The 61,325-nt window shown below is 31.4% G+C and overlaps 5 protein-coding genes, 1 long non-coding RNA gene and 1 pseudogene across 8 annotated transcripts; 6 read left to right on the plus strand and 1 right to left on the minus strand.

Moving 5' to 3' along the window:
• The first annotated feature begins 11,516 nt into the window (after positions 1-11,516).
• LOC107934546 (stemmadenine O-acetyltransferase) lies at positions 11,517-12,737 on the plus strand. The gene has a single exon (XM_016866998.1). The coding sequence runs from the start codon at positions 11,517-11,519 to the stop codon at positions 12,735-12,737; it is 1,221 nt and encodes a 406-aa protein (XP_016722487.1).
• Positions 12,738-24,514: 11,777 nt separating this feature from the next.
• LOC107934552 (uncharacterized) lies at positions 24,515-28,189 on the plus strand. Of its 2 annotated transcripts, none has more exons than XM_016867003.2 (5): positions 24,515-24,688; positions 25,570-25,842; positions 26,409-26,496; positions 27,517-27,583; positions 27,876-28,189. In XM_016867003.2, exons 2-5 carry the CDS (start codon positions 25,716-25,718, stop codon positions 27,927-27,929), a joined length of 336 nt encoding a protein of 111 aa, XP_016722492.1. In that variant the 5' UTR covers positions 24,515-24,688; positions 25,570-25,715; the 3' UTR covers positions 27,930-28,189. The 2 variants fall into 2 exon arrangements, with proteins under 2 accessions (XP_016722492.1, XP_016722493.1); XM_016867004.2 differs by lacking the exon at positions 24,515-24,688 and adding an exon at positions 24,793-25,459.
• Positions 28,190-29,341: 1,152 nt separating this feature from the next.
• Positions 29,342-32,207, plus strand: LOC107934530 (vacuolar protein sorting-associated protein 24 homolog 1). Of its 2 annotated transcripts, none has more exons than XM_016866979.2 (6): positions 29,342-29,680; positions 29,853-29,929; positions 30,700-30,802; positions 31,052-31,173; positions 31,619-31,813; positions 31,894-32,207. In XM_016866979.2, the coding sequence occupies exons 1-6, from the start codon at positions 29,569-29,571 to the stop codon at positions 31,972-31,974; spliced, it is 690 nt and encodes a 229-aa protein (XP_016722468.1). In that variant the 5' UTR covers positions 29,342-29,568; the 3' UTR covers positions 31,975-32,207. The 2 variants fall into 2 exon arrangements, with proteins under 2 accessions (XP_016722468.1, XP_016722469.1); XM_016866980.2 differs by having other exon boundaries at positions 29,547-29,680; positions 29,861-29,929.
• A 2,347-nt stretch (positions 32,208-34,554) lies between these two features.
• On the minus strand, positions 34,555-35,588 carry LOC107934545 (dehydration-responsive element-binding protein 2A). The gene has a single exon (XM_016866997.2). It carries the CDS (start codon positions 35,341-35,343, stop codon positions 34,639-34,641), a length of 705 nt encoding a protein of 234 aa, XP_016722486.2. The 5' UTR covers positions 35,344-35,588; the 3' UTR covers positions 34,555-34,638.
• A 2,152-nt stretch (positions 35,589-37,740) lies between these two features.
• LOC107934549 (uncharacterized) lies at positions 37,741-40,079 on the plus strand. The gene is made up of 2 exons (XM_016867000.2): positions 37,741-37,870; positions 39,091-40,079. The coding sequence occupies exon 2, from the start codon at positions 39,135-39,137 to the stop codon at positions 39,900-39,902; it is 768 nt and encodes a 255-aa protein (XP_016722489.2). The 5' UTR covers positions 37,741-37,870; positions 39,091-39,134; the 3' UTR covers positions 39,903-40,079.
• Positions 40,080-41,483: 1,404 nt separating this feature from the next.
• On the plus strand, positions 41,484-58,140 carry LOC107934531 (exocyst complex component SEC8-like; annotated as a pseudogene).
• Positions 58,141-59,557: 1,417 nt separating this feature from the next.
• Positions 59,558-60,716, plus strand: LOC121207703 (uncharacterized). The gene is made up of 3 exons (XR_005902825.1): positions 59,558-59,605; positions 59,725-59,799; positions 60,701-60,716. It is a non-coding gene; the product is annotated as an uncharacterized lncRNA (long non-coding RNA).
• The last annotated feature ends 609 nt before the right edge of the window (positions 60,717-61,325 follow it).

A 61,325-nucleotide genomic window follows, 5' to 3' on the forward strand; every position in this document is an offset into this window, starting at 1 on the left:
TTTTCATAATTACCTTTGCTGGAGAGCTTTTCACCTTGAGCCACTACAGTGTTAACAATTTTGCAATTTGTCAAGGTGAATTTTCTTAAAATCTTCATGGCAAAAGCCTGTTGGGTTATAAAGATAGCATGTTGAGTCTAGTTTACCTCCATGCCAAGAAAGTAAGTTATCTCCCCTAAGTCAATCTCAAACACATCCTCCATCTGCTTTTTAAACTCTTCAATCAACTTCTTCTTGCTCCCAGCTACTAGTAGATCATCTACATATAATGATACAATCAGCAAGGTTTCATTACCTGATTTCTTCACATAAAGACTAGTCTTATTTACGCTCTTTTTAAACCCAAGCCTAGACAAATATGCATCAGTTCTGTCATACCAGGCCTTTGGTGCCTGTTTTAGGCCATATAAGGCCTTTTTGAGCTTGTAAACTTTGTGCTATTCACCAAACACTTTGAGCCCCTCTGGTTGTTCAATGAAAATTTCTTTTTTAAGAAAACCATTCAGAAAAGCAGATTTAACATCTAATTAGTGCATTTTCCATTGCTTTTGAGCATCCAAGGAAAATAAAAGCCTTACAGTGTCCAACCTTGCAACTAGTGCAAAGGTTTCTGAAAACTTAACACCATATTGTTAACTGTATCCTTTCACAACAAGTCTTGCCTTGTACTTATTTAGTGACCCATCAGCATTATACTTGGTTCTGAAAATCCATTTTACACCAATGATTCTTTTTTTGACTGGCCTATCAACCAGTTCCTATGTGTCATTCCTGTGTATCGTCTCTATTTCTGATTGTATTGCACTTTTTCAACAATATTCTAAGCAGCTTTATCAAATCTTGAAGGTTCCAGTATAGCCACATTACATCTTTAATAGATATTAGTAATGGTTTTTGTACCTCTGATAGGCACATCATCTTCCAGAAAGACCTCAATTTCTGAAACCTTGAACCTCTTATATCCATCTTCTGGTCGAATCAAAGATAACATATTCATCGACCCTTTCCGTGAAGGTGTGCCATTTTTATCAGTTCGAGCTGGTTATCGATTGTTTGAGTTTCTCAAGCACCATGAGGTTAAGTCATTGAACAAATTACTTCCATGCCAACCTTTCTCCAAGGAATTCAACAATGAGGCTCCCTCCTTGTGTGCCAAGTCACTATTTCCGCTTGTGGTGGGATAGCTCTAGGCGTTGCCTTTTCTCGTAAAATCTTTGATACAGAATAAAATTTTTTATTTACTCGATGTTTGAAGCAAAATCTTTCGAGGATCCCATTACCATAATGTTGGGTTTCATGGTTTAGTAGAGGCATCGATATTTCCACCTAGAAATGAAGTTGCACAAGATTACTTGTCAAATATGGAAAACTTGTGGTTCATGGAACCTTATAATTCCATTACAATGATATTCACATTTGATGCCAAATTCATAGTTGAACTGAGGGCTATTGCTAAAGGTGAACTCGAGGCTATGTCGTCTAGGATTCAAGTTGTATTGGGTTTTATTTGGAAACGTTCCATGGCAGCATCAAGGACGATATCGGATCCTTTAAACCATCTGTATTAGCTCAAGCCGTGAGCCTTAGGCCAAGAATGAACTCGAATTTATTGCAAAATTCGATCGGAAACTTGTTTTGCTAGACATATTATGTTACAAATCTCATCAATTAGATCGACATCGAACTATTTGAGTTGGTCAAGTTGATGAAAGAATCTCTTGTAACTATAGACCATGAATACTTGAATGCATTACAAGGAGAAAAAGGGTTTGAAATCATAAATGAGTACACAGGGGCGAAGCCAGGGGGGCTAGCATGGGCCCCGGCCCCCCTAAAATGTAAATCTGCCCTTTTGGCCCTTAAATTTTTTTAAAGTTTTAAATTAGTAAAGGTAAAATTGCACTTTGTCCCCCCTAACATTATAAAAATTTGTTTTAATCCTTTACAAATTATAAAAATATAAACTATAAATAATTAAAATTTTATCCGGCCTTCTCTAACAATTTGTTCTGGCTTTGCCCCTGTGAGTACATTAATCACCTTGAAACCATCTCTTCCATTGAAAAACGAAATGTCTTTTCCTCAACAAGTTGGGTCAACATCAAGTATTACGAACTCGAATAGGTTGCTCTATTCGGGGAAGCTGGGTCTGAGTTCAATAACAACGTGGTTTTCATCGAAACAAAGTGTGGTAAATGCATTGAAGCTTGGATGAAAAGAGGATGCTTGTGTTGGAAAAAAATGGAGAGTTCCTCAATTTTGCAACTCCAAACCCCGAGATTTCAAGCCTTTGACGTGATTGTGTTTAATTTCTAATGCTTATTAAATGTTAAATTTGCTGAAATAAATGGTTTAATTTTAAATCTAAATATTTTATGTTCCATTGGGAGTTTTTTTTTTTAATCAATCACTATTATGTTCCATGGCGTGGTCTTTATATTACATTTATGCTTTTGGTTCACTAAAAAGTGGATTATTTAATGGTTAAAATATACTATTAGTTCTTACATTTTTATAGAATTTAAGATTTAGTCCATGTGCTTTAAAAGTTAAAAATTCAATCATCCTACTTTTTTATTTTAAAATTTTTAATCCAATCACCATTGTCGTTGGTAGTTTTTTTCAAAAAATTTCAACTTAACACGTTTATTTTCTGCACATAATATGAAGATGACTTAATCAACATGCCAAGTTGATAAATTTCGATAGGAGATACTAAAAATGTTGGTAATTGGATTGAGATTTTTAAAAGGTTGCAGGGGCTTAATTATTTTTTTTCAAAAAATTAATAGTTGGATGACCAAAATAGAACAAAAGGCATAGTTGGGTTACCATTTATATAGTTTACCTATATCTTTTTTTAGCATTTCCCACGTCGTTATTTAACAGAAAATTTTAATATAATAGTTTTGCACGTTTTGAAATGTATAAAAGCTAATTTGATCTTTTTTCAATAGTGAGATCAAAATGCAATCCATCCCTAAGTATAGGGTTTCCCTAATACTTTTACAACTTGGCATGCATATTTCATTTTCATGATGTGATAGAAGCGAGTAAGGGCAACCCTAATATAAATTCCCTTAAAAATTGTAATATTATAAATAAGTATAATAGTAAAATTAAATATCTAAAAAAAAAGAAAGAATTCTTCAATTTTGAGTCTCAATAAAATTTTTGACTTCACCCTAAAGCTTACTACTTCATTTACATCGATAAAAGATCCTATTTAAACCAAAAAAAAAATAGGATGAAAATTTTGTATGATGTATATTTGTAGCTTAGATAAATTAAATCAGTTGTGGAGGCCCATGAATATGATTGATAACTAATATACATGCATGAAGGAAAATTTTGGTAGGGTGGAAACGCAATTCTGTTAGCTGTCAAAGTCCATGAATAGAATTGATAACAAAAATTTCTTCCCACTAAAACAAAAAAAAAATTATAGAATGTATATTACCAATTCTATTGGTTTATGAACATGATTGATAATAAATAAATGTTGAAGGTGAAAGGTTAGAGTCAATTAGGAAAAGAGATGAATTTCAAATTAATTAGAGTACACCTTTCATTTTGCTTCCAAAAATTGGGTTAAATTTTTAAATACATTTATATAAATGTGTTGTAGATATAATTATTTAATTCTTTTAAGTAAATAAAGATGTTTAAAATAACATATACACAACACAATAGGGGTGAAGCCAGAAATTTTTATGTAAGGATCATTTTTTTATTATAAAATTTCAAGAGAGGTAAATATGTAATTTCTACATTGTGTTAATATAAAATTTTACAGTTTTTTTCAAGGGATTAAACAATAAATTTGCAACACTCCTATACATAATCCAGCCTTTAGAACCCGAAATAGGAATATTACATTCGGTTCCAAAGCAACCTTGGCTATTCAATATGTATTTTGAACAGTAAAAGATAAAACTTTCTTTTAAACAATCCAAGTTCAGGGGCATTACTGGTTAACCGAGTACGTTTAGAAATGATTTAAATATGATTTTCAATCAATACTGGGGACAAGTATCGATACTAAAAAATGAGGTATTGAGACTTATATAAAAGTATCTATACCTCTTATGAGTATAGATACAAAAATAGCATTTTGGAACTCCAGAATTTCAAAATTTTGATGAAAGTATCAATACCTTAAGCCTAGGTATGGATACCTAGCTTTCAATATCAATACCAAAATCAATATCGACACCAAAATTGAAACACCCCAAACCCGAACTAGACATTATGGCTGAATCTGGAGATGTTACAAAGAAAAATTAGAAATCTGTATTTTCCTTTAAAAACATCGTACCTCTTAATTTTAAAGAATCTGTCATTATACTCATTAATAAAACCATCGATTGCTTACTCTTTTGGACAAAACAATAATTTGCAGTTGAAGTTTAAAAGTCATTACATTTTGGAAAATCGAGTTTATTTTCTCAAAATCGTTTGATCATATAAACCAGTTGTTTTTGTAAATAATTTTTTTGAGCGTCGCTTGAAATCTCAAATCTAAACCAAATCCAAAAGTCCAGAGAGTCTCAAAATTACAAAACTCTCCAAAAACCATAAAATTAAGTAAATATTTATAGTAAATGAAATTTACGGACAAGTGGTCACGACTGAGCCTCCGTCGCACCGACCCGCCTAAGCCTGAGGGTTACATGAACAGAACAAACCAACAGAAAGTGAATTTAAAAACTCAACGTGTAACTTAACGAAAACATAAATTCAGGTTTTATTACATAACAAAACATATACAGACATAATTCCTTAACAGAATCAGATTATCAACAGAATCATACAGATGCAGATATACAAAGTCCTGCCCCTATCCTCTACACACTAACTCCAACCATCCCAACACACCACGTGGGATATAAAACACCCACCCAGCCCTACACACCAAATAGTGTCTATACGACACTTCTCAGAATAATCGCAGTCGTGTTGCCAATATATTGGCAAAATATCACCTCACAGAATACTTCCTCTATATATTACATATCCCGCCCCATAGTAAAAAACAACAGAATGCCAAATAAATTAGAATTATAAGATACCAGATACCAAAATTATTATATCAACATGCTCGTATAATAGATAGTAGACATGCATATACATAACAGATCAAACAATTTGGGCATTACAACACATACATTTAGGTATTGCTTATACTAGATACCATACAATCGGTTTAACAAATCACAGTAGGCCCACAGTCAATGGGTACAACATGTACGACCCTAAGGAAAAATTTACGAATTTGACAATAAACCCGAACAATGCACACAAACTTATCGACGACAAAAACAACCACTATCACTAATTAGGCCATTGGAGCGAAATTCACTGCTTCACAATCTTCTCCTATGCAACGCAGTCACAGGATTTCAATTCTTTAATTACAAACCAAACGCCAATTCAAAAGGAAAGAAAACCAAACCAAACAAACTTACAAACTTACCAAAACAAACGGAGAACAACTGGAACATCAAACCCCAATGATTAGAACAATCAATTTGTTGAACAGAATAGAGAGAAAATGCAATAGAAATTCACAGAGAAAATGAAGAGGAAGAGAAAAAACCAAATGCAAGAAAAGAAAATTTGAGAAAATAAAAGAAAAATAAAAAAATTAAATCAAAAGAATATTCCAATACCCCATTAACTAACAAATCCTACTAAACCGACCTATTAATTCCCAACCACTACCATAGACTTTCAATCCCACCAAACTTCTACTACACAACCGACGCTCACACACAGAGAAGCAAAAATAACATCTTTCACTCATACAGGTGTTCGAACACAAGACCCTAAGGCAAGCTAACCCCTTACAACTTGAACCAGCATGCTTACTCTGGTATGAATTGACCGAAAATATAATATAAGCCCACCTTAAACACACCCTCAAATCATTTAACCACTTAAGAAGATATATATTTGTGACAAAATTCATAAAAACAAAGTTAAATAAATCAGGGCATTACAACTCTACCCCCTAAAAAAATTTCAGCTCGAAATTTACCTGATCCAAACAGATGAGGATATTGCTGACAAACCAAGTCCTCAGGTTCCCACGTGGCTTCCTCAGTGCCATGATTCTATCACAGAACCTTAACTAACGAAATAGATTTCTTCCTCAAAATTTTCAATATCTCGATCCAGAATCTGAACCAACTCCTCCTCAAATGTCAAATCTAGTCTAACCTCAATCTCCTTAAGGAAAACAACGTGAGATGGGTCAGACCGATACCGCCTCAACATAGAGACATGAAATACGTCATGAATATGGTCTAGCTCTGAAGGTAACTCAAACTGATAAGCAACCGGTTCCACACGCTTTAGAATCCAATATGACGCAATGAACCTAGGGCTCAACTTGTCCTTACGTTCAAACCACAAAACCTTCTTCCACAGAGATACCTTAAGGTTTAGGATGTTACAAAAATTACTTTCAGTTTCGAAATTTTATTATTTTAGGCCCATGTATCAATACCTTCCCTTTGGGATCTATACCTTGGGTTAAATTAAGGCAAAAACAATTAGAAAAATTACTAAAACCCATCTATATTGATTCAAAATAGTCCAACACTTCAAAAACAATTCAATTCACCATAAACTCATTTAAATTCATCCCAATAGCCATATAATAATATCATATATGCATGCATATGTTAAGCCCTTATAAATTCATTTCAAATACTAACAAATTATGTCGTTAGATCACCAAAGCAACAAGGTTTTTTTCAAACTTTGCATTTTAGTCCATCTAACATTCACCTATTTAGCCAATTTTTAAAATTCACCACTATTTCCTAACCCGATTCATCACTGTACCTAGCTTTAAGACAAAATGCAACTGTTACAAAACTTTTCATTTTTGGAGAAGTCATAATTGAATTTTTAAAATTTAGTAGAGGCCTAAATACAATTTAACTATTGAATTAACTTATAACTTTATGATTTCTAAGATGACTAAAGAGGTAATCTTTTTGGGGGGTTCTGGATGTCATATACGAATATGTTAAAATTTACTTATAGTGTTAGGGATCAACCCATATAAACAAGGAAATAGAAAAGGTAGAAAAGATCGAACAGAAATATTTACATGGAAAACTCCTCCGAAGAAGATAAAAACCACGACAAATGAGGCTTCAGCTTTTCATTAAATGATTAAACAAACGAGAGTACAATATGGAGAAAATAAACCTAAATATGATAAACATATAAAGCCAAACCATGAAAATAAATCCCTAACTCGGGATACACTGGTAGACCAAAAAAGAAATAGAACTGACGTCACGATGAAAATGAACACGACGTCATGATGACGCAACGGATGACGTCCCAACAAGACGATATGCCTCGTCACGACGTGGCAAAATGTATTTAACTTAGATTGGGTTTCTTCTTCTAGTTAAACTCTGTTATATTTTCCCAATTAAATTTTGATTAATATAGGAATATTTTAAGTCATATTAGAACTTTAATATTAGTCTATTTAAGGGGACTTTGTAACCTTGTTTTATGAGTTAATAGATATCTTTTATGTGAGATTTGATGAAGAGTTTTGGGGAGAGTTTTTTAGAGAGATTTGTATTCAGGTTTTGGGTTTTGCTCATTTAGGTTATTTTCTCTATCTTGTACTCTTCATTTATTTTCTCATCATGTGAAGTCTCTTTTTCCCATGGTTTTCATCCTCTTCAGAGGAGTTTTCCACGTAAAATATTTGTGTTAATTCTTCTTCACTTTTACTATCCCAGTATTTATATGAGTCGAGCCCCAACAAATTGCTATCAAAGTTTGGTTTAGCTTTTGTAGATCGACTCGTTCAGGATGTAAACAATAAGATTCAACATCGAGAAGTTAAACGGGTTCGCAAATTCCAATTTTTGAAAAGTTTAGATGACAATAATTCTAATTCAAAACGACTTAAAAATAGTTATTACCAAGAAAAAGCCTGAAAATCTTGACCAATCAGAATGAAAAGAACTTGATGAGAAGACTCTGTCAATAATTTAGTTGTGGCTCACTAACAATATATTGCATGAGGTACTTATAGAGAAAACGATAGCAGCCTTATGGAGAAAATTAGAAGCTCTTTATATGACAAAGTTTCTCGAAAATCGCTTGGTATTAACAAAAGTGAGAACCTTAGGGGTCACATCAGCCAATTTGTTACTCTCTTGAACAATCTGAAGAATGTTGAGGTTAATATAGATGATGAAAATCAGGTTATGCTATTATTGTGCTCATTTCCCCATTTGTATAAAACTTTCAAAGAAATCCTAATATATGGTAGAAATAAACTCTCATTTGAAGATGCAAAAGGTAAGTTCGTGATTTCTTCGATAATTAATTCTATGACAAGGATCTGATAAGTTTGAAGATAAAATGGTTTGGTTAATTTAGTGATGAAATTGAATGTGCTTTAAGAGGTATTTCTTGAAAGAGAGTCTACATATATATTTCTAAAGAAAGAAATTGTCATAGTAGTTTGTTTGTACAAGGGCTTGGTGTATTTGTAGTTATGAAAGGTTAAGTGTTTGCTAGACTTAAGTTTGACTATGCTATTTAATAAAGTAAATCGAGTTATCTAGTAACCACCAAATTTCAATGGTTTTCATGTCTCGTATAGAGGCATCTGGAATCTATCTCGTGATATGTAACTTAGTTATCTAGAATCCTTTTATATCGTATGGAATATTTCGTTATCAATATAAGATATGTTTTGGGTTGATTCAAGATGTAACCTGATTGGTAATCGGATAACTACCAGAGTCAATATGAGAATCTGCCAGAGTTAAGATCAATATAGAGTTCAACTTAAGAGACCCGTTAGTTTTACCATCCACCAAGAGTAGTAACTGTGAGTACCCATCCTGAGGAAAAAGGTATTCTATGTCTATTTAAAGGAGACTTCGTCAATGCTAGGTTTTTTATGGATATTCTTTGAAGAGGTACATTTACTGAGAAGAAAATGAAATATGTATTGATTAATGGAATCTGGAATCAGACCAAAGAATGATTTATGAATAAAATTGATTAATGGAATCTAGAATCAAACCAAAGAATGATTCATGAATAAGTCAACTAAGGAAGTTGATGAATATGTATACACCAAATAGGAAAGTATTCGCTAAAGACCGAGATGAAATCCAAAATCTTCAAGATAAGAAGTCCATCTAGAAAAGCTGCAAGGTAATCTGGGGTAAAACCCACTAAGTTTGCGTGAAATTACAAGTTTTTGTTCATGTTTCAGGTTTCGCTGTAAGAGTGAGCCAGGGATGCGACAGAGTAGCAACGGGTTAGGATATTATGCATATAGAGGACATCTTAGGAGTATGGCGTATAATACACTATGCAATAAGAGTCTGTTTTTAATAAAGTTTATGTTTTAACGTTATAAACTATTTAATACTTTAATGAAATTATTTTAAACCCTATTTTATTTTAATGAACAGTAAAAAAGAAATAAGAAATATGTTTAAAAATATTTTATGCCTGTTGTTTAGAATTTTGTTAAGTGTTTTGCATTGTAACATCCAATATCATGATTCGATGATTCGTGTCAGGTAAAAGGTGTTATAAGTAAAGTAGAAATTTCCTCATCTATTAAGGAGTCGGAGTCTACTCATTTGAAGCACAAGGGATTTAGTCATACAAGGGAAAAAAGTATGACTGTTTGAATAAGAAAGATTCTCTTTCAAGTGCAAGAGTTGGAAAAACAGAGCATTGCGTTTATGGGAAGCAAAAATGAGTTAGCTTTGATCTGGCAATTCAGAAAACTAAAAGTCTTCCAGTTTCAAAATCTTCTAGTTTCAAAGTCCAAGAACTGTTTGGAATTAGTTAAGTATCCTACATAATCAAGTGAGGCCCCTAACGGGGCTCATCAAAGAAGGTGTTATAAAAATATGAGTCAAGGTGAAGATTTGTAGGGTATGCCTCACATTTTTAGGCAAACCAGAGAAGAAACAAAATCAATGTCACGACGAAGAGGAGCACGAATGCGATGGATGACGTCCCGAAGAGGCAGTATGCCTCATCACGACATGGCGACGTGTATTCAAATCAAACCACGTTTCTTCTCCTAGTTAAACTCTACTATTTTTTTCCCAATTAAACTTTGATTAATCTAGGACTTTAATATTAGCCTATTTAAAGGGTCTTTGCAACCCTTTTTTTAGGACTTAACAGAATATCTCTTATGTGAGATTTGATGAAGAATTTTGGAGAGAGTTTTTTAGAGAGCTTTGTATTCAGGTTTTTGCTCATTTAAGTTATTTTTTCCATCTTGTACTATTCATTTATTTTCTTATTAAGTGAAGTCTCCTTTGCCCATGGTTTTTATCCTCTTCGGAGGAGTTTTCCACTTTAAATATTTGTATTCATTCTTTTCAACTTTTACTACCTCATTGTTTATATGGATTGATCCCCAATATAAAGTTAACCAGTAAAATTTATATAATTTCATATATTCTAATTAGGGGTATAATTAAGTTGAGCAGAATGAGATATAATTGATCTACTTGAGCTCGACTAAACTCGTTTACCAATTTTTGTTCTCGAGCTCAGCTCCATAACTAAGCTTAAGGTTAATAATATATAGTAAGAACAATAACGTAATTAATAATATAAAAATATGTAAAGTTCAATAAAGCTTTTGAGCTATTCAAGCGGAGTATTACTAAGCTTGAATTCGGCTTGACCGATAGCTTAAATTCAAGCTCAGACTGATAATCATCAAGTTCAAATTTTTTATGTCAAATTCAAGTAGCGTGTGAATATCATTATTTTTTTTACGTCACTAATCCTAAGCATTTTTATTTATCATATGAATTCAATATAAAATGAATTATAATATTTTCAACACAAGATTCACGTGAACATGAAAAACTTTTTTATATGATTTTATAATAATTTGCACATAAAAGCCCACAAAGTTCTAGAAATAAACATAAATTATATTTCTTTCTATTAAAAATTTTGGTTGGCAAGAGAAGGAAAGTTTTAAACTGAAATTCTGGCAATTGAAGGGACACCTTTTTAGTTGTTGTAAAAATGATGCATAACCTAATCTATTATTGTCAGTATTTAATTTCAATTGACAAGTTCTCAGGAAAGCTATTTTAAATGAACTTTTCATTTTTTTTAAATGCATAATTTATTATTTTTCTCTCGTAAAAATAGTCATAATGTTTTCTTTAATTATATAAAATCTTACTCAATCAGTTCATGCAATGTTTTATATAATATGAATTATATAATACATTATTTAATTACATACATTTATAACCCTATTTATAGCTTGAGTTGATTGTCCATGGTGAAATAAAACCCTTATAGCAAAGAGTTAGACTGAAAATTGCAAAATGCTTAACTTTGAAGCTAAAGTATTTGCAAAAGAAATCATTAAACCATCTTTACCACAAATCCATGGCATGAAACCTTTCAAACTCAGTATCTTTGATCAACTCACCCCTACAACTTATGCCTCATTTATGGCATTTTACTCCTTGAGTGAAGCCAATTTCACTACCACCAACATCTTGCCTCATCTAAAGACTTCGCTTTCCGAAACTCTAAACCTCTTATATCCAATTTCTGGTCGGATCAAAGATAACATTTTCATCGATTGTTTCCATGAAGGTGTGCCATTTTTATCGGCTCAAGCTGGTTGTCGATTGTCCGAGTTTCTTAAGCACCATGAGGTTAAGTCATTGAACAAATTGCTTCCATGCCAACCTTTCTCCAAGGAATTCAACAATGAGGCTCCCCTCATTGTGTGCCAAGTCACTATTTTCGCTTGTGGTGGGATAGCTTTAGGCGTTGCCTTTTCTCATAAGATTTTTGATGCGGCAATAATTTTTCATTTACTTGATGTTTGGAGCAAAATCGCTCGAGGATCCCATCATCATAATGTTGGGTTTCATGGTTTAGCCGAGGCATCGATGTTGTTTCCACCGAGAAATGAAGTTGCACAAGATTACTTGTCAAAGGTGGAAAACTTGTGGTTCACGGAACCTTATAATTCCATTACAATGAGATTCACATTTGATGCCAAATCCATAGCTGAACTGAGGGCTATTGCTAAAGGTGAACTCGAGGCTATGCCGTCTAGGATTCAAGCTGTACTGGGTTTTATCTGGAAACGTTCCATGGCAGCATCGAGGATGATCTCGGGATCCTTTAAACCATTTGTATTGGCTCAAGCCGTGAGCCTTAGGCCAAGAATGAACTCAAATTTATTACAAAATTCGATTGGAAACTTGTTTTGCTGGACACATTGTGTTACAAATCTTACCGGTCAGACCGACATCGAACTATTTGAGTTGGTCAAGTTGATGAGAAAATCCGTCGCGACTATCAACGCTGAATACTTGAATGCATTACAAGGAGAGAAAGGGTTTAAAATCATAGGTGAGTACATTAATCAGCTTGAAAACATGTTTTCCTTTGAAAAGCCAGATATCTTTTCCTCAACAAGTTGGGTCAACATCAAGTATTACGAACTCGATTTCGGATGGGGCAACCCGCAATGGGTTGCTCCGTTTGGGGAAGCCGGGTCTGAGTTCAATAACAATGTGGTTTTCATCGAAACAAAGTGTGGCAAAGGCATCGAAGCTTGGATAACATTGGATGAAAAGAGAATGCTTGTGTTGGAAAAAGATGCAGAGTTCCTCAATTTTGCAACTCCAAACCCCGAGATTTCAAGCCTTTGATGTGATTGTGTTCAATTTCTAATGCTTATCAAATGTTAAATTTTTTGAAATAAATGGTTTAATTTTAAATCTAAATATTTTATGTTCCATTGGGAGTTTTTTCAATCAATCATTGTTATGTTCCACGGCATGGTTCTTATATTACATTTATGCTTCACTAAAAAGTGGACTATTTAATGGTTAAAATATACTAGTAGTCCTTACATTTCTATAGAATTTGAGATTTAGCCTATGTGCTTTAAAAGTTAAAATTTCAATCATCCTACTTTTTTTATTTTAAAATTCTTAATCCAATCACCATTGTTGTTGGTAGTTTTTCTCAAAAATTTTCAACTTAACACATTTATTTTCTGCTAGGCATATGGCACATAATATGAAGATGACTTAATCAACATGCCAAGTTGATAAATTTTGATAGGAGATACTAAAAATGTTGGTAATTGGACTGAGATTTTTAAAAGGTCGCAGGGGCTTAATTATTTTTTTCAAAAAAATTAATAGTTGGGTGAACAAAATAGAACGAAATGCATAGTTAAGTGATCATTTATATAGTTTATCCCAAAAAAATAATTTTCAGCATTTCCCACGTTATTTAACAGAAAATTTAGTTTAGTTTTAAATTAATGTATCGATACCTTAAGTGAAACGCCCAAAAACGTTAAAGTTTAGTTTTGTTGGGTTTTTTCATGTGTCCTGGTTGGGTTGTTAAATGCTTGGTGTATCAGCTTAAGGTTCTATGTTCAAGTCTTTGTGTGCGTTAAGAGTGTTTTTATTCCTTTTATCAAGGGGGCTGATGAGTTTTAATTGAATTTAAACTCTTTTTTAGATAATTGTTAGGTAGTGGGATTTATTTTGCTGCCTATGTTTAGTAAATAACCCTTGATATGGTTATTTTGTTTCAAATCAAACAAGTCCACGTTTTTCCCCTCCCACATCCACGTCGTCACTTCAATTTGCTTGCTACTATCATTTGCTCATTCTTTTCTTTCTTTTCTTTTTGTTTTGTTTGGCTTTTAATCTTTTGGTTCCCCATTCTGCCATTATTTCTCCTTTTGTTCTTGCAGCCTTCTTGCTCGCTTGCGATTGTTACGGTTGTGCTTGAGCCTATTCGTTTTATTTGGTTTTCAGTTCGTGAAGGTAATAGTCGTTTGTCCTTCTTTGTTCTTTAAATTAGAATTGTTGTGAGTAGTTTTTGGGGAACACTACGGTTTCGGCTTTTTGTGTATTGTACTAAATTAATTGAATCATTTTAGGAGATGGTGGTGAGATGGTTGGCGTCCCTCCAGCAACTTGAATCGTTTGGTTGTTATACATTCTTCGGTAAGGGTTCGATTGTGTTTTGGGAATTATTTGAAGGCGTTGTGTGTTATACAGTTACTTGTTTTAATCTTGTGAATCATCACTAAATTTTGTTAATCTCAAGATGGTTGTGCATTCGTGTAAAAATTGGATCAAGCGTGTAACGCTAATCACGAAACATAGCAAATGGTGAAAGTCAAAAAATTCTTCTATCGACGCCACACGGCCGTGTGCCAGGCCGTGTATGACACACAGCCATGTGACAGACCATGTGTTGGACCGTGTGTCACACACGGTCTGGGCTATTTGGGCCGCATGGACCACATGGGCGTGTGTGATGCCATGTGCCAAAATTGCTTTCTGCTTTGAAATTATTTTATTTTAGGGCCCAGGTATCAATACCTTACCCCTTGGTATCTATACCATGGGTTAAATTAAGGCAAAAACAATTGAAAAAACTACTAAAAACCATCTGCATTGATTCAAAACAATCAAACACTTCAAAATCAATTCAATTCACCTCAAACTCATTTAAATTCATCACAATAACCATATAATAATATCATATATGGATGCATATGTTAAGCCCTTATAAATTCATTTCAAATACTAACAAATTATGTCGTTAGATCACCAAAGCAACAAGGTTTTTGATACATGCCATACTAACCCCAAAATTCTTACATACAATCTTGTTACTTGAAGTGGTGATGAGATAGGATGCACTCGACCTCGGTATTATCCCGATGGGATCTACTATACCTACGCATTAGAAAATTAATGCAGTATGTCTATGAAGACTTAGTAAGTACTTCAAGATTTTAAAAATCTATTAAAAATAAAGTTAAATTGTATTCATTTTATACACATACTTCACATCAAATTTAGTCCCTGAAGTTCAACATTTTTTTCTAAATTCGTATTTACCATTGATTATCGTAACCCATAAATTGATAATAGTTAATTACGATACTATAGCCCAATGTAGACTAGCTGAACATTCAGGATATATGGAAATGAATCGATAATGGATTGTTAATGCGTATCATATGTCACTAAACACATAGTACAAATAATAATAAGCACTAAAGTGCAAAACAATATCAATAAGCACCGGAGTGCAAATTTTACAATGATAAGCACCGGAAGTATGAAATAATACAATAAGCGCACTAATTTTGCTCAATGGCATGTCATCAATATCCTAATAGTTCAGGACTCGTCTACATGGGCTTTTCTAATTATTAAACATTTCCATTCATTCACTTGACAGAAATAATACAACTTTGTATTTTTCACGAGCTAGTTCTTATCACAATAATAGCACTAAAACTTGTAAATTCTATTCACTTTCATCACATACAACATCATAATTTTAATATTAATTATCTAAACTTACTTTCCACATATTACAATATCATAAAATATTTTAATTTCTTTCAATTTAGTCACTTTCACTATCACCATAATTCTTCATATAATGATACACCAAAACTACAATTTATAATATTTACATTACTTACCTCTACCAAGTACTTCTAATAACATCATTAATATAATAATTAAATTACTTAATTAACATAATTATCTAATTAACATAACTTAAACAAAATCTCAAGCGTTTGATGTGATTGTGTTAAATTTGTTGAAATAAATGGTTTAATTTTAAATCTAAATATTTTTTGTTCCATTGAAAGTTTTTTTTAATCAATCATTGTTATGTTCCATTGCATGGTTCTTATGTTACATTTATGCTTGTGATTTAGTCAATGTACTTTAAAATTTAAAATTTCAATTCTTTTACTTTTTTTTTTATTTTAAAAATCTTAATCCAATAATCATCATTGTTGATAGTTTCTCTAATTTTCTTTTAACTTAACATGTTTATTTTAAGCTAGACATACGTCACATAATATTAATACGCCTTAATCAACTTGCCAAGCCGATAAGTTTGGATAGGAGATACTAAAAATGTTGGTAATTGGACTGAGATTTTTAAATCAGAAAAATATAACATAATTTTTAGCCTTTTATATACAAAGGTTAAATCTCAAATCTTGTCAAAGTACAAGAACTAACAAAATCTTTCAAACAATAAATGAAAAAGAAAAAATGTTATTATTTTTTAATTAATTATAAATAAAAAATTATTTTGTTTTGTTTTAGCAATATGTTTTGTGCATTTAAGTCTGAATGTACTATTTTTTATTGATATAATAGAAATTTTATTATTTAATGTTTGCACATTTCGTCAATTCGATCATGATCTTAAAAAATTTAATAAATTTAATTCTCAATATTTAGTTGTTTTATCAATTTGATCTTAATCATAAAAAATTATCTAAAAAATATATAGAAATTTTTAAAAATCTAAAAAATTCAAAAAGATATATATAAAATAAAACTTCAATATTTAATTTTGGCCTTAATCATAACGACCCTAACATTGGGGAGCAATAACATTAGAGAGAAAATTAAGAGGGGGTTTTAAAGAGCTTTAAGGGAATTTTGTGTTTTAACTAGAGAGCTTTGTATTCGGGTTTAGAGTTTGTCTTGAATTTCTCCATCTTATACTCTTCGTTTGTTTGCTCATTAGTGAAGTATCATTTGCCCATAGTTTTTTATTCTTTTGATTGGAAGAGAATTTTCACGTAAATATGTGTGCTCAATTTTTCTCTATTCCTTATTTTTCTCATACGAGTCAATCTCCAACAAAATTTATATAGTTTGATAAATTTTTTATATATATGGTTTTGTACAAAATTCACAACCAACATTTAAATATTTAAATTCCAGGTTGAGTTATTTTCTCATCAGAGCTTCAAATGTCCCAAGGCAAAGTGTATCATTTTTCAGGTAAAAGTCATTTGCCTTATGAAAAGCATGTCCTTGATATTACGTTATAATTTATAATATGATGGATTTGTTAACTTGTATTTATAAGATTCCGGGATTTGAAATTACATACGGTACAAATTGTTTTTGTATTCTATGGGAATCATAGTTTTATTGGAATAACTGTCGCACAAAAGACAATAATAGGAAGTAGATTTCTTGAGAAATTTTTGGTGGAAAGCAATAGCTTGAAATGGAGCTTTTTTATAATGAGGAAATGAAATTATTTTTGTTCAGGGTTGGGAATTCTTATCGGATATCAACCAAATTTTTTTTGTATATATTTATATATTTATATATATATTTAATTTGAGACAAAATTAGATTTATATACATATTGAAGTTTAATTTATATATATCTTTTGAATTTTTTAGATTTTAAAAAATTATTTTTTTGATAATTTATTTAGAGTCAAGACTAAATTATTAGAATATATAAATATTAGGATTAAACTTATTAATTTTTCTTAGAATTAGGAACGAATTAAAATAATGTGTAGACATTGAACATATTATTATATCAATCAAAAGTAGGAAAAATTCATGAAAGAAATGTACGTTGTTATTAATTATTCTTAATTGATTATTTTCAAAATTAACAAGAATTAAATCACTTGAAATTAAAATTAAGGCAAATCAAAAAGTTTAATTTGAACCAACGACTTTAGGATTGTATTTTAAAAATCATACTTGAATCTCATAAATTTCTGCCAAATATATTCCAATATTGTTTTAAAAGGTTAAAACTTTTTGAAAAAATCAATTAAGCTTCTATGGCATTTTTCACCTAATTAAACCCTTACACTAATAAAACTAGTCAAATAAGTCTTTGGCTACCATGGATTGTTACAGCATTGATATGGCCATTAATGGCGTTAACGTGGCATTCCATGTTACTATCACGTCAACAAAAAATAAAAAATAAAAAAAATTAAAGAATATTTAATTTTTTTACTAGAATCAATTTGTCTAAACTCATTTTTTTCAAAGCTTAAATTTTAAAAAATTAAAATGTATATTAAAAAATTATACTTTTTTATAAAATTATTAAAATTTATAAAAATATTAAATAAATTTAAAAAAAATAATAAAAAACCATTTAAAAGTTTAAGTCTAAAATGGATGTGAACAATATGGTTGTCCAGAATGTAAATCTGGACAACCACTTGTCTAGATTCATTCAAGATATATTTTTTTTAAAATTATATAAAGTTTAAAAATTATTAAATTTGCATTTTCATTTTAATTCTATTAGTACCTTTTAAGATGTATAAAAAATAAATAACTATAAATAATTTTAATTTTATTAATCATAAGTGTGTTTTTCTAATTTATAAATATATCTAATTATTTAAAAATTTTAGGCTACAAACTAATTGATACACCTTTTAGGCTACACGTGTAATAAAATAATTGATATTTTTTTAGATTGAATATATTCACACATTTAAAAAATTCCTTTACATATACAATTAATAAATTCAAAATTGTTTTTATTTCTTTATTTTATAAAATATTTTTATTTTTTATACATCCTAAAAGGTATAATAGAATTAAAACATTGATAAACATATCAATGTTTTAAAGAAAATTAATTTTTAAATTTTTTTCCACTTTATATAATTTAGAAAATGAATCAAAACAATCACATGTCTAGATTCATTTTGGACTTAACTTTTAAATGGTTATTATTATTATTTTTAAATAAATTTAATATTTTAATAATATTTTAAAATTTTATAAAAATATTTTTAAAAAATATTTTTTTAATTTAAAAAAACTAAACTTTGAAAGGAATTAACCTGGACAAGTTCATTCCAGTAAAAAATTTTAATTATTCCTTTTAATTTTTACTTTTTAAAAGAATTATTTTTTTACTTTTTGTTGACATGGCAGTTAATGGCCACTTCAGCATTGTAATAGTCAATGTTAATTAAAGGGTCTATTTGACCAATTTTATTAATTGAGGGGTTCAATTGAGTGTAAAAAAGTCATAGGAACTTAATTGATGTTTTTTAAAAAAAATTGAGAGTCTTTTAAACCTTTAAAACTTTTTTTAAAGTTTATGTATATTTACTTTCAAATATTCAACAACTTAGTATATACTTAAAAAAACCAACTTAGTATAAAACGATATTTTACTTTATAATAATTGTCTCATGGGCTTATACAACCTAATTATGAGAAAGATTTAACTTTCAAAGTATATTATTTTTTAGGGTTTTTTTAATAATTTTGTTATAGGTTCTAATTATATATATTTTTTAACATAATACCTAAAACTACCCATAGCTCCTATCAACTCAAAAATAGAAAAATAATAGGCTTCAATATACTCAAACCCACATCCTTGAAATTTAAATTTAAGTATTTAAAATCTCTAAGATTTCAGCTTTTGTTAACACTATAACAACTTTATAGACTATTATCTTAATTTTTAATGGTAAATATAAATTGCATTGTTACCTAATTTTTTTGTCCTTTAATCTTTTCCATGCATTGACTTGTCAATGTTGGGTTAATTTTTTGATGGGACATGGAGGAAATCTTTGACATATCCAAATTTTAATAGGAATAAATGGATGAATTTGAAACTTTGACGACAAGTAATACCAATATACCTTGCAAATTTGACTTAAACAATAAGGATTGAAATTTGGGATCAACTATTCCAATTTGACTTACATATAATATTACCAATTTCAGAATTTTATTTTTCAATTTTTTTTGTTATATTACATAAAAATATTTCAATTAACACAAGGGAATTCACAATTTCAATATTGAGATTTAAACATTATAATTATTATTTTTTGGGGGTTAAAAAATCAGAGCATTACGTTGCATCTTGGCATTATAAAAAAACAGTAAGATTGTGTTAAATTCATAGATAGAAAAATTATAGAAACAAATATACCCATATCGAAGCAATAGATTAAAATCGAGGAATGAATAAATAATATTATTTGTTTGGCAAAAAAAATAGAAAAAAAACTAAACTTTTCAATTTGTTTATACATTTTTAAAATTTTAAAACTCCGACCTGCCGGATTACTTTGGGGGACACCCACTACAGTCCTCCACTCTACCAAATGAGCTAAGGTCGGTTGTTGAAATTTGATGCAACATTACTTTATAATAATAATTTTCTAAACAAATTATAATCACCGAAAATGTTCTTTATGAAAATTTTGAAAATGTTTATTATTACTAGTCGAAAAGTATTTTTGAAAAGATGAAATGATAATTTTTAGTAATGATGTTGTAAAGTAGAATACTTATTTTAATTTTTTAGTTTGAGTTAAAATATCAATTTAGAATTAAAATCTAATTTGCAACATGGAGATCAGTGGTGGTGACCGACGATGGAACATGGCGGCTAGCGGTAACTATTGACATCTAAATCTAGAATTTTCTTGCTTTAGTTTGATTCATTAAAGAATTGTAATTAAATCAACATTTATTTTTTACCTTTTTAATCCATATATGATTTTAGATTATATATTTTTAATTTTATAAATATTTAAAGTTTATATATAATTTCTAAAAAAATATTTTTATTAAAAAGACAATGTGGTATTATGTTATTACCTAAAATAGTTTCTATTTTTCCAACGTTTATTGCAGATTAGACTAAAAAAATCAGAACTTAACAATATTTTAAGTATCAAATTAAAAGAAAAATTAAATATCAACGTGAAAAAATAATATATTTCAAGAATTAAACATTTTTAATAACTAAAATTTATAATAAGAAAACTCTTTAATATTTTTTAAAAAATAAATTTTATTTTCTGATGAAGTTTCATTTATAATAATGATCTCATATACTTATACAACATAGCTTATGAAAATGGTTGTACAAGTATACGAGGTAATTAATGTCAAAGTTTAGAATAGGGTAATTTTGAGATTTAAGGTTAAAATTTTATTTTGTGCAAATTATGAATGAATTTTTTTTATTTAGATTTATTTTAGTTGAAGTTTTATCGTGTGAGCTTTATTTATTAATTTTATTTTTTCTAAATTCGAAGATACAGACTATAATCGTAATTTTTAATGATTAATTTTAATTATAATTATACATTTTTTATGATTAATTTTTCATTCTTCTTCGAGAATGAATAAATGAAAATTGCATTATTACTTAATATTTTTCCTAATTTGGTCCATTGACTTGTCAATGCTCCCTAACAATTTTGATGAGATATGGACGAAATCTTTGACATATCCAATTTTCAATACATATAAATGGATGAAGTTGAAATGAATTGAATCTTTCGCGCCCCCCTCCCAAATACCAATAATATAATGTCACATAAAATTATTTGTATTTTTAAAAAAATTATTTGGTACATTATAAATGGAATTTTTAGATTTTACGAGCAGGGTTAGAGGATTGATAAGTGTCCACAAGATATAGTAAAATATTTAAAAAAAAAAACATATACATGTCAATTTTTTAAGGTTACTTGTGAAAAAAAAAGCACACTAATTGGAAAATTCATTTTTGAACAAAAATGATGAATGAAAAATTAATTTTTAAACGATATTGGCGTAGCAATTCACATGTATTTTATACTAACATGTTACTATTTGTCATTAACATGTAATTTAAAAATTTTAAAAATACAAAATTTTAAAAAAAATAATGAAAAGTTCATAAAAAATAGCACAAAGTACACAAGATTTCCACGTAGGCCAGTAGGAATTGAACCTACGAATTCGTCAATTATGAGTTGAGCGTTTTAACCATTTAGCCATAGATGTTTAGGAGAGATTCTCGTACATAGTGAATAACCAAATTCCAATTGAAATGAAATCTTTAAGATAAATCAATTCAATTTAGGAAGAATCAATGAAACGACATCAATTCAAATCTTGGATTTTCGAATTGAGAGAGATCTAAAAATTCTCATTTTTTCTTAGATTCATGGACCCAACTCAATTTAGTTGGATCTTTCATTCACATTTTTTTCGACCAAAAACATTTTATAAAACTCTTGGACCCCCGAATTTGGAGTATCCTACTTTCATGCAATTCACAGGGTTCAACAAGCAATCAATATTTCACTCAATTCATGTTTAAATAGTATATTTCCTTAACATTTAACATTTATTGCTTAAGTTCTGCTATTAGTCCTTGTATTTTATTAAAATTATGGATTTAATTATTGTACTCTAATTTGGTCATTTTAGTCTTTATATTTTTCAAATTTTAAAATTTATGTTCTCACCAAATAATAAATTTTAAATTAATAAAGCTCTGTTATTTTTCAAAACCTGATGCAACAAACATATTATCATATGCGTAATGCTATGTAAGCTTGTTATTTTCACATATTATTTACTAAAAATCCAGTAAATGGATTAACAACGGTTATTTAAGTCAAAACTAAAATTTCTAAATTTAAAAAGTATAGGGACTTGAATGATCCAATTGAAGAATATAAATTAAATCTACAACCATACACACGATACATGACTAGTAATTTTAACCAAATAAGTTTAACTGCAACTCATTGGGTCAGGATTAAAATTTCAAAATTTGAAAAGTTAAAGAATTAAAATTGAACAATTTAAAAAGTACAAAGACTAAAATTTATCAAATAAAAAAATAAAAATTAAATTCACTTTTTTACAAAATACATGGACTACTAACATAATTTAACCGCATTAATTCTACCTACCAAACAATGACCCAAAAAAAATCTTCCTACCTAACTCTTCATACCTACCCATGTAAGATTTAGAGAGGTATATTTATGATTAATATTCAATATTTATATTATTTTATTTTAAATTCGATTTCTTTTTTAAAAAAGTTGAAATTTCCTTATCAATAACTTGTTATTTTTATGTTAAATTTATTTAGTTATATAATTAACAAATGGTTTCATAATAACTATTTAAATTATTGACTATTGATTTAATCCAATTTCATTGAAACTAAAAAGTTATAGATTTAGTTCGTATATTTTTATTTTATTATTTTTTAGTTTTTATACTTTTAAAATTTAAAATATTAATTACAATCAAAATGGTGTTAAATTCTTTAAATTAAGTTATGTTATTTTACAAAATTTAATGCGTCAAATATATTATCGCATATAGAATATAATGTCAGTTTAATATTTCTGGATTTTATAATTGTCTAATCGAATTATCGCCTACAAAATTATCTAATCGAAGTACATGAGTTAAATTTATCGGATTAATAGCAAAATTTAACTAAATAGATTTAATTATTTTCATTTAATCCAAATTAAAATTTTAAAATTAAAAAAAAACAAACCTCGATAAAAAATGAAAAAAAAATCTATGGTTTTTTTTCCTCATTTAAATATTTGGACAAAATGAAGAAAAGGAAATAAAATTGTCTTACTCTACTTTTGGGATAATTAATCTTTTTCCTAAAAGAGTCCCTTAAAAATACATTACTTTTGCTTTATTTATGAATTTTCCAATTAAAGTTGAGCATTCAAAGATGTCAGTGAAAATAATAGGATAAGCTTTAAAAGTTGCTAGTGCACAAATGTACCACGCCTTGTAAATTTGTGCCCTACAAGATTTTTATACTTCTAATGTATTCCCATTTTATTCAAGAGTAATTACTAATATTTAACAAAATTCTATAGATTAAATTCAAATTGTATTAATAATTTATTTTGTTTTAAGGTAAACTGTTAAAATAGTCACTTTTGTTTACTTCAGGTTATATTTTAGTTATTTATGATGTTATGTTTTTGTCACTTACGTAAATGTATTGTAACATTTTAATAATTGAGCTGTTAATTGTCGTTAACGGTGTAACGGTAAGTTGACTTGTCACGTTCAATCATCATTTCAAACAAAAATTTTATATTAAATTATACAATGGTCACCATATTTTTCTCTTTTTGGTTAAAATTTAACCTATATTTTTTGTTTGAAATGATGATTAAACGTGCTAAGTCAGTTACCGTTACACCGTTAACGAAAATTAATGACTCGGTGATTAAAATGTTACAACACGTTAATGTAAGTGACCAAAATGTAACATTTCAAACATAAGTGACTAAAATGTAACCTGAGATAAACAAAAGTTATTTTATTATCGTATAAAATTAGTAAGTTATTTTATTTCATAAATTAAAAATATCCTATTTCGTCCATTAAGTTTTAGCTCGATTGGTAGGAGAACTTGAGTTTAAGTGCATTGAAGCCTATTATCTTCTTATATTTAGGTTAAGGAAGGACTTTAAATAGTTCTAGATGTTATTTCAAAAAGAATATATATATGATTCGAACAATTTTATTTCTATTTCAATTCAATAAAAAATGAAAAACGAAAAAGAAAAATAAAAGATGGAAAACAAATGTGTTGAATTATTGAGGGAAATGACAATAAAACACATAAAATGAGAAAAAGTTTTTTCTTCCTATTTTAGGGAGGGGCCAGTGAAAAGAGTACAATTATTTCACTTCACTTGCAAACAAATTCATCCATTACAAAATTCCACGTGTCTAAATTCCAAATCACATCCACGTCAGCTTAGACAAAGACATGCAAATGTAATGAAAATTGAAACAAAACCAAAGCTAACAGCGATAAAAACAAAACAATAAGCGAACAAAACAAGAAATTTGCAGAACAATAACACAATGATTTTCCTTCCTTTTTTATTTACTTAAAAAAGCCTTAATGTCTTTTTTAAATCTCTTCCCATAAACCATCTCCAAAATCCCACTTTAGCAATTATTTTTTTTCCTCAAAGGTATTTCTGTTTTCTTTTTACTTGCTCTTTTATTGGTTTCTCTCTCTCTCTCTCTCTCTCTCTCTCTCTCTCTCTCTCTATCTTTCTTTTATTTCTTTTTTCCCCCAGTTTTTGAATTTTTCTTGTTGTTTTATTGTTTGGATTTGTTGATTCTGAAATGGGTTTCTTTTGTTTTTTTATTTTTTTTCATGGCCAAATGCATTGTTAATTTCGGTTTTTGGTTTTTTTTATGAATTGTTTTCTTTTTATGGGTTGTTTGATTTGTTCACATTACTGTTCTTGTAAAATAGATGCTATTATTCTAGCTGATTCTTAAGTTGAGAAAGCAATGAATTTGGAATGTATTTTTGCATTATGTATCTATTGTCAAGATTATTAAAATGTACTATCTAAACGATAGAAGATTCTTTAGGTTTTTGCTTTGTTTAGGGACCAATTCATGGAAATTTTTAGGGATCCAGTGGTGTTTTATTCAGTTCTTTGAACCAAAAACTTGATGGATTATATGGGAGTTTTTTTCCATTAGAAGAAATTTATATATAGGTTTCTATAGAGTGAAACAGTCTTTACTATTTTATGAAGGATTGTGCATTAAGCTCTATGGTACCAATGCTGAAAGATATGTAGATAAGCTAAATAAGCTAGATCTTACTTTATGTTAATGGATTGTTTCGTGTACACAAGGATAAGAATATGTTGGATTGAAACATATAAGCCCTAGGGGAAGAAGGAAGTTGATGATATAGAACTGAGTTTTTATTGTTGATAAATGTATGTATGTATGTTCTAAGATGTTTATAATGTTACTGAGCTCAATCAATGGAGTTATATGTTGTGCTTGGTCTATATCCATGCTGAAAATTTCTTATTTTCCTTTTTAGTTGATGTTCATTGTTTAGAAGATCTTGGGTTTGCGTAGTGGTGGTCTTGAAGCTCCTTCAGTTTTTGTGGTTAAATTATCGAGGGAACTTAAGAGGAACCGGGTATTTCAATTATTACGAGAAGGGAATGATCATTTGGTTCGAAGATGATGGAGGTCAACGCTGGATATTCCCGTTCAAATGAGAAACAACTGCCAGAGTGTCGAAAATCTGTTGATAAAGAGAAAAAGCCAGTAGAAAAAGATGCAAGCGCTTCTGCATTTGTAAACCATGGTTCGTTCCTTGCTTTAGATGAGTTAATGGTGTTTGATTATTGCTATTTTCCCACTTTTTCCAATGACATGAAGAAATTTCTCAAGGGTTATCATTGCCATCATGTCTGTTTTAGCTTTAAGATAAGATGTATGGTTTACATGCTTTTCTACCAGATTGTCCCACTCATTGCTACCATGTATGGTACGCATCCAGCACAGATAGGCCCATACCGTGTCTGAAAATGTGTCCAACAAGGGTATTTATGAAACTGAAAAGTCAGAGCAACATAGGCTTAGAGTATTTGACACTGAACTATATCTTTTCAAAGATAGTATCATCCTAAGATTTTCATGAAATTGAAGAGCCAGCTCTTCTGCCAGCACTTCATATCCTGTCCTTACCTCTATTCTATTACCTCTGAAAAGTCAAGCTACTGATAATTCACAATTGCTCTATCTGTCCTCTATGGTTGCCATTCAAAAGAAAAAGCAGGATTAGAACTATTGTTTTTGTTTCAACTGAGTATATATTTATTTTTTGACTTTTGAGAATGAAGTTATAATCTAATTGAATCCATTATGTAGCTGCAATCTCTTGGCACGAGAACAGAAGAAAGTGGACAGGAGATAAATCTCAAAAAGCACGAAAGATCAGTAAGGATCAAGTTATAAGGTAAACCAGTTACCCCATTCTTCTTCTGTTTATTCAATGATGGTCTGGTATTGCTCTACTGGATACTATTTTGGTGGGGAAGCTAAACAATATATATGTATTTGGTAATGGCCTAGTTGGAACCTATGTTACCTGGACTTGGTAGTGAATGTTGGATCGGGGCATGTGTCTGAACAGATGCTCAATTTTTTCTATGCTTTTTTTTTTTTCATATATTTAAAGGATCATATGTCAAAGATGGGAATTTTATGAAAGATGAAAACTCTGAGAAACAGAAGTTGAAATTGCATCATCACTATCTGTAGACATTTACAATTTGCATATTACAGCCCTTCTTAAAATAGACTTCTTGGTAATCATGTTTTCTTTAAACAAGAAATGTAATGGATTTTTGCTTCTAGTAGAAAATGGAAAGGAAGAACCAAAATATTAGTGCAAAGGTAAGGTTATAAACATTTGGCTCGGTATCTTTTTCGTCTTCAAGATGTGCAGTTAAAGTTTGAGCTGAAGTTGCTATTCCAACTAGGCTCAAGTTGTTGGGGGAAATTCAGGTTTGTTGAAAAAAATAAATTCTTTTAGTGTTCTCTCTTAAATGATTGTTTAAACTTCAATGTCAAAGGAAACTTTTGCAGACCCTGTTGAAGTTGGAACGATTTGAGATGCCTCTTATGGTGGCAAATATTCTTTGCTATGTACAATATTTACCGGAAGGTGGCCTTGGATTGATTCAGCTTCCTTTCCAAAAAGGGGACTGTTGTTGATATTTATAGATATGGTTTCTCAAACACCGAAAAATTGTTAGCTTGAACGGAATATATTTGATCGAACTTCATAGAGAACTATTACAAAGTTGCAGCATAGAAATAGTGATTGTTATGTATAACATATCTTACGCATAAATGAAGAATATTTCATCTGTTGTACTATATTAATTGCTCGATATGTAGATTTTACCTTTCTAATTTTTCTTATAGTTGCCTGGATAAGACGAATAATAACTGCAGAAACTTTGTTTTGCAGCTGGTCTACAACATATGAGGAGCTTCTTTCAACTAATGACCCATTTTCCGAGCCAATTCCTTTGCCGGTAAGTTTCTGAAACTGCAATGATTATTGAATCAATCATCAAACAATAGATGTGGATGTTAAGGAGACTTGTTCAGCAGCGGTATAGTACATAAAATAGATTGTTCGAGCAACTCGAGCTTGGTTGAGCCGTCATTACCCTTCTCTTTAGGAGGAATAAAGTTCACGATTCAAATCCCTCCCTCATGTTTCTCATACATATGAAAAAGGGACTGACCAGAGTTCCTTGTTTTAAATGAATTACTGCAGCCACAAGAAACTTACTGCAATGAATGTTGTTGTTCTAAATGCAGGAAATGGTAGATTTTCTAGTTGATATTTGGCACGACGACGGGCTGTACGATTAGATAATCAGTGATGAACTATGATGAAGCTCTGGCATCCGAGATTGGTAGACAATTGGAGAAGTTTTTTCTTTTTCTTTTTTGGGTCTTACAAATTTATAGATTTGGATTACCTCCATTGATATTCAAGATTGAGAGTGGCAGTTCCAAGCCTAGATTGTGTTTGCCTCCTTAGATTTATGTAACACACATTGTGAATGTCATTCCAGGATGTTGGATACGGATATCTGTCTTACACGTGTATGATGATATTTTTTTTTCTATTTAGAGGATCCTAACTACGTACCATTGTTCAAAATGTGTTCGACAAGGGGATTTTTTCCAGATATAAATATGTTAGGAAGCTTCTTGGAAAATCATATTGTCCTACTCATGTCCAACGCATCATAGTATTTACTTTTTGGTTGGCATTGTGATGAGCATGGATCCCAGAACTGAACTGAAGGTTGAACTGGTTGTATTTTCAATTCAATTGGTTTAAGGTTGATGATGATATAAAGTGTTAGCAATTTTTGTTTATTATATGGAGTGTCAAAAGGAAGCTTTAATCACTAAGTCTTAGCATAAGCTGTTAGCAAGTTAATTCTTCATCCATGACTTCATATTCATTTTTAATTTAATGTTTGCTTCTTTTTTTAATGAAATAACTTTTAAATACAACCATCAAGAAAATAGGCACAAATCAAGCAAAAAACTGTTGTTAGGTGGAAAAAAAAATCAGAGTTGGAGCCTTGTATCATTTATTTGTTGTTAGTGTAAGAAAATTTAAGTTTTGAGTGTATTAAAACGTATTATTCTTCTAATTGGAGCGACTATAGATAGTTTTAGTTCTAAAAATTGTATAAAAAAAGTAAAGTATAAACAAGTTAAATATTAAATTCCCATGAGCTAATTTGTTTATTGTTATAGTTATTAATGTAAGTAAAAAAAATATGAATTTTATGAGTTTGTGATAAATTATGTAATAAATATATTTATTAAAATTTTATATAAAATAATTGTTATTTTGATTACAATCATAAAATTACTTATGTTTTAGATTTTCTGTATTTTAATGACATTATAATTTTCGATTAAGTCTTAATTTGATAGATATGAGAATTATTGCTAACATAGGAACACGTAAGTTCGAGTGTACTGAAATATATTATCCTCCTATTTATAATTAAAGAGAGACTGTACCTAATTTTAGATATTGTATAAAAAAAATTAATTAATCACGATTTGTCGTTTGAAATAAATTTTGTCATACAAATTGTGATAAATTAGTTTACATTAATTCAAATTTATAATAAAATAATAAAATTAAAAATACGAGAAGGAAATGTTAACGCGGTGGGCGAAACGACGTCGTGTTGCTAAGTACGCTGCAGACTGTTCTATAACACGTATTTTCCCGGAAAATATAAAAGGAAAAGGGAAAGGTAAAAGATTCCGAAACGAAACACGGCAAAAGAAAATTGAGGCAAAAAAGAAAAGAAAAGAAAAACAGGAAAGCTTTGATTCTAAGCCATTTTCTTTGCTCCATTCCATAGAAAGATCTAAAAGCTCAAGCTTTCCTAGCAAAATTTTCTCACCATTTTTTTAAGTTACGAAGAGAGGGAAAGGAAAAGGGACTAATTTAGAGAAAGAAAAGGTAAAGATGGATAAATTTAAGAATATGTTGAAACCCAAGCCGAATCCACAACAACCACTAAGAGATTGGCAAAGAAAGCTTCGTCAAGAGTGCCGTAACATTGAACGCCAAATTAGAGGCAAGATATTTCCATCTTTTTCCCTTCATTGTTTGGAAAAAAGAAATTGATGATTGCTTTTTAGTGGTAATTTTGAATCTTTCAGTTAATGGGTATGTGAGAATTCAGGTTTAAAATAAGGGGGTTTTTTTATAAGAAAATTTATGGGATTTTTATGTGGATTTTGTATTAGATATTCAGAGAGAGGAGAAAGGTGTACAGAAGGCAATTCGAGAAGCCGCTAAGAGAAATGACATGGGTTCTGCTAAGGTAAAAAATTCTTGGGTTTTTTTTTTTTCTTTCTAATGGAACTTTATCTATATAGATTAATCATGTCATAGTTTTTGAGGGAATTCAATATTTTATAATTGGAATGGTTTGATTAGGAAGATAAGTTATGTAATTACATTAAAGATCATCTAGGAGAACCTGTTGGTTAATTCGGCTGCCCTTAAGAGTGGCATCTAACAATGGGGATTGGCTCTATTTTAGCAAATAAAAAGATCATTGAGGCGAACCCATCGGTTCATGTAGTCACCCTTAAACATGGCATCTTGTGAATCTAAAGTTCATTGTAAAAGGATCTAGGTCATTATATGGTGTAGAATGACTTTATGTTTTAAGTTGCTGAAGTAAATTGGATTTTGTGGTTTTTTAGATGAAATGATTGGTCATTCATACGAAAAGGATGCTACTTGATTATCCTAAGTCTAGCTGATCTTCAGTATTCATCCAATAGGTATTCGTCCAATGAGTTTTCTAGTCGATCTTAGGATCAGGAGATGTAACTCATCATTGGTTCTAAGCTGGAACTGCACACTGAAATCACGAAAGATGTTGATTTTTGGAATAATGAAAAGATCATCTTTTCGTTGGGTGGTCCAATTTGATGAAACCTATGTGCCTTAGCACGTGTATTATATGTGAAAATCATTTATTGTCTTTTTGTGTATGCTTTCATGTCCGCAATTTTGCATTTGCCTCGTTATTGAGGAGTCATTTCTTATGTAAGCTCTTGTTGTGATCTTATTCATCTTTAGGCACTTGCAAAAGAAATTTTAATGTCGAGAAAAGCTGTGAACCGTCTATATGAGAATAAAGCGCAGCTTAATTCAATATCAATGCACCTTGGAGAAAGTGTTGGTATGACAACTTATGCATCTGAAATCTGTGCATTGCATTTATTCCAACGGTTCTTTTATGCCCCAGTACCTGGAAACATTTTTAATTCGAACATAGGCTGAGAATGTTGTTGGCACGTGCTTATTTCCCTGAATATATCAATGTTTGTAGTATTAGATTTATCATCTGACATAAGTGAACATGTATTTCTGTTTTTTGGAAGAAATGCTTTTCTTTCTAAATATTCTTTATGATGGATTGTATTTGAAGCAATTGCTCGAACCGTTGGCCATTTGTCCAAGAGTGCTGAAGTCATGAAACTTGTAAACAACCTCATGAAAGCTCCACAAATGGCTGCCACGATGCAAGAATTTAGCAAAGAAATGATCAAGGTAATTTTCAAGTTTGTAACTTTGTTGCATTTACGTGCCAGTTTTTGTTTCATAATATTTACCATCGTGGTCAAACACCTTGGAATTGACACTAGCATAGGACACTTGGTATTCTACTATTGTTGTTCGGAGTTGCTATGTTGCCTCAAGATTGGTTTTTTAGTGGTGTTTTTTTTACTGAAAGTTGTACAAAAGTGAACTTTGTCGGGAAATTCATTTTTGGATGTGTCCAATCAAAGTCTAAAGTTAACAACCGATATCCATGTTGTATAGATTGAAAGAACGAAATTAGACAACTATTTAGTAGCATACGTGAACTAATGAGCATCTTCTTTTAAAAGTACAATGACTCCAAGTGCAATGTGAGAAGCATCTACATGCTCTACATATTTTTCGAGTTTCTTATTTTCTGTTTTAAGATAAATGCCTCTGTTCAACCATGCAGGCAGGTGTTATTGAAGAAATGGTAAATGATGCCCTTGACTCGGCATTGGATTCCGAAGATATTGAAGAAGAGACCGAAGAAGAAGTTGATAAGGTTCTTTCGGAAATTGCCGGTGAAACTGTGGCACAGCTTCCTGAAGCTGTTCGGAAGGAAAGAGCGAGGGTATCTGCAGAAAAAGAAAGCACTTCCCGAGAGGTATGCAAAACTTTAAACCCATTTCATTCACTTGATATTGCAAAACGCTGAAGGAACTCAATTTCTTATAAATTGTATAGGAAGAAACTATAGCGGAGGGTGTCGATGATGAGGAAGAGCTAGAAGAGATAAGGGCACGGCTTGCTCGAGTTCGATCATGAAAATTTCACCTTGTTTATGGTGTTCTTTAGCTATCTATCAACTGAAACTGTGCCTTGTATTGTATTACTTCATTAAAGGGGGCTTTGAGCTAATCTGTTGTGTTTGAAGAGAGCTTTGAACCCAAACATTCAATAGTGAATATGGATTTACACTGTGGAGCATTAGGCCAATTGCTTCACTGAAATTCTATTTAATTCTTTTAAATAATATCATTTAATTATTACAAGTTTAATATACTCCAAAAATTTTATTGCAAGTTGTATAACAAGTTTATAAGTTTGCACTTCATTGTAAAATCCAGACATACTTTGTCTTTGCATGTTGAAACATGAATTATTATATAATTGATGTATTATATCAAATTTAGCTTTCTAACGTTAATCACTTTCATTATTTTGACTTTTTTTTTGTTTTTTTAGTTAAATTTAATTATTAATTTTTTTAGTGACCTGATCATGGGTCGGGTTGGGTTAATGTTAAATTTTAGGCTTGTTTTTTAAGTTTGGGATTAAAAAATGAGCTTAAAATTTTATCGAAGTTTAGTCCATATAAAAAATGCTAAATCCAAGCCTAATCCGGTTCGCTTGTATCAAATTTTTATATAAAAATAAATTTAAAAATATCTAATGTATCAAATACACTAAAAACATTAAATAAAAGTTATATAGTATCCAAATAATAACGATAAAATAGTAGGAATATAATAGTAAAATAACAATAAAGAGAAGCAGGGAAAAAATTTTAGACTCAACCCGAACCAAAAAAATTTACTTGAGATGCAGCTTGTTTGGAAAACTAAGACTTTTTTTTTTCTAATTCAAACTCACTTTTTAGACTTATATTTCTGCTTAAACCCTCTAACTTTTTCGACAAGCCTTCAATCTTGGGTGAGTGATTTGAGTCATGATCAGATCTAGTTATATCTTATGTTAATAAATAAATTAAAAATTGTATAAAAATTTAAAAAAACTATAAAAAATTAACATTAAGTACATATGTATTACTATGCAAACTGCAATGTTTACAATGTAATATTTTAGTCAATATTTCTATTAAAAATAATAATTAACTCTTTTTAATATATGAACGTTTAAATTCGACTTTTTAAAAAATAAAATACAATAAAATATTTTAAAAAATAAATTGATAAAAAAATATAAATATTCAACATTAAATTAAACAAAAATCATCAAATCAAAATAAACTTGGTCTTACATGTTAGAAACAAATAGTCAACTTAATTATATGATTAAACTGGATCAAATCATGATAAATTTGTCAAAACAAATACTCAACTTATTATATTATACAAAGAAAAGAGGTCAAATGGTGATCTCAACTTTGACTTTCTTTAATTTTCACCAAATAAGTAAATATATTTTTATTTCAACTATTTCAGACAGCCTTCTGATTTGATAGATGAACCTTTGTACGCCCACAGACAAGAGTCATCACTAATCTTTCCTAATAAAGTAAATAAAAAGAGCACTTCTCCAATCATTCTTAAACCTATGTTTTGTCTAAATCTCAATTTTTTTCAAACACCATATTGCTTTTAAAAGTAGGTTTTTTCGATTGTCGTTGAATCTATGTTCTGACCCAAGCTCAAGAAACTTGGTGAGTCCACTGATATGCTTTAGACAACATTTTGAATTTAATTATTATACATTTTGACTCCAAATTTAATATCCAATATAACTGTATAATTACTAAATATACAATAATTTAAAAATAGTAATCAATAAATTAAAAGGAAAAAAAACCCATTTTCGAGTTTCATATGTGTCAACTTCCACCATTTTCATATGTTTATATGAATTTTATAGGTAAAATTTTTATGAAAAGGATCGGTGTTCATAGTTATGGTAGAATCGAATTAATTGATTAAATTAATTTAATCTAATTAATTAATTAGTAGTCAAATTTAGTTCGATAGGAGGTTGATAAATAATATTTTAGAGTTTTAATTATCGGTTAATTTGATTCAAAATAAAATAATTAACCGAATTAATTAATTAACCAAAATATTTGTTGTTTTCAATACTTACGCAGTGTTTGATTGTTAACTTCCAAGACTTATCTACTGCTCTGATTTTTTACTTGTTATTTTCACCTCTATCTACAATTGTTTAAACTATTAAATAAAAGAAATAAACATTAGCAATGTATGTTTTTATACGATTTGTATTAATTTTAATCAAAAAGCAAAAACATGTAAATTTTGATTATTCGATTAATAGGCCAAATTAATTAAAATATTTCGATTTGATTGGTATATTTAAAATAAACTTCATTCTAATTAACAGTTAAAAACTTTTATATTTCAAGTAATTCAGCCCGAGTATTGAAACACCACCAATTGGATCGAAGAGTAAACAATTAAAAATTAATGTGATAACAGAGAGTTACTATAATATGTTATATGTACTTTAACATTCAAAAGTTACTTTTTAATGAAGAAGAAGAAAAATTAATTTGATCTAACTGTAAGGATGTTATGGGTACTCGATTTCTTCGTGTACCTTAAAAACAACAAAACAACAAATGTAGTGAAGATGTGTGCAAGTAGTTGTGCCATCTTTTAAACATTCTTTTCTGACTATAATTTCACTTAAAAACAAGGGTACAAAATCTGTAACATGTAAAATGTTGTAACGTACAAGTCAAGCAAGGAACTCATCAATATCAAAAAGCTCACAATTATCCCACACACTATTATTCCCTACATAATCCATTGGAATGTCATCGAAGAACTGCAACGATTCCAATCCTTCAAGCCAGCTATAATCTGTATCATCCCCTCTTCTATTAACCTCACCACCTTCACCTTTCATATCCATTGCACCACTTGTCGACGGCGCTTCAGAATCAACAGGACCATCCATAGCGGACTCAGAGCCACCGCAAGTGGCCGTTGTTGTAGTTGTAGCCTGAGAAAACCCATGTGAAGGAGTGGCGACTGAGTCCGAATCGGAACCCTGAGGCATGTTAAGGATCGCTTTGGCACCGTACATGGCTTTGGCGGCTTCGTCGTAAGCCGAAGCAGCTTCGACGGCAGTAGGGAAAGTGCCGAGCCAGAGACGTTTCCCTTTATTCGGAGCGCGGATTTCCGCTACCCACTTACCCCATGTACGCTGCCGTACGCCTCTGTAGTTACAGTTCTGGTTCTGCGGCCCGCCTTTACCCTTCATGCACCCTTTCTTGGAACCCTTCGCCGGCGCTTTACGTGATTGTTTGGCCTCCGAGTTCTCACTCCATAACTTCAAAGTATCCGCCACTGATAACCCGTCCCGTCTCTTCCTTTTACGTGAAGAAACCGGAAACAAAGACGAACCCATCTCCGGGTTTTGATTATCCTTAAAACCCATACCAAAATTTCCCAAAAATTTCAAACGAGAAAACCCCAGAAATCTCCAGAAACAATAACAGGGGATAACCAAAACAAACAAGCTCAAAAAGAGAGAGAACAAAAACGAACGAAAAACAATGAACAAAGCTTAGTTTTAAACTGGGTTTTGATGAATTTAAGGAATTTTTTTTTTTGCTTTCGTGAACGTTTTTCTTGAAAGTGAAATCTTGGAGAGCAGGAAAGATCTTTGACACTCTGAGAACTGAGGATGATATTTAATACTTTTCCGGGAGATATTTATTGCACCTTTTATTTTCATTAATTTGAATTTGTTTTAAAAGATTATAAAAAAGACACGTGTCGGATACTGAGTTGTTTTGAATGATGTTTCGTCGCCAGGAGACAGCTGGCACGTGTCACCTGGTTTTCCCCTGTGTATTCTAGAGATTATCCTTAGTTTACTTCCTTTCGAAGAATTTTGTTTTACTCGGTTTCCGTCTTTAACCCTGGTTCTTTGAGTTGATTACAGATGTGTGCCACTAACTAACTACTAGGCAAGCTACTACTAAACAAACTAGCTTTGTTAGCGCTATAAGGACTTTTCTGTCATAAGTCAATATAGGCTTTGACCAACCATAGGCCCATATGCCATTTTCTTTCAAATAATTATATTTCAGCCGAACTTACCTTTTTTAGAAACAAACATTGAAGAAGGTAGAAATTTTTTTAGAAATATTTTATTCAAAATAAACAAATCTAGTTAATTTAATAATTAGATATTTTAAATAGATTTATTTATAAGTCCGGTTATTCAGTCCGGCTTGTAAGCCCACTCTAAAAATAGGGGAGTTTAAAATATAAATTTAAAAAATGAGCTTGAGTGATTTTAAATTGGTCAGGTCTTGGGTAATGCTTTTTTTAGCCTAAGCTTAACCTGACCCAAATTTGAAAAAATTACTATTTTTTTGCAATTTCTTGTTGTTTTACTTTTATATTTTGTTTTCTTACTATTTTGTTACCATTCTATTATTATATTACCACTATTTGGTTGTTATTATTTGGATATTATATAACTTTTGTTTTATTGTTAATTTTGTACTTATCTTAGTCTTATTTAAGTATACATATTTTTTATTTATTTTTAATTTGTTAGGAAACATTTATTTTAATATTTTTAGTATTTTTAATATATTATATTTTTTAAAATAATATAAAAAATTTAATACGGCTGAACCGAGTTGAGCTTAGATAAAAATTTAAACCTTTTTTTAGATCGGACCAAGTCTAGTAAACGGACCTAACATTTTGGTCAGAACCTAGCCTAGCCCATCAGGGGCGAAACCAGAATAAATTTTTAAGGGGTGTAATGAAATTTTAATTTTTATAATTTATATATTTATAATTTTTAAATGATCAAATCAAATTTTATAATTTTAAAGGGTTAAAGTATAATTTTATTTTTATTAATTTAAAATTTAAAAAAAACAAATGATGTAAATAGTAATTTTGTATTTTAAAGTGGCCGGCGCATGTTATCCCTCTAAATTCACCTCTGGAACCCACTGATAACTCTAATTTTAAAATAGATAATATAAAAATATTTTATTTCCAACAAAATGAGATCCTAAATTTTCTGGTCTGTGGATAAGGATGGTCTATTCTGATGTCAATATGAGATCCGAAAACGACTCACCATACAATGACTCGTAAAGTGTAGACAGTGATGTATTTGAAGAGAAAATTCCAAAAATAAGATATGGTAAAATTATAAATTTCATCCATTACTTTATGAAAACTTAGAAGTTAGTCTCTTTATTTTTTTTAATTTATCATAATTCAATCCTCGTATTTTATGGAAGTTGAGAAATTAGTCCATTTCTAGGTAAATAAATGAACTTGAACAGATGATTTCTGCTGATTCCATATATTATAAATTGATAAACAGTTAATTTTTAACTCAGTAATCTAAGTCATGGTTTAGTAGTGCTACTTGATTGGACCGATTTCTCAATTTTCAATAGATTGCAATGGATTATGTCGATTCATTATCCAAATCCACTTTATTTTTGCGGTAATGGATATCTAAATCCGTTTTGCCCTTTTTGGTAATGAATTCTAATTAGAATATCTGAATCCATTACACTTTTTTTTCTTTTTAAAAATATTATTTAAACAAATTTGCAGATTTAAATTTTACAAGAACCATTGATATTTGATCAGCTAGTTTTAGTACGAGATCAAATTTTAATAAATTAAAATAAAAGTGATTAAATTTTTAATTTTATAAAATAGAGGGATTGAATTTAAAATTAGACCAAAACAAAGCTATAAAACAAAATTTCCCTTTTGTGTGGGAATCCACTAATTAGGTTTTTGTTGGGAGCAATCCACTAATTAGTTTATTTGTAACAAACTTATTACTACTACTATATATGAAAACAAATTTATGCTCAAGTTTGAAGATTTTGAATCTTTCTATTTCTGATCAACTTGGAAGATTTTCTTCTTCTTACGCAAATGTAACCGTTCCACTTGCGGGATTTTTGGTAAGTCATTTTCCCTCTCGTTTTCCAATCGAACAGATCAAAGTCTATATCGCATTTTGATTTTCTGGTTTTTTGCTATTTTTCTTGGTTTATATCGAAGATGGCTGGTTATGATTATGAATGAATTTGAAGAATTTATGCTTATTTTTCTGAGTTTTTTTTTTTGAGGAATGAATTGCTTAAAAGGAACAAATTGTAAACTGTATGGAATTAAACCGTACATGTCAAAATCTTTCTGCTTTGTAATTTTTTTCCCGGAAAAAATTGTGTGGGAATGATTTGGTATAAATTGAAAGTTTTTTTTTCCCAGAAAGAAGAATCCGTAGGAGTTTAAGACCCTTTCGGGAAGAATATGAATTAGGGTTCTGAAGCGATGAACTGGTATAGGAATTAATCTGAAAATTATCGTGGTGCTGTTGGTTTTACAATCAAAATCCATTAACTCACGAGAGTATCTATAGTTGTTACTAATTATTGGATATATAAACATTAATCAAATTAAATTTAAATAGAATGACATAAGTTATGAACCGAATTACGATTTAATTTAACAGAATATTTTTAGTTTTATATTGTTATGTTACGAACCGAATCACCAAACAATTTATAAGAAATTCGCTTAAGTTAACATATATTTGTTAAGAAATCTCTAAAATTAAAATAAAATTCAAACCTCTTGTTTGTCTTGGATTATATATAATCGAATCACTCTTGTTTTGTTACGATGTCGTCAATCTATTATTAAACTCTCTTATCTCTTTAAAGATAGTCTTATGTGATAGTCAAAATGCTAACTTGAATGTTCAGTTGTTGGGATGAAGATAGATTTTTAATTAATAAATTTAATTTGGGTTGTTACATACTATCACCGTTAGGGAGCTAATGGAACTTAATAGTAAATAAGTGACTATTTTTACAGTATCAATTTTTTTTAATTATATTGTTACTAAGTGAATTTTTTTATACTTTAAATTGTCACACTAATAATTTTAACAAAATTAGTGTTAATAGTCGAATTTGAATTTTTGAAATTTAAAAAATAAAATAAAAAACTAAATTTCAAGTAATCACATATTTCTAAAAAAAAAAAATTTAAAGAAGACTAGGAAGATTTCTTGAAGGTATTATCTTTCTAAAAAATGATAATTAACATTTCCAACGCCAAATTTATATTAACATTTCCAATGCCAAACTTTGATATGCATTTCCCCATTCTCGAGATTTTTGACAAAGCAGTGATGAACCGTGGTTCATCCTCAACAAGATGAATGGATTCTCCACCGTGGACGGCTTCGTGGAGATAACCGAATCCTTGGCAGAGATGATCAAGTACATCGCCAACGAACCGTCGTTGGGTCTTTCCTACGTTCAAAAGCACACACGGGACGCCGTTCCCAACCTCCTTAACCTCAGCAACCGGCTCGCCGATAAGTCCCGCCAAGCCACTTTGCACACCCAAGACTTGGAAGATTCAATCACCATGGTCAGCTCCATGAAGCAATGCGGCTTCCCAATCGCCGATGAGATGATCAAGGACATCACGGATTCATTAACTTTAATATCGGCGAAACAACTGAAACGTGGATTGATCGACAGTACCGATTCGAGCTTTACGATGAGAAGAACCATGTCTTGGGGACCAATGGCTTGGGTTTATGGTTCTGAAGACGTGCAGCAAGATGGAAGTAATTATTTTTCGACCATGATCAAGTCTGCAAGAGAGAAGGCGAGCGGTTTTAGATGGCCGCAGCTCGAGTCGAAGGAACCGATAGAACCCGCGGTTCGGTGTCCTGCTCCGATGATACGGGTTGGATCTGCCAGCATTGGTTCAATACCTGATAATTTTCAGTGGCCACAACTGGAGTCGAAGGAACCGATAGAAACCGAGTCCCAGATGCCGGTTCAATGTCAACCGGCGGATGAACTCCATGGAGAAGAACGGAAGGTCGAAACGGATGGCGAAGTGTCCGGTGAGAGTATATTGTTCGTGTCTGAAGATTACAATGATTTTAAGGGTGATAAAAGAATCTAAATTGGAACCATGGTTGGAAGGATGTGAAGACAAATTGGATAGAAGCAAGGGAGGAAGTGAAACTGGTGGGGTTTAGCTTGAAAATGAAGATTGAGTTTCGTAATTAGCTGCAGATACACATGGTTGATGGTTTCATTGTCTTTTCTTTAATATCAAAATTGAATTCCAGCTTTTTCACTCCTACTGCTCTTGAAGAATCCTCCCTACCATTTTTTTTTCTTTAAAAAAAGGTAAATTACAAAAATATTCATCTTTGTTTGCCTCAGATTACATTTTAGTCATTTATGTTTGAAATGCTACATTTTAGTCACTTACGTTATGGTTTTGTTACAAAGTGATCATTCTACCGTTAAGCTCTATTACCTCCCTAATGGTGGTCCTACATGGCAATCCAAATGAGTTTTAAATGCTAATTTGGATATTCCACGTAGGAAATGCCCGTTTGGATTGCCATGTAGGATCGCCATTAGAGAGGTAATGGAGTTTAATGGTAGAGTAATCACTCCATAACAAAACGATAACGTAAGTGGCTAAAACGTAACATTTCAAATGTAAGTGACTAAAATATAATATGAGACAAACAAAAGTGACTATTTTTATAATTTATCCTTAAAAATTAATTAATTTAAACTTAATAATATAAGTACAACATTGATAAATATTTATATTATGAAAATAATTTTTAATATTAATTAACTATTATAATTGAATTGTATATTGACATATAGTTAACCTTTTTAATTAATTAAAATCTCGTACACAATAAGTTTTTTTTCTATATTTCTTAATTTATTCTTAAATAAATTAATTAGTTTATATACCACATGAGCAAATTTTGTCAAGAGAAGTGAGATGGAATTAAAAAATTTTAAGATGAGATTATAAATTTTATTACTATTAATTTTTATAATGGGATCAACATTAACATTTCGTGTTTTTTGATCTGTTTTATCATATCTTTAAAGTCGTGAGAGTGATCTACAGAATGTGTTTATGTAGTAGTTATGTGAACGTATGAGATTGAGATTATATTGTATCGAATTCTTTTTTATAAAAAACCAAAATTATAATTATTTCAATAACTAGAAGGCTTAAAATGAATTATCAAAATTTTAAAGGGTTTACTTACTAAAATTTCCCATTAGACCAGGGCTCAAAGCGGCTGTCTGCCCCTGGCTTTATTCCCCAAGTAAAATTTGAAATGATTTAAAAATAAATTATTTTTCATTCAATAAATAGATTTAAATAATTTGTCTAATTCTTACTTTCATCCTTCTACAAAATAAAAATAGTCCATTTACTTTAAATTGTCAAAATTAACAAAAATCAACATTTTAAGTTTACATGTTTACCAACAATTGGACTAGTTTCTCAATTTTCATAAAATATGTGTTCAAATATTGATAAATTAAAATAAAAAAAGACTAATTTTTAATTAAATAAAATAGAGGGATGAAATTTAAAATTAGACCAAAATACGTAGAAACATTCTTTTCAGTACCGGAAATAAAGTGTTCTTTCCCATTTTAAATAAAATATCTAAATTCAAGACCCTTTAAAAAGTAAATAAATAAATAAATAATCAATATTTCAAAGCTTCACCCTACAACAATCGCTCAATCTTCATCATCGTCTTCTATTCCAAGATTGTGACATTTCTTCTTGTTCTTCGCCATTGAAGAGATCCGAATCGCAGGCAAGCTCGGTCTAGAATGAGGCACTCGCTTTGGAACGAAAGCTTTTTTTTTTTCAGCAGGTATCTGAAACTATGAACGAGAGTTCACTTTCTCTTTGTTATTCATCACTGATTCACTGTTCCGTTTCGCTTCTTTGCTCTCGTTCGTTTTCAGAAGACACGATGTTGTTTTCTCGTTTAAAAAAAGACTTTGTTCAATCTGAATGAATATTGTTATGATCTGTTTTAATTCGTTGAATCACTTGCATTTCCGTGTTTAAGATTTTATCTTCATTGTTTTTATTTATTTGGAGATATTAATTTACTTTCTACATTGCTTGAAATTTATCTATTCTGATGCTCAGATTGCAGGATCAGTAGGTGTTTCTCTCGATTTTGAACTTTTATATTTCTTTTTGCATCACTTGTGTGCTTGCTGAGAAAACAATTGAAAATTTAACGTAAAGGAAATTCTGCATGTATTACTTCTTTTTAATATAATTCCTTTCTGTTATTATTATAAGTAATTCAGCTCAAATTCCTCTTTTCTTGCACGGAGCTCTAAGAATTTAGCTAGTGATGTATAAAATATACATATTTTTACCTTTTCTTTTTATTTCAGTTACAGGTAGGATTAAAGGGTTTGTTGTGATTAATAGTCCGCGCGTTTTTTTATAGCGTGGGAAAAGTGAAAGGTTTTGTGAGATGGGGATGTTTGATGGATTTCCGCTTCCTCCGGATAAAGAAGTAAGTTTACTTCATTCTTCTTCTAGTCCGTTGATTTAAAGCTCTGTTTGGTTGCGGCGTTTTGGTTGCGGCGTTCGCTACTTTATTTTTAAAGCTTATAGCCTGTAAAAATTTGCCGAAAAGAAAAACTGTAATTGATCAACAATAAATAAATGACTAAAACGTTATTCCAATTCTAATTTAGTTATTTTCATATACTTGTAAATTCAGGTGCTTTGATCTCGAGGAAAATTTGTGACACTGTATTTCTTAATTACTTGAAAGATGTTTTTTCCAAACAATCCCTTTTTTTGTGGTTTTCATCCCGAAGTAAAAATCAAATAATAAAAGCCACAACAAAATTGTTTTGCAATTTGTTGCAAGTTTTGGCAACCATCTTGAGGCTGGTAGCGATGGTATTATTCTGATTTGCGGACAGCATAGTTTGTTGTTATCGAGCAAATAATGCTGTGTTTCATTGATTTAGTACGTGGTTAGAAATTTGATAAAAGGGTGGGAAGCTAATAGTGCTGTGTTTTATGTGTTAAGGTTTTCTTATGTTCGTCTTCTGTTTGCTTATGATTAAATACAGTATTTAAGGGATGACCTTTTAACAATAAGAGAGAGTTGGGCTGCAGCACGTTTTGATTCACTACCTCATGTTGTCCGTATCCTGTCATCAAAAGATCGTGAAGGTGAGCTCGGGGTTTTAAAGGAACAAAGAGATATTATCGAGGATGTTGTAGATGAAGTTGTTCATGCTTATCATGGTGGCTTCAACAAAGCAATTCAAAATTATTCTCAGGTTCTTTAATAGATTCTGTGATGCTAAAACTTTTTACAGGCTTCTCTAGTGTTCCTTTTTCTTTTTTTTTTTTTGGCTTTTATAGTAATGACTCTCTTTTTGTGTTCCTTTTTTTTAGTTAAATTGCAATCGATTTGCTTCAAAAACCATTCCTGGTGATTATTTCCTTAATTACATGTATCGCATATTCATATTTTCTTAATTATTTTCTTCTGTTAAAGTTGGGTCCACACTTGGATAACGAATATAGGATTTTTTCTATAGTTTGAGATCATAGAATCATTTGATTTTTATTCTAAATCTTGTTGGAAAATATATATAAATGGAAAAATCTCTCATTGATCACCATAATTATTGTTTCTGTTAAGGATAAACATTAAGCTTCATTGGATATCCCTTGTCGGTTCTCTGTCATTTACAAATTACTTACTTTTAGATGCGGGGACACCACAAATATTAGCAAACCTAGTAGAAGACTGAGTAACTCTGCTACTGTTATTTCTTTTGTTTAAGCTAACAAATTTTGAGATTACGAAGGAGGTTTGAATGATGATTATCCTTGTAAGGTGTTCCCATGAGCTTGCACTCTTAAAATGTTTTTATGTAGTTGTATCTACTATCTGGACGCAAGTTTGTTTTTTGAAGAAATATGTGTTTTAGCATGCAGAGTTTATCCTCCCAGGCATAATCCTCATGAATTCTTTCATACATCAATTTGGTTGATTATTGCCATTTTTGGGTGGGTTGCTGTATTAATTTGTTAGGAGTTGGCTGGTGGCAATTGAAAGGTGAATTTATTGTTGTTATGGTTGAAAAGCTTTGGGATGTTAGTGATGGCTTTTGTATGTTTGAAAGCCATTTTAGGTCATGTCTTGGCACTGCTAGTTGTGGCTGCTGGTCAAGCTTCTTTGAATTGTTTTGTGACATACTCGTTAGCCTCCCTAGTGCTTTTCTTTATCATTGGAATTCCCTTAACTTAGGTGGAAAATACTGTTGTGAACTATGGTAATTGGAGTTGGGTGCCAGTGCTGTAAATAAGTATGTGTCCAATGTGGGAACATTTTTTTTTTTTCTAAATTTTTGATTCTTTGGACTCTTTGGATGGTCATCTTTCCATACATATATCTGGATATGTGCCGGACACAAATGTTGGACATGGGAACTTCAAAAAGGAATGAACTATCATTGGAGCACCATATGTTGTGAAAGCCTATAATTCTTGATTTCTTGATTGTTGCTGTATGCAGATTGCAGAGTGACCATGCATGGTATGACTGATCTTTTAGTCTACGTTCACATTCATGGAGAAGATCAGTGTTTGGTTTTGACCTAGATTGATAAGTGCAATAGTTGTGATGTTGACATGATTGGGGTTTAGGGGTTGTACTGAAAAAATTGATGTTTTATTCAATCATCATTTCTGGTTCAAGGGGTTGCTGAGTTATAAGTGGATAGATTGAAGCGTATGATTCAGAGATTTTCATATTAGAAGTTATCTTGTATTTGTTTTTTAAAACATTGATGGCATTTTGTGTCTTTTGTTGGCATTAGCTTTTAGTTAATTGCATGTGAACCATATAATCTTAATGTTTTCAATGAAAACAATAGTAAGTTATTTTAATAGACTATAATTCTCTTGAAACTGTTCACTCTAACAATCATTATCTAGTTTGCTCACTTCTTCAAATGATATTTATAGTCCAATAGGGGTAAGTACTATATTTAAAAGTAAGAAGGTAATAAAATTTCACACCCCTCAAACCATTGATAGATATGCTCTTGAATGTCGCTGAACTAAGAGATATTTTTCTGTTTTTGTGGTTTTTCTTTTATAGTTTTTGTACTTGAATCCTATGATTCTGCTGGTACCAGGGAGAAAAAAGTTGCAATTCTTCATTATCTACTGTTTTCTTTCTTCCAGTATGGTCTTTGGTGGTTTTTATTTTTATAGACTCAACCATTTATGTATCTCTCCTCTTTCCCATAATTATTGTCGCGCATTTGGAACTCCAAAAATTTTTAGGATGCAATTGTTTCTTTTATATGACCTAAGGAAAATATTAATCAGTGCCTAGTGACACTGGTTAAGGTGATATTCTAGTCAAGAAAAATGCAATTAATGCTTTTTAAAAAAAATGAAATTAATACATCTTTTTTAATTTTAAAAGAGTAATGCAATAAATGCTAAAAACTTTCTTAAAATTGCAATTAAAGAAACCTTAACGGGTGCCTATAAGCAGTGACTAACCAGACCCAGTATATAATTAGTATATTCTTAGAAGAGCCCTCTCCCAAACATTCCTATCTACGTAAAATTTTCCCATCCTTTTGTTTGGTTTTAAATATTTGTTTATTTTGGGAGGTCAATGAATGCTTTATTAATTTTGCAAAACTAGCATTTGTTACTTCACTTCAGCTTGTGTGCAAGAATTTGCTAGGGAAACCTTTGGAAGTGAATGCATTTTAAGACCAATGTGAGAACAGTAAATGATGCCCCTTTAGAAAGTAGGAAGTCTATAGGATAAGCTAAATATATCAGAAGAGGGAGGCTTATTCTATTCTTGATTTGAAATTTAGCTGATGCACAGAAGCAAAATAATATAAAATTGAATTATAAAATCAAAACACAAATTTGACATAAGCGGTTTACCTTGATTGAGTATTATTTATCTCTAATTTTGCCTTTGATTGTCTATCTTGTATGAGAGAGTCCAGTATCAGTCTTCTAAGTAGTCCACTATCAATGTGATGTCCATTGGATACTCATGGTAATGAATCCCTTTACATGATAAATAATCTGCAGATGAGAGTTTATGGACATAGTAATTGATAATATTATAATACTGAATAAGCAGGTCTTGGAGAATAAATAAATTTTCATTGAAACCAATAAAATCTCTGGTATGATAACTTAAATGAGGTGCCATCTTTCGTGGATGATTAATATATTTCTTTTCCTTATTTAGATTTTGTATAGTCTATAAGTGGGGAACATGTAATAGTCTTTCTTTGTGGAAAATATTAGCAGTAATATTCTGATTCAATTACCAATTCTTGTTTCAATGGTTGTTGCCATTTTCTCTTTTCCTTTTCTTTCTTTTTTTGTTGACTTGTAAAAAAAACCATGCTTTGCATTTATTTATATATTTTTATGAGTAATTGTTCATTCTTCTTCAGATCTTGCGGTTATTCAGTGAATCTTCTGAAAGTATTGAAGTATTAAAGGTAGATTTGGCTGAGTCCAAGAAACATCTTTCTGCACGCAATAAACAGTTGCATCAGTTGTGGTATCGATCTGTTACTTTGCGTCACATAATCTCCTTGCTAGATCAGATTGAGGGTATAGCTAAGGTTTGTTCATAATTTTTTTCTTTCATTCAAATGATATTTTTTTGGTATTTACATGCTTTATCTTCATTAGGATTTGGCACTTCACTTCCATCCACAACTTCCTCTGGTCCTGCAAGAAATCCAGTAAATCTGATGTATCGCCTGGTTTGTTTATTACCTGGATCAGGTTCCTGCTCGTATTGAGAAGCTCATTTCTGATCAGCAGTATTATGCTGCAGTTCAATTGCATATTCAGTCAGCATTGATGCTTGAGCGTGAGGGCCTTCAATCGGTAATTTATAAAATGTTGCAAGCAGTCTATCTGTTTCTATTCTCGACTTTATTTTTGGTAAAACTTTGGTTTAGCTCATCTTGCTACTGATCCCTAGATAGATTGCCGCTGGCATGATATGTTATCAAAATTGTTCAGCTTCTCTTACATTTTATATTTTAGATTAACTTGTTGCTTTCACACAAATAGATCAGGTGCCCATCTTTAATTTGTTAGGCCTCCCAAATTAAATGGCCATATTTATGACACAGTTATGGCCAAGGCTTAGCATAGGGGGTTTGTTAAAACCTTGTTACCCTGGTTTCAAGTTGAACACTAATGTTTAGAAAGTTAACACATTAACCTCTACATTAAATATGTTAAACAGTTTTAGCCTTCAATTAAGTAGACTGTTAATTGGCATTTGGGCTGCATCTGACGCTCCAAAGAGATGCCAACATAGTGGAGTATACTCAATGCTAACAACAAAAATCAAATTCAACCGTTAAAATGTCTGAAACTATGCTGAACATGCAAAATAATCTACGGGTACATGCCTTCCAAAACAAAAGGAAAAAATATACAGGCACATAAATAAGTAGAAGAAAAGAAAAAGATGACAGCCAAGTCAATTAAAAATTAGAAGCCTACTGATGTCATGTTAATTGCAAATTTATCCCAAACAGAAATGGAACAATTGATGCCGTCATATGTTCATGAATCAGAGGTTTAATGATAGCAAATAGTCAACCTAACTATAAAGGAAATCTTACAGTTTTAAATAGTTCAGCCTTTCTATAACTTCACCCTTTTTTTTCAATTGAAATTATATAGAGAACTTTAAGATCTTCTGCTTGCATTTATTGTTATCTAGGTTGGTGCTCTCCAAGACATTCGATCTGATCTGTCAAAGTTGCAAGGTATTCTGTTCTTTAAAATTTTGGAGGATTTGCATGCACATCTTTACAATAAGGGTGAATTCAGGTATTTCTGTCTATTAACAGCTTAACTTTCCTTGTCTTATTCTTTTGGTGATTCATGGTGTCATCTGTTCACACTGAATAAGAAAGAAAGAGATATTTGATTAAACATGTTATCTGTAATTTATTTATGCCGATAAAAGGCATTTTCCAGAAAGATTTCCCTTTTACAGAACTTTTGGTCATTAAGCTGATTAAATTTTGCAGCTCAGTTGCTTCAAGCATGCATGAAAAGGATGATGAAGTGCCAACAACAACTGTTGTTGCAATCACTGCAAATAGTTTGCAACCTGTGTCTCTAAGTCCAGTTGATGGAAGGTAAGGGGAGATGGTTCATTTGTTTTTTCTTTTTTTTTTTAATATCTTTCTTAATTTAGTCTCTTTTCCTTGTCTTACATAAAATTAAAATTGAATTTTTATTTGGTTGTCTTTTTGTGCATTCCTCTTGAAGTTATAAGAGTTTCAAACCTCACATCTGTTATTTGCGTTACTTTAAGTTTGAACTTTAAACCAATCCTTCTTCTATTGGATCTTGGTTGAAATAGTTGGGAATTCCATACATGGTCCTTAACCATTTATTTTGATTATACTTTGAACCTCAATTTATTTAACTGTTTTTTTGGTCCTCAAGCTTTTAAAATGGTTTCATTTTAGTCCTTCCTACTAATAATTTTGTTAATTCTAATGTAATGTCCAAGTTGTAGCTTCTGTGGCACAGTGTGTAAACATTCCCTTGTCTTGTCACTTGGATATTTTCCTCAACTGTTAGTGGAAAAATGTGATAAAAAGACCAAAGTGAAACCACGTAAAAAGGTTAAGAGTCTGAATGGAACACTTCGGTAGTTAGTGATTGAAATGGAATCGAGATAAAAGATTAGGGACTATGGACAGAACTTAACATTGTTTCCTCATGATTATTGTGTTATCTCACATCATCTAAGTATTAGATTTCTTGTGGTTTTATTTAAAGTTTGGCCTCTCCACCTATTATCAATCGGTTTTAGGTTAGATGTTTAACATGGTATCAGAGCTCATGTTTTGTCATGTTGTTCTTCCTACCTAACCTCATGTGAGGCTGACCGCCCCTAGTGAGGTTGTTGATGTGTAGGCCCTATGAGGTACATGTGAAGGGGAGTGATAACTGGTGGTGTCCCACAAGTTATGCATCATGATCCTTTATTAAATTTGGGCCCCTCCACCTATTACCAAGCGGTTTTAGGTTTGATGCTTAACCTATTACCAAGTGGTATTAGGTTTGATGCTTAATAACAAATTTCAATGTCTGAATATTAATGGATTTTTTTTAGAATACAGGAAAACAAACCTTTTCATTTCTGTTTTAGTTTGTAGAGTTTTATGGTTTCTACCATCTATGGAGGAATGAATTGGATGCCAAACTAACTTTTAAATAGAAAGAATTGGACGCCAAGCTTTCTTTTGAATTATAAAGTCATAAAATGCATGCAATCCCAAATGGGATTAAGTTTTTTCTTCTAGTTAATGTCCGTCTCTAAACCTGTAAAATTATCAAAAACCTTCTTATGGATCCTGTAACTTACGTTTTCTCCATCTTTTTTGATAATTTATTGTTGATTTTAAGCTCTTGTCATGCGCACATTATCAGAATATTATTCTGCTTGGTAATGTAGTTATGTAGAGAGGTCATTATTTTTATTATTTTTTCCCGTAGGTTTCTTAATTTAGTTTTTATTCTCTTCTAAAGATTTTTATATTTTATACTTTGTTCAGTTGTCTGAATTTGTACTTGACATTTTCCTTTTTCCAGGTCATCTTATGATGGTCATGATGGGGATAGTTCTTTGGAGCCAAATGATGAAAGGCTTAATGGTGGTGATGGAAAGGATGTCAAAGTCCATCAAATCCCATTGTGGCTTTTTAATTCCACTCCTGATGAATTTGTTGTATGAATACTTCACTTAATATTATCTCATCTCATAATGTTGACTTTGTTAAATTTTCTGAACTTTGACATTAAAGCACTGTTCTCTCTTTCTCTCTCTAAATTTTTTATCTAGGAAACAATTAAAAAAAGTGACGCTCCAATTCACGTAAAGTATTTGCAGACCATGGTGGAGTGCCTCAGCTTACTTAACAAAATAGCTGCAGCTAGTGCTTTAATATGGTTAGTTGCTTTGCTTATGTAGTAGCATGTTTTAATGGAACTTATGTTTTTCCCCTGGTGCTTTTAGATGGACTCTGAAAATGGTTATCTACAACTATACTAATATGCCGTAATTTTCCTTTCTTGGATCATCTACTGTTGATTTATATAAGATGGTTTTCTTATAAGATACATGATGAGCACGATGAAAGTAGTCTTGAGCTTTTATCCCTTTTAAGATCTGTTGTGTTTTAACAAACTAATGACCTGAACTTCAAACACCCATGTATTTCTTTCTTTCTGTTTCTTTTATTTGTGATATTTGTAGTTTTAATTTATGCTGCTCTTGCAATAACTTGTCTTCATAATGGTTTACCTATTTAAGAATTGTTACTTGCGAAATTAATGTAACAGCCAAAGATTGCGACCCACTGTTCATGGGATTATCACATCCAGGATTAAAGCCCATTCAGAATTCATAAATTCTTCAGTTGATAAAGCTACTCGAACTGGTGCGACCAGTCTCCATCTTATGAAGGGACAGTTAGAAAGCTATCAGTTATCCAAACAAAAGCGTCAGAATGGGATATCATTGGCTGGGAATCTGTTAGCAGTGAGCCCTGTCTCACCTGTGATGGCTCCTACAGGAAAGCACAGGCTGCTGCAAAAGAGCTTCTTAATTCAATTCTGGACTCTGTTGTTCGGATATTTGGTGAGACGTTTAATTATTATAATTATTGGAAATACAACTATATCAAAAGTTACAATTAGAGTCAATCATTACATCCATGTATCACTAAATAAGTGAACTATGAAACTAACAAAGCAGAAAACATCTAGACAATTTCAATAGAAACAATAAATCTATACATGGTGTGACTTGAACCTGGGACCTCAATGTTCCAGGGCCTCCTCCTCCTTGCTATTTCATTTACTCTTAAATTAAATCTGAAACGAAATCTCTGAGCTGTAATTGGTCAGGAATCATATTGTTATTGGAGAGCTTATTGAGTCGAAATCGTCCCCGCAAAGTGATACAAAGATTCTAAATCGATGTCAACAGATGCATACCTTGATTCTAAAGCATCTCATTTTAGTATTGGCTTTTCGTTGACAGTTTTACAGGTCATCTATCTTATCCAGTGCTTTCATATTCACCAAGTTTCTTTTTAGAATGGTGTTGGCCTGATAACTTCTTGTTGACTTTATTTCTTCAATTTACAATTTTGTTGAATTATGTGATGCAGAGTGAATGCCAACAACTCATATGTGAGATTCTTCGAGCAACCCCTGAGGCTGCATCTGCAGACGCTGCTGTACAAACTGCCAGGCTTGCTAGCAAGGCTCCTACAAAAGAAAAGAGGCAAGTAACTAGAGTCCCTTGTGTTAGTACTTGGAGGAAGAGATAAAGTAAGGATTCAGTTATAGTTCCCATTAGTCATCTCTACTTTGCTAACATAGAAATTTATTTTTTCTTTTTTCCTTTTGAGAAAGGAGGGGGGGGGGGGAGTGCAGTTGCTCCCATATATACCTCCTCTTATATTTAGGAAGGGGTGAGAAAGAGTAAGTGCTTCAACAATATTTAGTAGATCACTAAAATAAGACCTATTTATAATTTTGGTATGGGGTTTATTGTGAAGAGAGCGAGTGTGAATATGATGATGTTGGTGTTGGAGGATTTCAGAAGTTATCATTTTATTTTGGATTTTATGTGGAAGAATTTGTATGTGACATCATGATGGCAGTGAGCTGCGGAGATATGGTTTGGATTTAAATATATTCCAGCTGCATGAAGTGAAAGTTCTTTCCTCCCCTCTCATTGAACCACTTGATAGTCTTTGCAGTTTTGCATCTTTTCTTGAGAATTATCTCACATTTTCAAATAAAATCCAACTGGAATTATCTCCTTTCATTAGCCATTAGAGTAGCTGTTTAATAGATTACTCTTTGTTTATTTAATTATAATTAATTCATTACCTTTTTGCAACAAGTGATATAAATTGTAATCTAATCCCTAAAGTTAGCATTTATCTTTTGGGGTGTGAAATTATTCTTAGCTATCAACAGAAAGGCATATGATATTGTCCACACCCTCAAAGAGCATTGTGTGTGTTTGAATTGTTGAGTAATGACTGAAAAATAGAGTATGTGATGCTATTCAATAGCAGCCATGATGAGTTAAATGGGTTTTTAAGTCACCATTTATTCCCCAGCATATTTCATTTGGTGCAAGAATGCCTTTGTATTGTCTCTGCTTCCATCCTCGGTTCATTGTTAGAATATCAGTTGACAATAAAGATAGAAAAAAAATTTCTAAACCAGGGTGCCATGACTTCCAAAATGAAAAATAAATCAGCTGAATTGCTGGAATCAGTTGTAATCTTTTATCATCAGAACTAAAATCATTGCTAAAGTGAAATACCATTTTCATCATAAGTACAGCATTGCATAAATAAGAAATCAAAATGGTTAGCGTTCTTCTATTAGTTCTTTTCTGTATGCTACATATTGTGCTGTTATTTCTTTAAGCAGTTTTATCTGATTTCATTAAATCTTAGGTTTCTTGTCCTTTACATTTAAGCAAGGGCATCTCCATTTATAGCCATTTAGTTTATGGTTGGATGCTTAACATAGCATTAGAGCCCAAGTTTGTTGTTATGTTGTTTATTTCCCTTTACATTTTATGAACATGTTAGGTGTATTAATATTGGTTTATAGATGATGGAGAGTATTAAATAGTTTTATCCCATGCCTATTAAGGCTTTAGTTTGCTCTGGCTTTATTTTAGGGGCTTCTATCCGATAGCATATTGGTTTTAGGATAGCTGCTTAACATATGCCTATTAGTTCTCTTATTGGTTATTTTTTCATACAAGCTTGAAAGTTAATATGTTTGGCTACAGTGATGGGTCAGAAGATGGCCTCACTTTTGCTTTCCGTTTCACAGACGCCACCTTATCAGTTCCTAACAAGGGTATGCTAAATTTGAATTACTGCAAACTTACTAAATTATTATTAGCTCTTTGTCCATGATTTATCTAAATTTTTTAATTTTGATATATATTATTTTCTCTTATCAAATTTAGTTTATTGTTTGGTGTAGCTCCTTTTTTGTGATTATTAGTATTAATCAGCCAAGAAAGCTTTATGTCTGCCCAGTTAGGTAAAATTCTATGCTGATGTGTTTTACCATTTGAGTTTACATCCTTAAGAGTGAAAATAGTAGCAATTTTTGATAGTATAGGAAATACAAATGGTAAGAGAAACATAAATGAAAGGAAAATTCTTCTCATTTCTAAAAACAAAAACGTGTCATAGAAGTTTGTTGTTCTTCATTGTAAACATTGTAGAGTTATAGTTCCTACTTATATTTAACTGACAGTTTGCGTTTTAGTGAAAGTTTCATTGAAGGTATAGTATATTTAGCTAGCAAGGGGAAGCCTATTGAAAATTTCAGTTAGCTCTCAAAATGTGAAGTTCAGTGGTTTGGTTCTTTCAAATGATGTCAATTTCTAATCCAATTTGTTTGATTTACCAAGCAGTTGGAGTGGGAGATTTTTTGTTTTGTTGATTTAATAGATGTTCTCTCTCGCCCCCATTTTTTCTTTGCGGCAGCAAGTTCTATTTGTGTGGTGATTGGAAAATTTTCTTTCCCTTGTTATGTTTCAATTTTTTAGGTGTAACTTTTTTCACATAATTATATTGACCATGTCTCTATCATTATTTGTTATTGAATGCCTTGTCTACTATATAGGAGTTGAATTTAAACACCAGGGGGGATGGAGTAAGAAGGGTTCCGATGTCTCACAAGAAGGCTATGGCTCTGCAGCTGTCTTGCCTGAGCAAGGCATGTATCTAGCGGCATCTGTATACCGGCCTGTTCATCAGGTTTGAGACCTTGAGAATCAAATATTTATCCTTTTGAAGTATATTCTTTATTACATGTTCATAGTAGCGTATTCAAGGTTTGCACCTATTCCTTGCACCTTAGACCCTTTTGGTGATGCACATTTATTAGGCACACACCTGCTGCACGTAGGTGTACTTTTTTGCAAGGCGATAGGCCTAAAAAAGTGCGCCTGATTAAAGTTTTTTGGTGTCTTTTATTTAAAAATCTTCCATTAGGTGTATGTTTACTAATAAAAAAAGGGGACAGTATCAAACTCTATTCTTTGAGCATTGAACAACAAATATAGAGCATCGCTGAAGACAAAGTATTCCAAAAAATAAAGAAGAATTGCTTCTATTGTATATCAAATGATAAAATATACACGACGACATAGTCTAAGGAAGGTTAGCATAATTACAAAACAATAAAATCACAAAATTCAAGCCTAAAATCACTTTATCAAATTTGTCAACAATTAAGGTTCTGCTGTCAAATTCAATTTGCTTAGCATTCCCCCTCAAGTTGGTGCATAAAATCACACATGCCCAACTTGCAGACCAAATTATGGTACATTTTGTTGCTAAGTCCATTGGTGAACACATCAGCTAACTGCTTCTTAAAAGCTACATGGCCTAAACTCAAGGCACTAGTAATCAACTTTTCGTTAATGAAGTGTCAACCAATCTCTATATGCTTTGTTTGATCATGTTGTACCAGGTTATGGGCTAAACTGATGGCAGCTTTTTTGTCACAATATAAGGATCATTTTCCTTTTCCTAACAACTTTAATTCTTCCATTACTTTCTGTACCCATAGAAGCTCACAAACGCCTTGAGTCATTGCTCTATACCCTACCTCAGCATTTGATTGAGAAACAACACTGCGTTTTTTGCTTCTCCAAGTGACCAAGTTCCACCCCCCCCCTCCAATCTTGTGAAATAGATACAGAGAACAAGAACAAGGCAAAGGCTCTATAGGAAGGGGACAAGGAATCATGAGAAATAAAGTTAAAAATAGGATGTTTGATACAAGACCCAACACATTTTCTTTGAGCAATAGTTAAATCTAATTTATTAGTGGATTTAGGGATTAAGGATGACTCACCAAAAAAAGATTCTTGCCGCGGATTAGGTTGCATGATGGCTTCTTCCATTAATTGTACCATACGATTTTATATGTTATTTTTAATTTAAATATAATATTTAACATATGTTTAATAACATCATTAAAGAATTAGATTAGAAGTTTAAAACAAATTTAGATAACAAAAATATTTCTTGCTTAGCCTAGTTTAACTATTTCTTGCTTAGCCTAGTTTAACCCGTCTAACTTTCTATGTTTCTCCTGATATTAATAAAAATATTTTCAAATTAAAAAATCCAAATTGATTCAAACTTTAGAAAACTATTCGGACTAAGCTCTCAAATTATATACATTATCTCACTTTTAGACGTCTATTCATAACAACTTATTTTTTGTAAAATCAATATATATTTCAGTCTTACAATATTTCTAACTTCACTATTAGCATCTGCATATATATTGACCCCCTCCCTCCCCTTTTACCAATATTCCTGGCTTCGTCCCTGCCTTGCTCCTAAGGAAATATAAAGGTTCTAGTGCCTAGGGTGCTTTTTGTGCTCTTGACAACACTGATTTTATAGATGGTTCTGTAAATGGCCTTTATTTTTTATTCTGATGACTGGTGCAGTTTACAGAAAGGCTTGCTTCAATGCTGCCAAAAAGGTATTCCCAGCTTGGGTAAGTCTCCGTTTTATGTTTGTATGTCATACAAAGAAGAGTCACTTTGTGTAAATGATATGATAAGTCTTTAAAGGATAGCTGTTAGCCAAAGCATATAAGTACCTTTAATTTTTCACTCTGTGCTCTTCTTTTTTTCTATCTCTTGTTTGTAATGTTTGAGTTTAAAGTGAGATGCGGGGGGAGAATAAACAACCTTTTTCTTTCTATAAGTATTATCATACGGATATAATTATTAAGGTTCCAAATGCTTTCATCCTTGTTCCTTGCTGTGGCATCTTTAAACGCTATCTGTGCTGATTCTTTTACTGAAAATTGTTTCCCCTCCTTATATCTATAGATGAGGTTTTTCCAATATTAATTTTGTAGGAATTATTTGTTGCATTTTTTTCATTATTTATTGCACGAGGTTAATGGCTTGCTTGAGTTTTCCAAGGTTCTTAGTAGTGATATCAATTTTTGGTAATTATTTCTGGTTTGAAGCTGGTTATATATTATTGGATCATGGCGATCATTATATGTGTGCTTTGACTAATCAATCTTGGTGGTAATATATTTCACGCTGTGTGTAAGTAGAAATTTTTGTTCATTTCATCAAATCTAGGTGAAATTTGTAAATTATGTGCCCCAACTCTTTTGCAAGTGAGCTGTAAATTTGTCATTGATGTTCTTTTGTATCATTAAATTTCTATAATTGCAGGAATGATGGATTGCTAGCCTTTGTGGAGAACTTTGTGAAAGACCACCTTTACCAACTATGTTTGTTGACTACCGGAAAAGCGTACAAGCAGCTATATCAAGCAAGTTCTGTAACCATTTAAGTCCCACAAGGCATTAATTGTCAAATTTCAATCCATGCCCTATAATTGCTTTAACTGTCAACTTGATTGATTGAAAACTCTGTTTACCTTTCTCATTTTTCATTAATCATATACTGTTGGTAATTCAATATTCAGTATCTTATGATGGCTATCACAAGAAATATAGGGAGGGGTCTGATCTAAGTTTGATGGATGTGAACTAGGTTTGCTTCACCAATGTTAGTCGGTACTCTGAAAGATGGTTAGCACAATATAATTAAAATGTGTTTAAATAAAGCAGCAATGTAATTAGTGGAATGCTCAGTACTAATTTACAAGGATTGGATGGAAGAATATTGCATGTTCATCTTTTTGAGTACTGAAGTGTAGTAATTTCATTTTAGAAAGCGGAGAATATTGAGAACCATGCTGTGACAAGTGGGTTTGTATTAGGAAATTTGGGGTTCAATAATGAACATCAGTTGTATTGCATATGCGATGCTCCAGTTTTCGTTCCATCTATGTTTCTCCTTTAAAACTCTTAACCTGAAATGTTTTTTACAGGTCCCGCTGCATTTCGGCCACGGGCACATAATCATGCTTCATATGCTTCATCCATTGAGAAGGGTCGACCTGTCTTGCAGGGGCTTTGGCCATTGATTATTTAGCAAAAGAGGCAAGTGTATCCTGTCCTTATTTCTGTAATAAACTATTTTTTCTCTCCTTCCCGTCTAATAATATTATTACCTTTTCTTTTCTTTTTTTTGCAATAAGTGAGTATTGGATTCTTCATTTTATTTTTTTGTATATTCGGGTAAAGGTTATTCAGCATTTTTCTTTGTTGTCTTGAACATCTTCCATACATGCTTCAGGACCATCTACTTCTACAGCTGTTCCTTTTTCCTAATAGTTAATTTTACTCAAACTCTAGGTTCTTGGTTGGGCTCAAGCAATCCTAAATTTGCTGCTGACCTTATGAAGTATGTGCAAACTTTTCTCGAACGAACATATGAGAGATGTCGTACCTCATACATGGAGGTTTGGATTCTTCTGTATGCATGTCTGTCCTTATGTTTGCTTTTAACATAATTTTAGTTTTTGTTGATTTTTTTATGTCAACCAGCTCTTATTAGTTTAGGTGTGTCTATTTTCTGAAATTATGAAGGAAGAAATTTTGTGCAAGGATGCGGGGGGAGGGGTAAAATTTCTATTTGTTTTGCTTTTCAAATAAATTAATGCTTTCTGTCATTTTTAGTGAGAATATAATAGAGAAGTTGTCTCTAACTTCTATTTTTGTCCATGCTACTATGCATATGGTAATCAACAATTTACACTCGTAAACATTTTTGTTAACATTTCAGGCAGTTCTTGAGAAACAGAGTTACATGATCATTGGGAGGCATGATATTGATAAATTGATGCGACTTGATCCAGCTAGTGCATGTTTACCCAATGCATTTAGTCAGTCAAATGTGAGAAATAATTCTTCTGGTGCTGGAAGCATTGACGTTGAATCAGAACTGAGTGTCCTTCTCCTAAATTTGCGTCCTATTAGGCAGGTAAACATATGCCTGGTGACACTTCTGCCCTACTGGTTCGAAATTTCTTTTTGAGTAATTCCTAGCCATGCACTATTTGATCTTCCAAAGAATTGAATCCATCATGCATTTTGCTTTACCTGTGAATGAAACCTAGGTGCCATTTTTTATATAATTTTGCTCAAAGCATCAGTTGAAGTTATTCATTTTTCTCTTACCACATCTCATGTGCAGGAGAACCTAATTCGTGATAACCATAAAATTGTTTTGCTGGCATCCTTGAGTGATTCATTGGAGTATGTAGCAGACTCAATGAAAGGCAAGTTCATCCATCTCACTTAAGTTGGTACTTGGATTATTGAGCAATGTGTAAAGTGACAATGGGTTTTAAATAGTATTTTATAATGACATAAGGAGCTATTAATATGGACAAGAGACATGGGATCTACTCCCTGCTTTCCAGAATATGCATCTCAATGTTTATCTACATATACCCATGAGTTATGAATACCTTATGCAAGCAGCTCGTTACTGTAGTGATTCAGTCATGTACTTATAGATCCAGGTAAAGTTGATGATTCATTTGTAACCTAAATTGTATTTGAGGAGTCACGATAGGCCATTAACATTTGTAACCTAAATTTGTATATGCAACCAAAGGGGGCTTTGCTTTCAAAGAAATCAAATGCTACGCCATCAGTATCTTCATATTTTTACATTTTTCCTCCTTCTCTTGTCCTTCTATACATAGATACAAAGAGTGGCATATCTTTTTGCACTTTATGTTATTAAAGGAGCAGATGCTTCTGCAGATTTGTTTGTGATAACAAACAACTATGCATTTGAGAACTTCCTATTCGTAAATTTTCTGCTGTTTCTTACATTTTACACATATCTAATGCAACATGTAGACTTGTACAAGTGTCGCCACAAAATGTGGAGGGTGGCAACCCTAGCCAAACAAGCAGTTCCCCTGCTAGGGATCTGGCGTTGTCTGCAAACGAGTACAGAAACTAGCAATTGATTGCTTGAAAGTTTTACGTGTGGAGATGCAGTTGGAGACAATTTTCCACCTGCAGGTTTTGTCACAATAGCATAATTCAGAAACACTTGAGAAGCCAGTAAGTCTGTAACTAACTAAGCATTATGGCTCTAACAGGAAATGACACATAGGGAATACCTGGAAAACCAAGATGCAGAGAGCCTGATGATTTTGTTATTTCACTTACTGCACAGGTCACTTTCTCCAACTCTTATCAAATTATATTTTTGTTCCATTGGCCAGTTTTACAGAAACTTACGTCAGTTTTAAATTTCCAATGGATAATTTGTCCATTTGTCCATGCTTCTTTAGTTAGAATAAAGTTCTAACATACTAAGTGGCTAAAAAACACCTCATAAAACCTCACGGCAGTATGATAGAGTTTGGCTGCTGGCTTATATAAAGGGCTCTTAACGTTCAGCTTATCCTTGGCCCGCATCTTGGGTTTGTCAATGTCAGTGAAGAAAATGAAGTGAAAAGTGTTGGGCATTATTTCTTGGAACTTTATTTTTGCATAGAAAAATGATCAGATTGCTTGGAAATCTTAATCCTGCATTTAATTTTCCATTAGTACCCCAATTTCAGAGGTTCAGAAGCTTGATTTTTCAATGAATAATATAAGGCTATCATCGTTTAGTTCTCCTCTTCGTTCTCTGTATGTATAGATAACACGCAGGGATGAAGAAATTGCGCCTTTGTTTCTGGAGTGAAGCGGAATTACATATTTGGTGGAATATGTGGTACTGCTGCAATGCATCCATTAAGGTTGGAAGTCATTGCAAAGTTTAACTTTGAGTCTATAATTTGTGCATTATTTATATTTGTTTCATTTTGTATAGAATAGCACCTACTTTATTCTTACCAATGGGAATACTTCTGATTAGGCTTTGGCCGACTTTAAATCTATCAACCTGTTTGGAGTTCAGCAGATATGTCGGAATTCAATTGCTCTAGAACAGGTTAGTATGTCTTTCTTTTCAGAGGGGATGCTGGGATGAATGATTTTCTTATCTCTGAAGGTGCTTGAAATAATATGAAATATTCCCATTTATGTGTGTGTGTGTGTGTTTTGCAGTTTGTCCGTTGTATAAATTAATTACCAATAAAGAGGATTGCCTTGTCTTTTGAGTCCAGTCTCAAGTTTCCTTCATGTCAAGCTTATAGTCTTTTGAGTTCTGCCTTATGTTCAACCAATCTTGTCAAGTTAATGGTGAAACCTATGTCATTTGCGTCGCAGCAAGTCAACATGGGTTTTGGAAGACAGTCGCTGTAGTTTTTGTAAGATTTGAGTTATATTCTAGAGCTCAGTCCCTGCCTCTTTGAGGCGTATATATGTGTTCTGACATGATTACTTTTCAACAATGAGAGTCAAGCAACATAGGATGCATATATCCGTGCAGTGCTGCAATCGTCTTTGTTATTGCAAAGGCACTTATTATACTGAATAATAGTACCGTATATTCCGTGGTTCAAATTAAAATGATCTATTTCCTATAAAGCTTAATACAATCATAGTGGTAGCTCTTAGGTTCTCGATGTCTGAGACAGTGATGATTCCCTTTTCCAGTTATTCGCTCAGATCTTTACTTCCGTACACCCTTTCCTCTCTTCTCATTTCTTCCGGTTAGTTTTTGTAGACAAGGATGATGTATTCTTGTGAAAAAGGATCTAGGTTATGCTTGCTCATGGCTGTCACACCAATCTTACTTAATTAGCCTGGATTTGACTTTGTTGCTATGTTGACCAAGAGTTTGAAAAATAAGCTCAATCTGCATTCATGTAACTGTCAAAATCTAAATTCGGATGTATGTTACATTCATTTTTTGCACAAATCATCTTTATTTCATCTATCCATTACAGACTCTTGCAGCAATCCTTCAATGACAGTGAAGCTGCGAGCAGAGTTAGAGCATGCCTATTAGAACTATAAATGACATCGAGCAAGAATCTGACCATAGCCTTCTCTAATTATCGAATAACAGTTTCATATTCCAAATTTTATCTTCATGCTGCAGCCTGCTCACTTCTTACGAGCATGGCACTTGTTTAACCTTCAAGTTGTACACGACTACCCTCCTAGTTTGACTAATTTTTGCATATCGTATATCTTGTATTGTTGTTTTACAGTACTTATTTCTAAAGTCCAGATCCCGAAGAGAGACTCTCGATGCACAAGACCGAATGAAGAAATTTGTCCTAGCACTCAAAACCGAAATTTCTCTCGAAATCGTATCTTTTCTTGCTATAGACGTGCGTAAGCCTTTTCCATGGAGTTACTTCAGCATGTATCATAAATTGAGGCTTCATTTGCTTCTTTGGTTGATGTTGTGATAGACATAAAAAAAAATGCAATAAAAAATTGTGGCTATTATTACGGTTTACCTGGGGGGTCGGATTTAGAATCCGGAGCTTATGTATGAATTCCATATACTTGTAATAAACCATCCAACCTATTTATATCTATTCATGTTATTTTCTTACTAAA

The sequence above is a fragment of the Gossypium hirsutum genome, chromosome A10, assembly GCF_007990345.1.
Source record: "Gossypium hirsutum isolate 1008001.06 chromosome A10, Gossypium_hirsutum_v2.1, whole genome shotgun sequence".
NCBI lineage: Eukaryota > Viridiplantae > Streptophyta > Magnoliopsida > Malvales > Malvaceae > Gossypium > Gossypium hirsutum.

Bases quoted from the DNA above. Each gene is read 5' to 3' on its own strand.
- LOC107934552 (XM_016867003.2), top strand. From the start codon at position 25,716: ATGATGGAGGTCAACGCTGGATATTCCCGTTCAAATGAGAAACAACTG. The intron at 25,843-26,408 runs GTTCGTTCCTTG...TCCATTATGTAG, and splicing joins TTCTGCATTTGTAAACCATG to CTGCAATCTCTTGGCACGAG. The intron at 26,497-27,516 runs GTAAACCAGTTA...TTTGTTTTGCAG, and splicing joins AGTAAGGATCAAGTTATAAG to CTGGTCTACAACATATGAGG.
- LOC107934546 (XM_016866998.1), top strand. From the start codon at position 11,517: ATGGCATTTTACTCCTTGAGTGAAGCCAATTTCACTACCACCAACATC.
- LOC107934549 (XM_016867000.2), top strand. From the start codon at position 39,135: ATGAATGGATTCTCCACCGTGGACGGCTTCGTGGAGATAACCGAATCC.
- LOC107934545 (XM_016866997.2), bottom strand. From the start codon at position 35,343: ATGGGTTTTAAGGATAATCAAAACCCGGAGATGGGTTCGTCTTTGTTT.
- LOC107934530 (XM_016866979.2), top strand. From the start codon at position 29,569: ATGGATAAATTTAAGAATATGTTGAAACCCAAGCCGAATCCACAACAA. The intron at 29,681-29,852 runs GCAAGATATTTC...ATTTTGTATTAG, and splicing joins CATTGAACGCCAAATTAGAG to ATATTCAGAGAGAGGAGAAA. The intron at 31,814-31,893 runs GTATGCAAAACT...TAAATTGTATAG, and splicing joins AAGAAAGCACTTCCCGAGAG to GAAGAAACTATAGCGGAGGG.